This window comes from Hoplias malabaricus, chromosome Y, assembly GCF_029633855.1.
Source record: "Hoplias malabaricus isolate fHopMal1 chromosome Y, fHopMal1.hap1, whole genome shotgun sequence".
Taxonomy (NCBI): Eukaryota; Metazoa; Chordata; class Actinopteri; order Characiformes; family Erythrinidae; genus Hoplias; species Hoplias malabaricus.
In genome coordinates, this window is record NC_089820.1 from 7,561,167 (window position 1) to 7,633,255 (window position 72,089).

A 72,089-nucleotide genomic window follows, 5' to 3' on the forward strand; every position below is an offset into this window, starting at 1 on the left:
ATTTAGTGTTTTTACCTGTCCAAGTTTAGCTTGGACAAGTAGCTCATCATGTTGGATGACTGTATATATTATATAGAATTAGCCAGAATTAATTATTATTAATGAATTATTTTCATTGGCCCGCTATATGTTATTGACCCTGAAATTGAATCTGAACCAGAAGGAATAATTCGGTACAAGAAAGGTGCACACACAAATAACCAAGGATTGGTTTTATAACAAAACTGGTTTATAAATTGTAATATCAAATAATGAATATTAATTATACATTCATATAATGAAATTGATTACAGCGATGCGAGGGAACAGGGAGATTAATATATGAGGGAATTTCTCTATGATAATTAACCTAAATTCTAAAAGTTCCAGCAAGAGTTCAACACCACTCCTGAGTTATGAAAGAAATGAAACCATGTGACCTTACGTATCCCTGGAGATGGACTGGAGATAGCTGGCAGTATGTCACTGACGCGCGGTGCTTTCCGGCATGGGGCTTTCTGGAGCAATGCACCCGTGGGCCTTGTAGCACTGCAGCTGCTGGCGTTCCTCTTCTCCCTCTTGGCCAGAGACCCGGCGACCACTCCATCAGAGCTGGTGGCGTTCTGAAGTTCTCTGTGGGAATTGATTGGTCCTCAGGGATTGAGGATTGGAGCATCTCTTGCTCCTAATTGGCTGTTTCCTGTACCTTGGTACTGACATCACATAAAATTTATGACACTTGACAAGACAAAGACTTAAAGACGATCCCTGTTGAATGACTATCCCAGAATTCTGAATCATGCAGTATAAAAGAATCATTCAGACAAACCATGTTTTACATAATTCTTAACCAAATAACACACAGAGTATGTGGCGACCTTGGTTCTACATAAGTTCATATAAAAAGTGACTTTAAACACATGTATATTAATTCCACCGATTTTGATTGTCCAAATGGAATTAATTTCACACAGTTGTACCCAAATACAACTTAATTAATTTATTAAGGAATGTGTTTTTCTTTTGGTTTTAACAGTCTTTCAAGATGTGTGAGAGGACATTTATTAAAGGTGGGTCTGTGTGTCTCTCTGCATTCTGAAAGATACTTCTCTTGACCCTGTGTGGCCTTGGGTCATAAACCGTCCTGGAGTGAAGTTTTATGACTCTTCTCTGGGTGTTATCTCAAATTCCGATTGGACTTGGTGTGGCTTGGGGATGTCTCTGAAGACCAACTGAAAGACTGATTATTAAAGTCAAATTTCTTATTAGAAATTAATAAAACAATCATCTCCACTATACATTTCATAAAGTAGTTGCATACTGATAATGTAAAAGGGTAAGCTTGTTCAATTAAATCTTAAAATCTGTTTATATTTTATTAATTTATCTTTTGGTTCAAAAGCACCAGGTCCATTAGAATGCTGTCAACTTCTTAAAGTAAGGCTACATTAACTGAGTAAAACTAGATATTCTCCTCTCTTCTTTTCTTCCAATATATTTTATTCTGAAAGAGAGTATTTCCTCACCATTTGCTGCTCTCCACCCTGTTTGTGCTCGTAAAATGTCTGTTGTTTAGACAAAGCGCTGACTCCTGTAAATGGTAAACATACAGTTCCAACATAAAATTTGCTGAACTTCTGAATGAAAACAAACATGAGAGAGAAATGGTTTGAAGTGAGAACAATAGTTCTCAATAAATTCTGGGGAAATGCAGTTCTCTCTGATTTGCTTACGTTCAGAGGATTAGCATTTTTTAAGGACAAACAGTGTGTTTGAGGAGAAAACTTGTGGTTGAAGTTTAATTTGTACGTTGTACTCTACCAGCTCTTGTTAGTAATCCAATTTTTGCCTTTTTTTTAACTCTTTGCTTTTTCACTTGTTTTCATTCTTTATACAAGTAGATTATCTTATATTTTTATCTCCTCAGAATTATCTATAGAAAAATTTATATATTGTTCTAGTTTGCTGTTTTAACCAAATTAAATAAACGAAAGTTGTTCTCTGACTTGCACACCACTGTATGTTTCATAATCAGTTACAATGCTAATTTTTCAGCACCACATTCACCAAGAGAGTGGATGGCACTGCTCCGTGGTCAAATTTCAGTGGACACTTCTCAATGTAAGAAAGCACTACTGATCTAAAAATATGACCTTAGGAAAAAGTTTAATTAGGTTTGATTACATCTGTTAACAGGGCCGGTGTAGGGCCCTTTTTCAGCTCAGGAGTTTCATACCAAAACCTGGCCCACTTTATTCTTGAAATGAATGAAACAACAGCAGAATCTTACAATGCATTATTGGATATAGGTTCAAGTATATGTTGGTAAGTTGAAAGAAAACTCTTAACTTAAACAATATGTTTAATTCAACTTCAAATCAGATAAAAATGTAAAAGGTTAACAATGTGATAAAAATGAAAACATATTTACCTTTGTACAGGAGAAATAAATTGAAGTTAATACTTTGAAATTAAAATAGCATTTTCGAAAGGGTTTGCTGCTTTGATGCTACAAAAACATTCCCATTAATGAGTTACAAGCCTAATATATTAAATAGCCTAAGTTATGTTTATTAATTTCAGCTTGAAACTGGATATTTGTGATTAATGTTGTGTATGGGGCTCTACAAAATACAGTATGTTAGATTGACATTGCAAACTTTGCACAAAAGTCTTACACTGATCATACAAAATTATTTCCATATCTCACTTTACCGTCTGCACCCGAGCTCTGTCCTTTGGAAAACAGGTCTGTTAACTTTGCACATTTGGCAGCGTCTTCTTCCATCTTCTTTTTCATTCTTCCTGCCCTCATCTACCATCACCAGTCGACGCCTCGTGCTCAGTGTTGCCAACATGAATAAGCTGTTACAGGCAATGAAAGAATTAAATAACAATTTGAGATATATTTAATTACATTTTGATTAGTTTAATTAACGTCAAATTGACTAGGATATCTAAAATTAAATTCTTGAATTATTGAATCTTGAATTAAAGTAATTTTAGAGATATCCAAAATTGAAGTTATGTAATAACATAATTCTGGTAGTAGGAACACGCCCGAACTCCTCCTCTCAGCCCCGCAAATTCACGTAATTTCCGCTTCGGACAAACTTGCTTCATTTAGTTCATGAGACTGATCAAGAAAACTGAGCGAAAACAGCAACAGCGAGAGCAGAAAACAAGCACTGTGCTCGCATCCTGTAGTTCCGCACTCTTTTCACTGTTTTCAGTGCACGTTCAAGATTTTGTCCTCGCTTCAGAAATTTAAGTTCGCTTCTCAGAAGTCTGCTCGTTTCTCAGTTTTAACAGGAAATACATCATAGATTCAAAACCTGGTAACTGATTCCTAGTGAAATAGTGATCTCACTCCATACTGATCCTCATATTTGGAGCTGTGTTCGGCCAATATCAAGCCCACCGAGCCTCCTGTTTTAAAAGGGTATGTGTGTGTTGGGGGTGGGGGGGGGGGATTCATAAGCCACCCTGAGCTCCTCCCCAGAGACTTCTGAGTTCACCTCCCCATTTCAGCCTACGGGCGTGGTCCGTACTAGCAAACTATATTTTTGACTAGTCATAATTCATTTTCAGGAATCTTCCCGTCCCTTTCACCAAGAGTAAGAAAGAGTAGCTATGTTTTCTGTTTTTCCCCCAGTAAATGAATAAACGTTATGAACATTTCTCATTGATGGAGCATTGGCTGGTGTTATTATGATTAGTTTTGATGTATGTGGGGAAAGGTAGGTAGGAAAATTCAACCTGCAACTAATATTTGTAAGTGACTTTACAGAGAAAAAAATAAGCCCAAAATCTGTTCAAATGAACATACCTGGCAACCGTTGCAGCACACGAGGGACAAATGCACACAATGATTAGAATTCAGATATCTGAAAATGTCTTTTTGACTAGTCCAATTAGAATTTGAGATATCTTTAATACTAAATCAGGACTATTACTCCTCACTGAGACATTTTAAATCTGAATATGCCAAAAACAGAACATAACATAAAATCAATATTTCCAAATTTATTTTGTTTTACATTACTGTTTGTATATTATTTAAAGTCCCATGTTCTTTTTGTATTTTTATTTTACTTCATTGCCCTGTTCTCTGTACCTTTACAAGTTTTTTTTCCATTTTTAATTAAAAAAAAAAACAAAAAAAACATTGGCTAGCTTGCTGTCTTTTATCTGAATTTATTAACCTTGAATAATAACAGTGAAAATGTGTTCTTGAAAATTCACAAGTTCAATTCAACAGCAATTATTTTCAGATGCATAATTGCGAAGCAAAATATTCAGAGGTGGAAATTTGAAGGCTTAAATTCAAAAGCAACAAAATTCAGATGCATAATTTCAGTTAAAAAAAATCAGTGTACAAATTCAAAGGTGGTAATATTTCAAAGTCTGATGAGACGGATTTGCTTCCATAACTTTGTAGTTACAATTGTAGACTGTATTCCATCTGTTTCCATTAAAAAAATATACAAACCGGATTCCAAAAATTTGGGACACTAAACAAATTGTGAATGAAAACTGAATGCAATGATGTGGAGGTGCCAACATCTAATATTTTATTCGTAACAGAACATAGATGACAGATCAAAAGTTTAAACTGAGAAAATGTAACATTTTAAAGGAAAAATATGTTGATTCAAAATTTCATGGCGTAAAAAAATCCCAAAAAGGTGGGACAAGGCCATTTTTTACCACTGTGTGGCATTCCTCCTTCTTCTTACAACACTCAACAGACGTCTGGGGACAGAGGAGACCAGTTTCTCAAGTTTAGAAAAAGCAATGCTCTCCTATTCATGTCTAATACAGGCCTCTAACTGTTCAATCGTCTTGGGCCTTCTTTGTCGCACCTTCCTCTTTATGATGCGCCAAATGTTCTCTATAGGTGAAAGATCTGGACTCAGTGGCGGATGCTGGTCTTTCAAGGAGGGGAAGCTCAATTTCGGCCTACATCATAAAATGTGTCGGTTTATTTATACGTAAATTCTATCCTCCATTCCTTTTCAAGAAAATGATCTGTGACCCTGTCGTACCAACAAGGCGTCTTTTCCAGGGACTTGACTAGTGTCCTCTCAATGGCCAGCAGAGCTAGGCTGCTTAAACGGCCTTGGCCCATGTGAAGTGTGTCCGCCTGTGAGTGCTTTGTGGCGGTGGAGGGACTCAGCAGCACCCGCTGGACAGAAACTGCGATAGAAATCAGAAAGAGTGATAGAAGTCAGTCTCCAAACACAAGCAGCTACAAAAAACCCCACCAGAAATAGAAGCTTGATTTGTCGCTAGTCGTTTTTAACAAAGAAAATGCCGCTAAGAGAACTTAGAAAGTCTCCGGTTAAACTCAGAACAGAATGAAAATGTAATGCTCCCTCGGATCTTTACACCAAAGTATCGCTGATTCGCTCATTTCGCTGTCAATCAAAAAGGGATTCAGCCTCAGACAGATCATCCAATCATCATGCAGAAGCTGAGCGTCCGGGCCAGCCGAGGCCAGCCCACTGCCCCATAGACCCCCAGAGACGCTGAGCATCCGATCACTCGTCTCGTTTCGCTGTACTTCGCTGCTTCACTATTGAACTCTGTGAACGCTGTTTAAAGCACCGTGAAGGGAATGATTGAGAGGAAAGCCGCGTCTTTACCAGTGATAAGAAGCTGAATCTGAACAAAGGTTGAGCGCGTTGTAGTGCATATTTATTCAATGACATGTACACACAAAGGTATATATTTGATCACTTATTTTTTGACATTTTAGGGGAAGCTGAGCTTCCCTTGCAGTCTTAGAGCAATCACCTCTGTCTGGACTGCAGGCTGGCCATTTCAGTACCCGGATCCTTCTCCTACGTAGCCATGATGTTGTGATTGCTGCAGAATGTGGTCTAGAATTATGTTGTTGAAAAATGCAGGGTCTTCCCTGAAAGAGATGACGTCTAGATGGGAGCATATGTTGTTCTAGAACCTGCATTAATGGTGCCTTTCCAGACATGCAAGCTGCCCATGCCACAAGCACTCATGCAACCCCATACCATCAGTGATGCAGGCTTCTGAACGGAGCGCTGATAACAACTTGGGTTATCCTTGTCCTCTCTGGTCCGGATGACATGGCGTCCCAGTGTCCCATAAAGAACTTCAAATCGTGACTCATCTGACCACAGAACAGTCTGGCTGGCAACGGCGGATGGCACGGTGGATTGTGTTCACTGACAATGCTTTCTGGAAGTATTCCTGAGCCCTTTCTGTTATTTCCTTGACAGGGGCCTTCCTGTTTGAGGTGCAGTGACGTTTAAGGGCCCGGAGATCACGAGCATCCAGTAGAGTTTTACGACCTTGACCCTTACGCACAGCAATTGTTCCAGATTCTCTGAATCATTTGATGATTTTATGCACGGCTGATGATGATAACTTAAAAAGCTTTGCTATTTTACACTGGGTAACACCATTCTGGTATTGCTGCACTATCTTTCTGCGCAACAATGGTGGAATTGGTGATCCTCTTACCATCTTGGCTTCAGAGAGACACTGACACAAGCTCTTTTTATACCCAATTATGTTGTCAATTGACCTTATTAGTGTTAATTGGTCTTCCAGCTGTTTGTTATATGCTCAATTTCCTTTTTCCAGCCACTTATTGCTACTTGTACCAACTTTTTTGGAATTTGTTGACACTGTGAAATTTTGAATCAACATATTTTTCCTTTAAAATGTTACATTTACTCAGATTAAACTTTTGATGTGTCATCTATGTTCTATTACGAATAAAATATTGACATTTGCCATCTCCACATCATTGCAGTGATGTGTTCAGTTTTTATTCACAATTTGTTTAGTGTCCCAACTTTTTTGGAATCCGGTTTGTAATATCTATCTATCTGTTTCTATGCATACTTTTTTATTCCACACTGCAAAAAAATTATATCTAAGCAAGTCAAATTTACTTAAATCTAGTCTAGATATATTACTCATTTGGAAATTGTTGTAAGAATATTAAAAGATTATTCAACTTTTTTCTAACTTATTTTTATCTGTTTTAAATTATTATACATACAGAAAGTGTCTTGTTCTTCTGGCATATATATTTTGTCCAGTGCAATCTCTCCTTGTTCTACAATGGTCAGGATCTCCACAGTTCCACCACAGAGTACAATTTGCGTGGTGGTTTATCAGTGCTGCAGTGACACTGAGGGGGTAGCAGTGTGTTCGTTTTTAAGCTCTGTGTCCACTCACTGTCTGATCTGTCAGAAACTTGTTAATCCACCTTGTAGATGTAAAGACAGTAGCTGCTTATCTGTTGCTGCACGGTTTGTGCCGGTCGTCCTCTAGTCACAAGACGCTGTCGGCTGGATATTCTTCCGTCCAGCAGTGACACTGTGGGGTTTAAAACTTCAGCAGTACTGCTGTGTTTTATCCATTTGTATCAGTGCAACACACAATAACACACTACCACGACATCAGTGTCACTGCAGTGCTGAGAATCATCCACCACTCATCATACCTGCTCTGTGGTGGTCCTCTGGTGGTCCTGGGCATTGAAGAACAGGATAAAATAATGATAAAACATGCAGAGAAACAAGTGGACTACAATCTGTACTTGTAGAATTACAACGTGCTCCAGTGGAGCTGACAAAATGGACAATAAATGTAGACACAATGTAGGTGTTCCTAAACCCTGTGATCATTAAGTGTAGAAAAAGGAGGTGGTCATAAATGTATGACTGATCAGTGAGAATGTAGATGCACCCATTTTATAATGCTGCTTGTGTTTATATTCTTCTCATATTTTACATAGTTTTACTTGCTTTCCACAGTTCACACAACAGAAAAGCAAAAAATATTTTTAAATAATAATTTATTTAGTGTTAAAACTACACTAGTGTTACTTGGAATGTAACACTGTTTACAATGTATCTCACATTAACGGGATGTTCCATTAATACAATTATTAATCCGCTGCATCCAGTGAGTAAAATCAGCAGGTGTATAATTTAATCCAGTCGGTGAAACACTGGCAAACTTTTTACTGCCTTATGAGCTGCCATTTTCACTTTCAACCTTCTCTGCTCTTTTCTGCCCAGAGATTCCTGACTCTAACATGCTTCCACTTTTCCTATTAACCAGCTCACGGATGCTGAATAATAATTGGTCAGATTTCTGACGTAATAACCCTCCCACTAAAGAACTATTTTCAGTTAAGGAAGAGAAGCGCTGATAAACTCATTTAAGGGAATAGACTGATTGAGGAGGAGTTTCTGTCGATTTTGGTGTTCATCGGCTGTAGAAGCTTCAGAAATGGAGCACATCAGGAATACCTTCATTTCCCTGGCTTTTACTCTTTCTCTGGCTTCAGCAGGTCAGTGTGATGGTGCTGTAATAAGCCGTTTGGCTGATGGAAATGTTTACGTAATGTTTCTAGGAAGTTGTAGAAAAATTCAAGTGGCATAAACTGTGATTCGGGTCAGGTTAAGTCTCTGTTCAGAGGACTATGTTACATTGGTGACATTCCACAGGTATCTGATATAATGAATTGCAGTTGTGTACGACGAAGTTCTGATTTCCTTTCATTTTAAACTTTGAGAGCTTTATTCTGCCTGACGACTGCTGATGTTTTAGGGTGTGGCTAAAAACTCAGCAGCTAAAAATATTATAATAACGTTGTAATACATTTAAAAGAACAGTATTATAACATTGTGATGCATTATAATATTAAAACAAATAAACAAGTTTAAGTAGCATTATGTATTTTTTTTAATTTATCGTGTAACATTGATATCAGGACTTTATTGTTTATATGACATATGGAAACATGTGACCGGCCCATTGCTTATAGAACACGTATTTAGCTAATAACAAGTGCCAAGAAGACTGTGAGAAGAATTCGCTATAATAACGAAAAAAAGCCCTCATATTAATTTCATTTTAAATATTGAGAGCTTTGTACTACCTGATAATATATTTTGGGTGTGGCTAAAAACTCAGTCGACTGCTAATCAGCTTTATTAGTTTTTCTGAATTCATAGTACTTTTCTTGTAATTCCTCCTATTTTTTTCAGTAAATACAAATACCCATTCCTCAAGACATTTACCAAACTGTTGACTTGTTTTTACAAAATCAAGCAACACAAAATTGCTCAAAACCAAACACTCCTGTTAGATGACACACACATACAGCCAATGAATAAACACCATAAAAATATGTACTGTTTTAGTAAACCGCCATTGTATTCCAAGCAATCAAAATTGCTTCATTTGGACAGGCCACATAAGTCATGAGTGTCTCCTGTTGTGAGAACACTTGTTCATCCACTTTCATGTGGCTGTTGTTCGATTCTTCATATAGAAGTTGTTTTATAGTATTTAAATTTATATTTAAATGTATTTATCAGTATTTATAGAGGTTTTTATATGGTAAAAAAAAAATGATAGTTTCCTCTAATCCAGCAGTCCCCAACCACTGGGCCGTGGGCCATTAGGTACTGGGCCGCACAGAACGTTTGAATTTTTCTTTTTTTAAAATTGATTATCAGTCTAAATGTTGATGTTTTATTTTGAAAAGTGACTTCTGTGCGGAATGACGCACAGACGCATACATGCGTAACCAGCCGTTACCCCAAAACCTAGCAAAAATTAGTGAAAACAAACATCTTTGGCAAGCTTCTTTGGAAAGGGGAAAAGGTCCAACGAGGAGACAAAAGAAGAGCCTACGACTTCCAAGAAAACGAAATCTACATTTAAAAGACAATATCAGGATTCCTACTTAAAATACGGGTTTATTCCTACAGGTGATCTGCAACCAAAACGAAACTACAGAACAGACTGAACGTACGGAACACACTTCGGGTGTCACTGTCTCCCATTACCCCGAGATGGGACCGGCTTGTTGCAGAGAAACAAGCTCAGGGCTCTCAATAATTCACATTATTATTATTTGATTGATTGTTCACCCTTTTATATAGAAATGACCAGTATTGTCACTTGAATCGAGTTTAGATTTTTATTATAATTATTTTTTATTAGAAAGGATTTTCGTTCTAAAATAAATATTTTCGTTTACAGAGATTATTAATTTATGAACAAAGGTTGTTTATTGTCTGTTGATGTTTGCATTTGAAATAAGACCACTGCGGATGATTTATTATTAGATTACATCATTAACGATTATCGAGCAAATGGAGGACTGAACATATGAAGGCCGGTCCGTGAAAATATTGTCTTAAATGAAACCGGTCCGTGACGCAAAAAAGGTTGGGGACCGCTGCTCTAATCCACTTAAGTGTGACGCCATGCATGACATTTTGCTATTTCCGGGTCCAATTGCACTTTTGGTCCCATGTCAAACATTCATAAGACGTGTTACATGTTTTGAATAAAGCTGAATATCTTAACCAAATATGTTATCTTGATTCAGGGGTTCATTAAAAGGAAAATCTCCGTCTCTAGGAGCAGAATAGCCGTGGAGAGAGAGCTCCCCGGATCCCCGGTTAGAGACGTGTCTCCCAGTCACAACTTCTAACAAGTTGTGCTATCTATTATATAATATAAAGTAGCTAAGGCTTGTACAGAAAATCGCTAGATTTGGTGCAAGTTGTTTTTTCTTCATAATAAGTAAAAAGATTTTATCTTCAGTTTCTTTACCGGATAAGCAGTGGACAATGGATGGATGGATTTTATTCAGAGTCATTCTGGAGCATTTCTATTGGTTCATTCATTAAATTTTCACACAATGTGAAGGACAGCTGCTGTCTTCAAATGATGTAGTAAACTAAAAGTCGACAAAATTGGAGATACAGGTTTTTAACTGGATGATGAAGATATATAACTATAATATTAAAGCTGTGGATTTTGAAGTGTATCACTGTCTCAGGCCTTTTTTTATTGGTTTCATTGTGTTGTGACCTGTTAATTTGTTGATCAGAACTTGTAACTGGACTGATATTTTTCAATAATAATATAACAAGCTGTTAATGTAACTTTAGAAATGTAATGTTTATATCCAGATATTCAGTATTTTATTTTATATTTACATATGAATAAAACAGCATATTTTATTCAATATTTAACAGCTTTTTATATTTTTATCTGCTGTGTGAAGTGCTAATGAGCTTCAGAGCTGTAAGATTTTAGACTATGATAGTTGTCTCACATGTAAATTATCACAGTGATTTGGATTGCTTTATAATTTTTCAGCCACACACTCTCTGCAATACTTCTACACTGCAGTCACACCAGGAATAAAATTCCCAGAGTTCACTATGGTGGGTCTAGTGGATGGAGAAGAATTTGTGTACTATGACAGCAACACCAGGAATGGGATCCCAAAGACAGAGTGGATAAAGAAGATTGTTCAGTATGACCCAGTTTACTGGGACAGAGTGACAAGTCTCTCACAGGGTAATGAGGAGACCTACAAACATGCTGTGGATACTCTAATGAAGCGCTTCAATCAGAGCGGAGGTGAGTTTGAACACACTCACTCACTCACTCACTCATACTTTAACAGTCAGCACCAGCTCTGTGTGAACTCTACTCTGGGTCTGTGTGTGTCTTTAAATCTGGGTCTGAATTTAGCATTCAGCATAATTATTTTAGTAGATACCAGTCAGGGGAAAATATCTATTCTACACCAGAAAAAGATTTTTTAAAATTTGTTTACATGGATATATTCATTACTATGAAGTGACAGATGTCTCACCCTGCTGCTCTTGTGCTGTAATAATATTGAAGTGGATGATTTTGGCCTCATTATGCTTATTTTATGTCTACAATGTATAATGTTAGACTAGTATTTATAGAGTTTATTTTTATGTACTGATTTATATTAGTTTACAATTATATGTAAAGGTCTCTTTCTTTCTGATCAAAACATCTTCTACAGAGAGCACACCTCTAAATATTTTAGTCAGAAGTAGTCAGAAGACTGTGGTTTCTCAATGCTGTTGCATGCATTAGCTGTTAAACCTTCACTGTTGGTTTGGAGGGAGCAGCTGTCTGGAGCTACTCTCCAAGGGTCCTACACTGACCAGGCTGTATTGTTGAAGGTCACTGCTCATGCAGGTCATGTCTTTGTATTAAAATAAAAATGATTAGGATACATAAGATAAGGTTCTGGATAAGTTCCATGTGACCATATCAGCAGACAAACTGGAACATAAATTAAGCACTGCTAGTGGTGCATGGCCTGAAGAGAATTTGGATTTTTATCTGTCGTCTTCCTGTGTCCACCAACCCCCATTTCTATTGGTTGATGTGCCTCAACATCAGAATCCGTTGCAGCAAAATTTGAAATGGTTTAACATTTTAATGCTTTATGGAGCATCTTTTTCTACATACAGGCACATTTCTTTTCTGACTGAGCTGCTGCAACATATTTACTGAAATATACTTGGGGATTGCATTTCTCATGCTCTGTCATCCTCTAGTACAGGGTGGGAAACTTTTTTTTCCTTGGGGGCTACATTAATATTTACAGATCGGGTTGCATGCAACAGGCTGCAGCAAAATATACAGAGCCAAGTAATCTGGACCAAGTCCACATATCTTTGACTTACTGAGCTGTTCACCCACAACACACTTGCCTTAAGTGCACTGTTATGGAAGCAAATCTGTCTCATCAGACTTTGACATATTACCACCTTTGAATTTGTAGCATTTGAATTCATCATCTGAATTTGGTTGCTTTTGAATTTAAGTCTTCAGATTTCCACCTCTGAATATTTTTTTTGATTCGCAATTATGCATCTGAATGTAATTGCTCTTGAATTGAACTTGTGAATGTTCAAGAACACGTTTTCATTGTTATTATTCAGGGTTAATAAATTCAGATAAGAAATTCAAGCTTAAAAAAATTCTAACAATATATTTTAAAGTTCGATAGGCCAAATCCAGATGCCAAAATATGAGTTAAAAAATTCAGCGTACACATCAGGGATACAAAGGATTATCAAACGATTCATTTGGATTTTCTGTTTCACCTTAAATGGTGCACTAGTTGCATTCTGTTGCTGCTAGATGGCAAAATACGAACACAACTTCCATAGCGTGGAAAAACTACACATTTAGCTTCCTTCCGTGGATATTACCTCTTTATTTTCAAAGTGTCTCAAAAAATTGTAAAGTCTCACTAAAGACACAATATAACAGACTACCCAGCTAGCAAGGTAGATCTGCGCAGATTCTAGTTCAGGCTCGGCACGCCGCGTCTGGCCCAATTCTGCCTGCACAATGGCACTGTCGGCTGGCTGCCATCTCAGCATGAATGCGGCACCCTGCATGTGGCCCAGTTCAGGCTGCACGTTGGCACTGTCGGCTGGCTGATGTCTCGGCGTGAATGCAGCACCCTGTATCTGGCCCAAGTCCGGCTCCACGTTGGCACTGTCGGCTAGCTGAGGCTCGGCGTGAATGCGGCATGCTGCATCTGGCCCAATTCCGGCTGCACGTTGGCACTGTCGGCCGGCGAGGCGATTGCCATTGCAGTTAGCACACTACACTCATGGCATCAGAGCATTTTATTAAATACTGCGTATTAATCGTATGTGGCCCATGTCTAAAAATAAAATAAAATACTGGTAACTGTCTGGAAAACGATGTAATAAATGTTAAATAAAATAATCATTATTTTAACTTGTTAAATGCTATACAGTTATAGGTAAGCTCTGTAATATTTTAGAATATTGATGTAATGACTGGGATGATGATTATGATAAATAGGGTTAATAAGGAAACAGTGCCGTGCTGAAGGGAGGAAAGCTTTAAAATGAATGAACTCTGAATATGAAAAAGGAAGGTGGAAGAAGTGAACCGCTGTAAAAACACAGAAGAAGAAGACGATGAAGATTCGCGCTCTTTTTTGTGACCGTGGCACATGAGCAGCTCTCACCGGCCTCAGGGAACAGTTTCATCCCGTAAGTATTTCAATTTAACCTTATATTTTCGGATACATAAGTACTTTGGTTTCGCCCAAATGTAGTTAACATTGTTAATGTTATGTACGTTATTCTATCAACTGCTATACGTTACATACGTAATATTGAACTGTTTTTTTTTTCAAATGACAAACTTTAGCTAACCTATTTAACTCTAGCTAGCTCTTTTATCCCCTCTGACATAAAATACATTTAAATGACATGACAATCGCTCATACATGAGTTATTTTAATTTGAGTAATTATGTGGTTTGATGGCGTATTTTACAAGACAATGTGAGCATTTTTGTGGGTTTTTATGTCACACAGAACCGCATACCTCAGTATAAGAAATAAAATAAGAATAAAACTGCTTAAACATATTAAGGTACTAGCTAAGTAGGTTAAAATACATTCTCAATCTCAGTGCTGGTTTTTTGTGTAATGTAATGTTTTAAATATATAATTCTACATACACTTTGTTAGGGAGTAGCAGTGATTTTGGGCTAGTGATTAATAGGTTGAAGGAGGTTATATTTAAAACGATAGAAGCCTATTTACTGAGAGAAAAAAATAAAAGCATGTGAAGTGTCAGGGTCACGGGCGGACTGAGTGAGGCGGACGCACTTGCTAAAACACACTGAGTTTAATTGAACAAAAGACATAACAAAACAAAGACAAGCTACAGTGGAAACAACACAAAACGACTTGACTTGGAATGTGCCCAACAAAGGTGAAATGTTCGACAAACAGGAGAGACACAAGGGAACTTAAATACAGGACACAGACACGATACACCTGGACAGCTAACGAGGGGGCAGATTAACAAATGACACAGACGAGGAGGCGGGACTAGAACAACAACAAACATAGCCATGTGCTAAAAGAGCACATGGCTGGGGAAACAGACATGATGAGGGCGTGTGATGATGTACAGTACCTGTGACACATCACCAAGAGAAACCATTATATGTATACTTACCTGTAATTACTCACCTGCATACGGGTCATGTGAGAGGGAAAAGAGTACTATCTCTTGATGCTGAGTTTTACTTACCGGGTTGAATCCATTCTCCACAGAGGGAAGGGAGAACTAGCATCTAGAAGAGGGAATATATATTAACTAATAAATATTGATATTATGAATGAATGTTAAACATGCCATGGTCGTAATTGAATCTTGGTACAGTTGTTAGTTCATTGTTATTTTTATTGTTTATGAAACTTGTGTATCCAAGATACAATAACTTTTACCTCTTGAAGGAATGGTATATTCTAGGGGGCGGGGCTACCTATATATATACCACATAAGGGGAAAAGAGGGAGACTCTGCTAGACCGTGGCGAGAGAAGCATAACTTACGTGTGTAATAAGACCCAATTGATTTGGTTGTCTTTATCCTTTTTTGTCTCTGCTAATAGAGAATTTTGTTTTGTTAATTTTTTTTTGTTCTCAAGGAGCACGCGTGTATATATTGTAAATAGTAATATAAAGTCTGGTGTGTAAATAAAGGTGGAAGGGAACCAAAAATCGAACCTCTCGGGTGTTATTTCGAGTCGACCTTATATCATCTCAGGCCTCTCGCCCGACTCTACCCATAGAGAACGCCTCCCACCATTACACTTTGTGGTGGTGAAGGGGTGAGCTTTATCACAGGGCGTGACATGAAGTAGTTTATTTTTGGATCTGTGATGTTAGTTACATTTTTCAAAATTAAATATGAACATGAACTAATTAATTTTCTTTATGTAATTATGTAAAGATGGACTGCAGAAAGAAAGTGGGGTAGTGAAAAATGCAAGTGGGCAGGGAGAAAAGCAGATAGGAGTTTAAGTTATTTAGATGAGATCTTTAGCGTCAGTTGTAGCATAATTGTTTGTATAATCGTTTGTACTATAACCTGATAATCTTTTACATTTGAAGTTCTGTAGTTAATGAATCTGCATGCATAAGCAGTTTACAGTTTTTCGTTAAATATTTTTAAAGAAAATATATTGAAGAGAACAGAACATGTACATAATCTCTATATGTTTAATTATAGAGCTGGAATTCAACAAGGAGTACAACTGAGGTGACTACATTTGAGTGTTCTTTCACTACACAGCACATTCTGAAGATCTTTGTTGTCCAGGCTGCCAGAGATGAGGATACGGCTGATATTTCCATCATTGTTGAGGGCAGTGAGGTATTGACAAAGTGTGACAAAACAGCAGAGGCTTGCAAACTGTTGATGGAACTGATGTATGCCATGAATAAGTGTCAAATGTGTACTTCCACACATTTAAGGAAAAAAAAAAAAAAAGGTTTTAAAGTACCTTTCTGCCATTTTTTTTTTAACTTTTTATTTTTGTATTTTAAGTGTTTTGTTATTTGGCCTTAGAATAGTACATAAATTACATATTTTTAAAGAAAAGTCTGAATGTAAATGGCAGTCCTTAGGGTGTAAAACCAATAGTTATTTTGAAAAATAGTATTTGAAGGTTAATTGGATTTAGAAAATCATGACACTGCCAATTTCAAATTTCAATGCTAGTTACAAATGTATTTTCTATTTATTTCTATGTACTGTTTGTATACATTGCAGATGCTGTATGTTTACATTATTTCAAGGTTGCATGAAAAGCACACATACTAATATTACATTGTCAGATATGTTGTCATTGTGGTGGTACTCAGAATTGTACATATTTGTACATTTAATTAAGGAACATAATTATATTATAATTGTAGATTTTAAAATGTGTTTATTTCATTCACCTGGTTTCATCTCCATGATTTTATGTTTTTAGTTATATGACATTTCTCTCTCCCTCTGGAGAACAGAATGCAATGTACCTTTAAGGAACAAAACTGGACTTTTAAATATTTGTACCTTTAGTGACCAATAATGTATCTTTTTTCTTTATTTCTGAGAGTGTAAGTTATTTAATAAAGCAGTAATATCACCATGAACCTGATTGTACCCTTTTCTGAGGGAAGGGAGGGTGGTGGGGGTGGGTTGTGTTTGTGTGTGTGTGTGAGTGTGTGTTGGGGGTGTGGGGGGGACCATGTATAGAAATAAACTATTACAACCGATAATGCGCCAGATCTGGGCCAAGTCTGGTACTAATGGCGTGCTTCTGGCTCAAACTCGGCCGTGGTGCAGTTATTGCGATTTAGTTATGGTTTGCCGGACTAGGGCCGAGTCATTTGAGCCGCGCCTCAGCCACAACACTCGGCTGAGTCTGGGCCGAGAGTTTCCCATCGGTCCACTCTACGGACGTACATCATGGCCGAGACAATGCCGACTCCACGTGCCAAGAGTGTTTTTGTTCCGGCGTGCGTGATTCGGCCCGAGTGTGGGCCGATACAATTTTGCTAGCTGGGTATTGACATCCTGAATATGAAGAAATTTTACTTTGGAAATTTTTTTTTAATGGCCCTGTGAACATAGCATGTGACATGACAGAATATGTGGAAACATGAACTTTGGGTATAGTTGTGAAAAATGCCATAGGACATATACCCCAAAATTCATGTTTCCACATATTAATCATGTCACTTGCTATATTCACAAGGCCATGACAAAAATTCCACAGTAAAATTTCTTCATATTCAGGATATCAATAGTCTTTTATATTGTGTCTTTAGTGAGATTTAGTTAGATTTTTTTTTCACGTATTTTGGCATCTGAATTTGGTCTACTGAATTTGAGCAACTTCAAAATATATTTTTTGAACTTTTTTGAGCTTGATTTTTTGAAATCTGAATTTATTAACCTTGAATAATAACAGTGAAAATGTGTTATTGAAATCAACGAGTTCAAGAACAATTATATTCAAATGCATGATTCAGAGGTGGAAATCTGAAGACTTAATTTCAAAAGCAACAAAATTCAGATGCCTAATTTTAGTGCAAAACATTCAGTGCTACAAATTCAAAGGTAATATTTCAAAATCTGATGAGACAGCTTCCATACACTGTGCAATTCCTGTTTAGCTCATTAAAAAGCAGATAAGCATATAGCAGATATGGAGTAGCTTTCTTTCCTTCATTGTTTCTTTTCTTGGGAATGGTGAGAGTTTCTCCACAGATGAACCCACTGGCTTTGCTTTCACTTCAGCCAAAAGCAACTACGGATGCACCGATTCAACTTTTCCATTCCAATACCATTACTGATACAGAGTACCAATACCAACTTTAAGTTAACTATTAGATAGGTGCCCATAAATCCAGATATTTATATTGTTATACTTGCAGATTTTAATTTGTTAAAGTAGTGTTCTATATCACTTGAACTGTACATTAAAAATTGTGAAGTTTCAGAGCCATGAAAAAATAAATATTGGAAGGCATAATCTTACTAAGCTTAACTTACAACTTTTTACTTGTTAGTTAAATTCACATTTCAGAGCAGTGAAAAAAAACAGTGACACAGTTTAGAAACAATAATTGCAGCAGTTTCACATTAAATGTGCTATGCAAAAAACGTTAACATTTCAGTGTGTGGCTTTCAACTTTGGTTTCAGTTACAAAATAAGTAAATTAATAAAAAATACCACCATCTGAAACAAATATGCATATTTAAACTTTCCATTAAATGTCTTTATTTAAATGGTACCAAGTATCATTTAGTGGCTTTTTACTAGTTGTTTAAAATTATATTTGAGTGTGTGCAAACAAAATATTCTTATTTAAAAATGAAACGTAAAGGAATACAATGTAAGAATTGGCTTTTTTTTGTCTCCTAAGCTACCCCTACCTGCTGCTGAGTGTAAGTGACTTTAACAGTACTGTTGTGAAATCATGTCTCACACCCATGTCAGTGCTTCTACTAGCACATAATCTCCCTGTATCTCTCAGACAAACACACACACATTTATTACCAGAATCGATGTACAACACTAAAAAGTGAGCTAATCCGGCTAAAGTTACCAGTTGATACCACTGACCCTCGTTCATCATTCATTAATTTATTCATTATCTGTAGCCATTTATCCACACTCGTTCAACAGTAACTCTCAAACACCTGATTATAACACTTTCCTCAACAAAGCTTGGGATCCACCAACACCAAGTGTAACTCTAGTCATTTCATCCACACAGCAACCAGAAAAAAGCACTTATTACCTGAATTTATGTCTAATGCGAAAAAGTGATCTACTCTAAGTGATCTAAAGGAGCCACAAACCCTGGCTCACTGCTCAGTAACTCTCCAAAACCTGATTATAAACACGATCATAAACAAAACTGGTCACTAACACTGCACCACATGAAGGAAGTTCCAGTGCAAGTTACTTACTACTTCAACATGTGCCCTCATGTCTGTTTCAGCTCACTCTACTGTGTAAATTCTGTCCAGTGTTAATTCTTGTACAGCTGCTCTCTTGTTCCCTCTGCCATAATGTCAGTACCTGGAATACAGAAATAGGTTCTTCTTCTGCAAGGAGCTCAAGAAAGGCATTACATAAACTTCAGTTAGTTAAGAATGCAGCAGCTAGAGTGTTCATAAAGGTTACAAAGTCAACAGTGCTGGTCATAAAATAACATTTTCTTATTCTTGAGATGTGCTTACTTGTGTGTGTGTGTGTGTGTGTGTGTGTGTGTGTGTGTGTGTGTGTGTGTAGGAGTTCACACATTCCAGTTTTTGTGCCGTTGTGAGCTGAATAATTATGATGGAACTAAGAAAGGATACTGGCAGTTTGGTTATGATGGAGAAGATTTCATCTCATCCAGGGTGGAAGGGACGACCTTCACTTATATTGCCCCTAATCCTCAAGCTGTTATTACCAAGAACAAGTGGGAGAAGATGGGTGAGGCCTCATACGACCAAGGCTACCTGGAGAATGAATGTATCGAATGGTTAAAGAAGTATGTGGAATACGGCAAATCCACTTTAGAAAGAAAAGGTAGTGTGGTCTCTCTCTCTCTCTCTCTCTCTCTCTCTCACACACACACACACACATACATATATACAGATCGTCAAGCTTGCTGGTAATTTAGTTATTACTTCTCTTGTCAAATGTACAGTATTCTGCACAAGAACCTTAGTTCCCATAGTAACCACAAACATGGCTCCCTCCGTGGCAAACGTGTTTGCTCACTCTGCTCTTGAATGTCAGTTTTTTCTTCTTTTTTGGGCCCTTTATGCTCTCTCTAAAGTGCACAAACGCCATGCACTGCTAACATATGACAGACAAATGCTGCTGGACATTGCATCTCATAATCACTTTCGTTTTACCTGTTTTATTCCACCGGAGCTACAACACATTGTTCGCTCCCACAGCCGCCGCCACCACCACTACTGCCAGGAAAGCCCCGAGACACCGACCTCGAATGAGTATGCTGACACCAGGAGAGCGCTTCGAAGAAGGCAACGTAAGCGAGGCAAGATGGGAGGGCTACATGCGAGGCTAAAAGCCCGCGCCAGCCAACCACCGGTGCCCAGCCTCCTGCTAGCTAATGTGCGTTCTTTGGACAACAAGCTGGACGAGTTGAGAGCAAGGATTACAACACAGTGGGAAATGAGAGAGTGCTGCGCTCTAATTTTCACCGAGACCTGGCTCACAGACAAAGTGCCGGACAGGGCCATTCAGCTTGAGACTCACTCCGTGCACCGGGGAGATTGGACGGCAGCTGCCAGTAAGGCTAAATGGGGAGGTGTGTGCCTCCGGTAAGGCTAAAGGGGCTCGCTCTCTGGCATTTAAATCAGGCAATGGGACTGAGTACAAAGCTGCGAAGTACAGACTGAGGAACGCCATCACAGAAGCCAAGAGGCAGTACAGGGAGAAACTGGACAGCTTCTACTCCACTGCTGACTCTAGGTAGATATGGCAAGGCTTGCAGCATATCACAGACTACAGGACCACCACCCACAGCATCAGCTCCACAGACAGCCTACAGGATGACCTCAACATCTTCTACACTTGCTTCGAGACCTCCAGCAGCAGCACAGAGAGGCATGATCACTCCGATCATTATGAAGTGCTTTGAGAGAGTGGTGCTGACAACATCCAGCGCAGTATACTGGATACCCTGGACCCCCTGCAGTACGCCTACCGTGCCAACAGATCCACCTCGGATTGCATCGTTGCTGCCCTCCACTATTCTCTCTCTCTCTCACCTGGAAAATAAAGGCTCCTATGTCAGGATGCTCTTTGTGGACTATAGTTCTGCCTTTAACACGGTCATACCTCACAAACTTACCCACAAACTGTCCACACTCAGCCTGCACCCCACCCTCTGCCACTGGCTGTTGGACTTCCTGACTGGCAGGCCCCAGTCCAACAGGGCTAGCAACAGGACTTCAGCCAGTATCAACACCTACACTGGGGTTCCACAGGGATGTGTCCTCAGCCCCATCTTCTACACCCTGTTCACCCATGACTGTGTTGCCTATCACAAGGACAACATCATCCTCAAGTTCGCAGATGACACTGCAGTGATAGGACGCATCACTGATGGAGATGAAGAGGCCTACAGGAGGGAGGTGACCGGGCTGGTAGCATTGTGTGAGGACAACAACCTCACCCTCAACACAGACAAGATGAAGGAGATGAAAAGACCTCATCAGCCACTGTTCATTCGGGAGATTGAAGTAGAGAGGGTTAGCAGCTTTAAATACCTGGGCGTCCACATCAGTGAGGACTTCGCATGGACATTGAACACCATGCAGCTGGTCAAAAAGGCTCAGCCGCGGTTGTATTTCCTGAGGAGGCTGAGAAAATTTGGGATGTCACCCAGAATCCTCAGAAATTTTTATAACTGTGTCATCGAGAGCCTTCTGACCAGCTGTATCACCGTGTGGTATGGCAGCATGACTGTGATGGACTGAAAACGCTTGCAGAGTATGATGAAGACTGCTGAGAAGATCACCAGGACTCCACTACCCTCTCTGCAAAGCATCTACTACCAGAGAGTCAGCAGGAAAGCTGCCTCCATCCTTAAAGACCCCATCCACCCCAGCATGGACTGTTCACACTTCTGCCCTCAGGCTGGAGGTACAGAAGTGTCAAATGCAAGACCACTAGCTTAAAGAACTCTTTCTTCCCCACTGCCATCAGACTCCTGAACCTACCTCAGAAATAACTGCACTTTACTGTCAACATGTTTACATGCCTCTGTCATTTACTGTCACACAAATGATTGTTTCTACTTATTGCTGTTTGTGATTGTAGCACTTGTTCACTTTACCGTCCACATATGTATATATCTCAGTGAACTTTGCACTTTATTAGTTATCTAGTTATTCATTGTATTTTCTCTTCCATTTGGCATTCTTGGTGAGGAGCAAAGAAAGAATTTCATTGTACATGGAACCTGTTCCTTACTGTGCAAATGACAATAAACTCTTTGAACTTTGAACTTTGAAAACTAGACCTCAAGCACTAGCTAGAGAATGTAATGAAATAACCTTAACAACAATAACTAAAAGTGAAGCTAAACTAAAGCGGTGCTAGTAACAGCATAACTAGGCCTCAAGCACTAGCTAGAGAATGTAATGAAATAACCTTAACAGCAAAAATAACTAAAAGTGAAGCTAGGCTAAAGCCATGCTAGTAACAGCAAAACTAGGCCTCAAGCACTAGCTAGAGAATGCAATGAAATAACCTTAACAGCAGCAATAACTAAAAGTGAAGCTAGCAGCAAAGATCAAACAAAATAGCAGCAACCTCTGTAAACCTAGGCTAGCAACAGCAGCAACAACCTCAACCATAAACAACAACTAACTCTCACAAAAGCAGAATTCTCCCTTTTCTTGTTCCCCCTCCTTGTGTTCCACTTGGTGGGCTTTATATCCAAGAAGTCTCGCCTCTTTCAGGTGAACAGCTCATTCTATTGGAAGATCAGGACAGCAGCTCCCCCATTGGCTGAACAGACAACGAGCTAGAGAGAGAGAGAGAGAGAGAAAACGAACAGTGCCTCTCTGGCATGTAACAGCACACTAATACCCCTGGCTCCTGATTATTTCACTGTGATTTCACTGTGGGTAGGTCTGAAATGAGGTGAATGCTGAGGTAGTATTCTAAGGAGGAATGCGCGGAGCCATGTCTGAACTGAATGCTTGTCCACAAGTTAAGAAAATAGGAAATAGAATAAAATAAAATATATAGACATTTTCAAAATAAATAATATTGAACTAAAAATAAATAAACCTAAAACTGTACAACAAAAACACAAGAACAATAAAGCTTATAAAAAGTATAAACAAGTATAAAAAGTGATCTGTGTGTATAACATACATTTGTGGATGAAAGTGCATAATGTGCATCTGAATTGGCAAATTAATAAAGTGCAATATATAAGTGACACATGAAAAAGTCTGTGTAGTAAAAGCAGTTTACAGTCCTCTATGTGGTTTAAAGGGTGAGCTGGATGAAATCTGGGTTTTAGACCTGGTTCAGAGTCTGAATAGCCATTGGAAAGAAGCTTCTTTTCATCCTCTCTGTGTTCGTTTTCAGGGAGCAAAAACGCTTTCATGATGGCAACAGAGTGAAGAGTTTGTTGTTAGGATGACTGAGGTCCTTCATGATTTTCTTGTCTTTGGACCTGCACCGCTTCTTATAGATGGTCTGGAGGTCAGGAACCAGGTTGTGATGTTCCCTGTGAGAATGCTCTCAATGGTGCATGAATAGAAGTTCTACAGGACCTTGGAGGGCAGTCTGAAGTTGCTTAGGCTTCAGAGGTGAAAGAGATGCTGACGGGCCTTCTTTGCCAGGTTGTTGATGTGGCATGACATGACAGAACTTCAAGGTACCTGAAGCTGTCCACACTGTGGCACTGTTGATTCTCACAGGGTGGTAGACTATGACATAGGTCATAGACTGTGCCTTAAAGAAGCACAGTGTGTGATCTTGAAAAAAATAACACTTTTAGCACACAAAGCAATACACACAAATAGTTTAGTGACTTAGACAAAAGCAGTAGGAGGCGTGTTCAAGGGGGAAAATTGGGGGGGCCAGGTTCAGTTTGTGAAAATGTCCAAGAATGTAGTAGCGGTCACGTGTCCTTGAGCCCGCGTGAAAATGTCCAAGAATGTAGTAGCGGTCACGTGTCCTTGAGCCTGCAGCTCAGACAGGGGAGGTGCAGCAGATCTCCATGACGACGTTCCTTCTGGAGGAGTTGAAATTATCAGCAGCCAAGGCCACTGATAGCAGGGGCAGCCAAAACAGATGAAGTTCAGCTTGTTAGAATCAGAGACCTGAGCTGAATTTTGAGCTAATAGTCCCTCTGATTCAAAGTTCCATTTTTGCACTGGTTCTCCAAATGTTCAATCTTGGCGTTCAAAGCCGTTAGTTGCTCCTTGATGGAATCGAAGCTTCTACTCACAGTCCCAGTCTGTGCGCCAATGGCTCTGCCCATCCCATCAATCATGTTGGTCAGTTTCCTTGGGCTGTTTACAACTGACTTAACTCTTCTAATTTTCCGATAAACTAGGGCACTGCGTAATCCAATCAGCAGAAAGCCCACGATCATAAATCCAAATAGGTATACATCTTCAATGTCCTCAATGGAAAGAGGCGCCAGACATACCACGCGCCACCTCTCCCATCCATCCATGGCATATCCAGCCGGCGTCGTTCCATCAGGGCAGGTGGGCTCCCCCGTGCCCAAGCTTCTCCTTGAGAAGATGGTGTCAATAGCGTTGAGAGACCAGCTGATCAATTCCATTTCTAATTTTAATTCGAAGAGCGGCGTTAGAGAGACTCCGAGGATAGACAAGACCAGAGAAGCGAGCAGGGAAGGAGCGGAGAGGGAGAAAATGCGACCGCCTCCCACGAGAGCAAGAGAGATTGTCCGTGATTGTCAATAGTCCATGTCACAGAGAACTAGAGTCACTCTGCTTGAACTGTGACTCAAATTTTCTCCCATACCACTGTTTCGCAACTGCGCTCTCGCATGGAACAAGATCACCCTCCAGCAGCCGCCCTGAGATGTAACACCACGTGACAGCAAAGAAGTCCCTGATAACCTAACCTAGATTTGTAAATATGATTGTTTATTCCTGTTTCTATTTTCACAAGTGACGCTTGGTTGGATAAACAGTTGGATAAGGATCCTAAATGTTTGGTAACCCAACTTTGAAAGAAACCATTTCTTTATTTCATGTATTATTTTGTATTTGGGCTAAAACTGTTTTGTGTATATGCTATGTGCAGCACTTCTATCAAGCTACTAAGAAAGATGTTTTATTCCAATATCATGCTTTTGGGAAAATTACTCAAATCAGGACAGAATGTCTTGATTTGGTTCCCGCTGGATCCAGATGACGAGGCCTTTGTAAGGGACCCGCTCCAGGATGCATAGTAATCAGCCCAAGTGAGAACAGCTGGTGTTGACACTTCATAAGACCTCCGCGCTGTGCTCTCATTGCAGAGTCTTGAGTTTGTACTAAACCAGAACATGTTGGTCATTTGGTGATTTTTCCTCCAAAAGGAGTCTTTCAGGTTCCTTTTGAACTTGCTACCCTTTGGGTTGAATCATCTCACAGGCCTCTTTTTCTCTCATTTCTCCAACAGTCTGGAGAGAGTATTCCTGTTGGGACTTTGGTCTCACTGCCTTGCTTTCTTCTTTGTCATTTAAAATAAATAAATAAAATGTTTCTTTCACATTTATTGGGCTCTCTTCTTCCCCTCTTCTGTTGTTAAAGCAGCTGTACGGTTCCTGATGGCACAGCGGGTTTGTTAGCTGCTTCTCTCACAATTGTTACTTGGAGGTTTTTGTGTTTGAATATTTTCTTTACGTTTTCATCTTTTGTCATCTGTTTGTAAGTTTGTTCCCTTTGATTTTCGTTCCCAAAAAAGAATTTTGTATATTATTTTTAGAGTTTGTTTCCTCTCTTGGTTCAAAATGTATTGTCACAATCACAACTATCTCCTACATAGTACACTGGTACACTCACTGCCCTTGCACCTCCACCGTGTGCAAATCACTCTTATCTGCACTTGAATCTTTCCTCTTGGTAAACTTTACGGGACTACTATCACAGAGTCTCCCCTGTAGACAGCCATCCCGTTACAGCAAGACTTCACCAGTATAATGGATTCAGCAGATAAGGCTGCTTTACAACAAGCCATAACATCTCAGGGAGCCTGTTTGGGTAAACATGAGGAGGCTTTAAATCAGATTTCTCAGCGTCTACAGGAATTAACTGTAGCAATTCAACGACTGGCTTCTCAACCCATGGAAGTGGATACGCCATCCATTTCACCCACTCCCGTTTCACCCGCTCAGCCCCTCCCTCCACCTAGTGGGGATATTATGCTATCAACCCCAGTAAGATTTAGTGGAGAGCCAGGTGGATGTCGGGGCTTCCGGCTCCAGTGTTCCTTGGCTTTCGAGCAAGCACCCACTGAAAGGGCCAAGGTGGTATATATGATCTCATTACTTTCAGATCGCGCATTGACATGGGCTACAGCCCTCTGGGAATCAGAGTCTCCTGACTGTGCCAAGAGGGCATCACTGTGCGTGATCCTCCGGCCAACTTAGAGGATCTGTATTAGCTTGCTCTGAGGCTCGACAACCGATTGCGAGAGCGTCGAGTCAGTAAGAAGGCACTTTGTACCTCACAGTCATTGGAGGCCTTCCCTCGTTCCCGACTGCAGTTCCAAGTGGATGACAGTGCACCCATCTTACTACTCAGGAAGCGGAAACAAGGAGATGTCAGGGTCAGTGTATGTATTGTGGTAAGGGGGAGCACAAAGTAAATAATTGCCCTACTAGGCCAGTAAAAGGCCAGGCCTACCCCCGGTAGGGGACCACAGGGTAGGCCCTCTTTAGTCCCCAAGCAAGCGGGTTGTTTCTCACTGTCACCATGTTATGGGGAGAACCACTCAAGGAAGGTCATGTAACAGCATTTATTGACTCCGGTGCAGCAGGTGACTTCATGGACATCTCCGTTGCTCAGCAGCTCGGGTTGCCCATGGAGCCCCTGGCCACTCCTTTGCCAGTTTCTGCTGTTGACGGATCCCCACTCAGATCAGGGGCCATCAACCAACTTAAACCAAGCCCATTATCATGAAAGTGAGTCAACACACAGAATGACTGTCATTCTTCTTGACCCGGGCCCATGACCTGCCCATTATCCTGGGGTTCTCTTGGTTACAGAGGCATAACCCTCAAATTGATTGGCTATCTAAATGCATTCAGCAGTGGGGACCCCATTGCAAAACTTCATGCTTACGTCCTGGAGTGCTGGGGGGCCCTAGGACATTCCCAGGTAACCCCATCGATTTAAGGAAAGTACCAACCGCTTACCATGACCTCCAGGAGGTTTTTAGTAAGCAGAAAACAGAGATACTACCACCTCATCGGACCTTCAATTGTGCCATAGAGTTACACCCTGGCACTCTTCCCCCCAGGGGGCGTCTCTTTTCTCTCTCCATTCTTGATAAGGACTGACCATAAAACCTCTCTTACATTTAGGCAGCAAATCGACTAAATCCTAGACATGCCCGTTGGGCCTTGTTCTTCAGTCATTTCAACTTCACACTGTCTTATCGTCCAGGTTCCAAGAATGTTAAACTTGATGCGTTTTCCAGGCAGTGGGAAGATCTTTCTGTACTGCATTCTACTCCGATTATTACTCCTGAATGCATTTTGGCAACATTACGGTGGGAGACTGAAGAGGTAGTTAGAAAAGCCATGCAAATCTAGCCAGATCCAGGTGGAGGTCCTGCAAACAGGCTCTATGACCCTTCTAGTGTCTGGAGCTGGGTCATAAACTGGGGACACGCCAGCTCTTTTGCAGGGCATCCAGGGACCACCCAAACCTTGGAATTCTTACAACAACGGTTCTGGTGGCCTAGTATGGCAAGGGAGGTCCCCATCATGGTGCGTCATTGCAAGGTGGCGTGGCGGTGTGCATGCATCCCCTTATAGGCGCAGTCCGCTTCTCGCAAGACGTTAGCAGACCGACGAAGTCAGCTGGGGCCATCTTTTTGTTTTGTTTTTCAGGCCAGTGTATATGGTTAGCCGCCAAAGATCTCCCACTCAGGGTCACCAATAACATATTGGCACCCAAATACATTGGTCAGCCGGTGTTTCAATCCTGTGTCATACAGGCTTCAGTTGCCACCATCCCTAAAGGTCAAGCCGACTTTCCACGTGTCCCGTTTGAAGCCCTACCTATGTGCTCCTGGGACCCGGTCGGTTGAGCCACCACCTCCTTGCATGATTGCTGGTTCCTTGGCCTACACAGTTCATAAGATATTGGACTCTCGTCGTGTGAGAGGCCGAGTCCAATATCTGGTGGACTGGGAGGGTTATGGCCCGGAGGAGCGCTCTTGGGTCTCGGCGGCTCGAATTCTGGATCTGGATCTCATTCTGGCTTTCCAGTGTGATTGGGCAGCTGGCCTTGGGACGTCTGGAGCCGTCCCTCCAGGGCTATCACAGAGTCTCCTCTGTAGATAGCCGTCCCGTTACAGCCTTAGGACTCAGCTGTGACTGAAACACTATGGACCAATCACCAGCAGCTTTGTCGAATCCTCAAGATCCAGTCAAGCCACAGGCTCCTCCCCTGAGAGGGAGGTATGTAACCCTTGAAAAGCCAGTGCACCGCAGCTTAGTTCAAGTTGGGAGAAGTTCGAGTCGTAGTTGAGTCGAATCAGAGGAATGGTCAAGTTCAGCCGGAGTCCAAGAGAGGAATCAGCTACAGTGAATTCGGGGTCAAGTAGCAGGCCTTCTTCAGAAAAAGGAAAGAGAGAGTACTTTTGTTATCATTTTGTTTTTTATTTTTATTACTTTCTTTATTGCTCCGCAAAAGCTTCCACGCTAGAACTGATCAACAGTTTAAAACTTAATTTTGGTCAAGCAAGTAAACCACCATAGGTCAGTCCACAGATTAGAGATACAACAGACGTTTAGCATTCATCCATAAGGAGCAAGAGTAACAATGCCAGCATTGTAGCACCAGTGGTTTTTACAATCACACACACTCCACCTCCCCTTGACTTCCCCGACTCAACTGTTCTGTCCATACGGTACACCGTGAAGAATTTGGCCGGCTGGATGGCATGGTCCACGGTATCGCTGGGTTCAGCCATGTCTCAGCAAAGCAAAGGTTGCATTCACGGATCCATCCATCCATTATCCACCGCTTATCCGAGTCCGGGCCGCGGGGGGAGCAGTCGAAGCAAGGAAACCCAGACCTCCCTCTCCCCAACCACCGTCTCCAGCTCCTCTGGGAGTATACAGAGGTGTTCCCAGGCCAGTCTCTCCAGCGTGTTCTTGGTCTGCCCCGGGGCCTTCTCCCGTTGGACATGCCTGGAACACCTCACCAGGAAGGCGTCCAGGAGGCATCCGGACCAGATGCCCAAATCACCTCAACTGGCTCCACTCCGAGTCTCTCCTCGATGTCCGAGCTCCTAACCATGTCTCTAAGGGAGAGTCCAGACACCCTGCGGAGAAAACTAATTTCAGTCGCTTGTACCCGCAATCTCATTCTTTCGGTCACTACCCAAAGCTCGTGACCATAGGTGATGGTTGGGACATAGATCGAATGGTAAATCGAGAGCTTTGCTTTTCTGCTCAACTCTCTCTTCACCACAACGGAACGGTACAGTGCCCGCATTACTGCTGACACTGCACCAATCCACTGCACGGCCCCGCTGATCAGCCAACCTCACCAGTGCCATCTAGTATCACTTATGCACCTCTAGTTTAGATGTGTCTGTGGTGCTGGAATTCTGTATGTTACTAGTGTCTGAGGTGCCACTGGCTGCATAGATGTTACTAAAATTTCATCTACAGGTGGCAAGATGTTTTTTCCCTCAAACATACATAATGTTTAAATGATGCAGAGCTTCTGGATGTAAATAATCCAGAGAACAGCATTTCCCCACAACCACTGTCGTTCCTTTTTACTGTGAGATGATAGTAACAGATATTTGCACATATTTAATGCAGTTTTTTAAAATTCATCTCCACACACCGGCCACATTCATTTCAGTATATATGCCATTCTAAATACATAGCATTGTATACACACTACAATATGTGCTTATCCTCGATTCTTATTCTCTCTCTCTCTCTCTCTCTAGTTCCCCCTGAGGTGGATCTGTTCCAGAAGGAATCTTCTTCTCCAGTGGTGTGTCATGCTACAGGCTTCTTCCCCAAAGAAGTGATGATCTCCTGGCAGAAGAATGGAGAGGATCTTCATGAGGATGTGATTGTTGGAGAGACACTAGTCAATGAGGATGGAACTTTCCAGAAAAGAAGTGTTCTGACCGTTTCACCTGAGGAACTGGAGAGGAACAAGTACACCTGTGTCATTCAGCATGCTGGGCTTGAGGAGGAGAAGATTCTACCAGTGTCTGCTTGCAGACAGACAATAGGTAATTGGAATCTGCTTCTAATGAGTGTATACAAGCAAGTGTTTATGTAGATGAAGGTCTGTAATGGTGGAACACTCTAGTTGCAGGTGGAGTGTGGGTTGGTGCCATCATTGGAGTGGTGGCTGTTCTTTTGCTTGTTGTCATTGGCTGTGTTGGACTTTTCGTTTGGAAGAAGAAATCTGGTAAGAGAGAAGCCAGTAAAAAAAAACAAAAAACATATTTACAGATGACTAATGAAAGCTCCTAACACCAGCTGAGTGACAGAAACAATTTTCCACCTAATATACTACAGCTTGAGGAAAAAGCTGAATCCTCTCATGTCTCAGGTAAATCTCAGGGTTTCAGGGTCTTAATACAGAATACAGAAAAATACAGTAATTAGAAGAGATACTTCTTAAACCCAAGGAGTCGCTGATAATGCTATGTTGTTTTGTTGAATGATGTCAAGTTGTAAAACATCATGTCATCAACAAGTAGTGTCAGAATAACACAGCCCCAGGGTCCTGGCTTTGTAGTTTCAATATCAACTTCAGGCCACTGTCTTTGAGGAGTTGTGCTCTCCCTGTGTCTTTGTGGATTTTCGTTTGGGTGATCTGGATTTCTCCCGGAGTCCAAAAAGACATGTTGGTAGGTGGGTTGGCTGTGCAAAAATGATGGTGCTCCATTTCGAGTGAGTTGCTGCCATGAGGGCCCACCATGACCCTAAACAGGAAGAAGCAGTTACAGAAAATAAATGAATGAACATAAAACCAAACATATGCTTATTTACTCTGTGCATTAATGAATAATGTACAATTACACTGATAATTTTGAAACAAAGACCAGCTATTTAACTGGTATTGAGGGTTTTGTGGTGTTATGAAAGTTTTACATAGTTTGTACTTTTTAGTAAAATTTTAATGAATCTGTAATTAATCTTTGTGTTATCTGCTTTAGAGTGTTCTTGAATAATTACATGCTTATTATCTCTTTTAAAGGTTTCAAACCTGTAAGCCAGAATGGTAAGTATTAAAATGGAAATTTTTGTTTGTTTGTTTTGTATTTAATTATAATTTATGATTTAGTCCAATGGTTCTCAAACTGTGGAACATATGCCCCAATGAGTCTCGTTTGTATTACAAACCGGATTCCAAAAAAGTTGGGACACTAAACAAATTGTGAATAAAAACGGAATGCAATGATGTGGAGGGGCCAATATCTAATATTTTATTCAGAATAGAACACAAATCACAGATCAAAAGTTTAAACTGAGAGAATCTATCATTTTAAGGGGAAAATATGTTGTTTCAAAATTTAATGGCATCAACAAATCCCAAAAAAGTTGAGACAAGGCCATTTTTTACCACTGTGTGGCATCCCCCCTTCTTCTTACAACACTCAACAGACGTCTGGGGACAGAGGAGACCAGTTTCTCAAGTTTAGAAATAGGAATGCTCTCCCATTCATGTCTAATACAGGCCTCTAACTGTTCAATCGTCTTGGGCCTTCTTTGTCGCACCTTCCTCTTTATGATGCGCCAAATGTTCTCTATAGGTGAAAGATCTGGACTGCAGGCTGTCCATTTCAGTCCCCGGATCCTTCTCCTATGTAGCCATGATGTTGTGATTGCTGCAGAATGTAGTCTGGCATTATCTTGTTGAAAAATGAAAGAGATGACGTCTAGATGGGAGCATATGTTGTTTTAGAACCTGAACATAGTTCTCTGCATTAATGGTGCCTTTCCAGACATGCAAGCTGCCCATGCCACAAGCACTCATGCAACCCCATACCATCAGTGATGCAGGCTTCTGAACGGAGCGTCGATAACAACTTGGGTTATCCTTGTCCTCTCTGGTCCGGATGACATGGCGTCCCAGTGTTCCATAAAGAACTTCAAATCGTGACTCATCTGACCACAGAACAGTCTTCCATTTTGCCACACTGCATTTTAAAAGACCCCTGGCCCAGTGCAAACGTCTGAGCTTGTGGAGCTTGCTTAGAAATGGCTTCCTCTTTGCACTGTAGAGTTTCAGCTGGCAACGGCGGATGGCACGGTGGATTGTGTTCACTAACAATGCTTTCTGGAAGTATTCCTGAGCCCATTCTGTTATTTCCTTGACAGTTGCATTCCTGTTTGAGGTGCAGTGGCATTTAAGGGCCCGGAGATCACGAGCATCCAGTGGAGTTTTACGGCCTTGACCCTTACACACAGCAATTGTTCCAGATTCTCTGAATCTTTTGATGATGATAACTTAAAAGTCTTTGCTATTTTACGCTGGGTAACATCATTCTGGTATTGCTGCACTATCTTTCTGTGCAACAATGGTGGAATTGGTGATCCTCTTACCATCTTGGCTTCAGAGAGACACTGACACTCTGAGAAGCTCGTTTTATACCCAATCATATTGTCAATTGACCTAATTTGTGTTAATTGGTCTTCCAGCTGTTTGTTATATGCTCAATTTCCTTTTTCCAGCCACTTATTGCTACTTGTCCCAACTTTTTTGGGATTTGTTGACACTGTGAAATTTTGAATCAACATATTTTCCTTTAAAATGTTACATTTACTCAGATTAAATTTTTAATTAAAAACATTTGCCATCTCCACATCATTGCATTCAGTTTTTATTCACAATTTGTTTAGTGTCCCAACTTTTTTGGAATCCGGTTTGTAAAAAAAAACAACAACAACAACATGCTACACATACACTGTAGTTGATTATGTCTGTAAGGGAACAAGCATTCCAAGGGTGAACGCAATTACCCAGTTTTTTGAGAAATCCATGTAAAGAAAGCCCAGTTTCAGTTGCGTACTGGATGTAAGCAAAGGCTAGAGACAGACATGAGCAGTTTGGACTTCACTACAAAAAGGGCGAAGTGGAAATGAGAAAAACAAGTCAAGACCAAGCCTGAGAAATACTCTGGTGCCCAGAAGGATTAATTACAGAGGCAAAAATAGAGAGAAACAAAGTGAGAATTCTGTACAGGTGAAGACTAAATAAGAAGAAAACGCTCAGCTGAAGGAAAACAAACATGGCTGTTCTTCACATCATTAGAGTCCTAAAACATTGTTTAACACTAATGTGCCGCATCTCCTTCACCTCCAGATACAAGCACCGAGAGCCACTGTGAGCACCTGCTCCAAGCACCATGCTGTTTTCACCTAAAAGCACATAACTGATATTACATTGATTTATTCTCATTTTTATTTATTTCAAAATGCTCATTTTCCATTAATTTTGTTCTCACAAATGTATAATTGTGTTTGAAATATTCAATTAGTTATTTGTATACTAATAGTAGTAATTATTTTAGAAAGTAAAAAGTAAAAAAAGCAACAATTCAAAAATTCAAGCAAGACTTTGCCTTATGCCCACGGAACAGAGGAAGAACCAGGGGCTGCATGTTTCTGTGTTAACACTTATAGGTACTTGGAGGTTTTGGTTTGATAATGGGTGGTACTTGGGCTAAAAAGTTTGATACCACTGATTTTTTTTTCTATTTAAACATAAATCATTAAGTTATTTTCTTTTGTGCTACAGCATCTGAGGATTCTGGTTCCAACAAATCCTAAATATCCTGATGCTGATTGGAGAGGTGAGTTTCCCTGTACATTGTCACTGATTTCCACAAATAATTTCACTGCAAATTTATTAAGCCTTGTATGTAAACCAAATATGACATTATATATAGTCTTGATGATTTTGTTTCTTTTTGTAGTTGATGGAAAGAGGATGAACAGACAGTTTTGAAGAGATTGATTCAAAAGTTCTCCACTTGAACTTTGCAGATTTTTTTTTCTCTTAAACACATTCATCAGTTTTACTCCTGCCTTCATCAAATCTTTGTGGTAACAGTGCTGAGCTTGACATAATGAGCTTTTGATTTTAGTGGGTTTAAGGGGATTTTATGTGGGTTTACTAATTTATGTTTAAGTTAGTATTTGTAAGCATTTTTATTGTTTTAATGTCTGTCTGTTGTTGTGATGTTGAAATGCACTGTGCTTGGTTTTGGTTTTGGTGTTGGTGTTATAGTCTGTCACTTATATCTCTGCAGCTTGACATCCTGATCCCCACCATAGTGTGTAGTGAAGTATGATGAATGAGCTTTTATTTTTCTTATGAAAGGTTTAACTTGTGGGATTAATCTTCAGAAATTTAGCTTGGGGACTCCTTTCTTCTCCAAGCTCAGGGTGGAATTTCAGATAACACTTCCAGTATGGTAAGGGGAGTCATAAAAATAACATTTGTGTGTGTGTGTGTGATATATATATAATTTATATATATAATTTTTTTTTACTTAATTCAATAGTGGACATTGGTTGCACAAACTGTTTGTTTTGGCAGCAACATACAGAATTGTGTTAAATCAAAACTATCTGTTTATGTTCAGTCAGTCCAAGTACTTCTTGTTGACTGAAAATAAATGGTTTGTTCTGACCAATTCTATAAGTTGCTTCTAAAGCAATTAAAGTATGTTTAATCATCAGGAGTACTTTGTGTAAACTACGGATACTGGAAGCCTGCGCTAGCATTTCTCCTGCTGTGTTGCTATCAGTGTGTGAAGAGTGGGAGAAGAGGGTTGCATTGACAATCCAACACAATAGGCAGCACTTTGAACACATTTTATAAGTGGTCAGAAACTTGTAAATAAAGTTTAATGAAAGAATAAAGTTATGTTAAAACCAAGCACACCATTGTTTTCTTGTGAAATTCCCAATAGGTTTGATGTGTCACATGACCCTCTTCCCATTGAAAAAACAAAAGTTGGATTCAGAATGGCCAGCATGGTCACCGCATATCTTTAAAAGTTTCCCCCTTCCCATATACTAATGTGCCACAAACAGGAAGTTAATATCACCAACCATTCCCGTTTTATTAAGGTGTATCCATATAAATGGCCCACCCTGTAGAAAACAAAAAGCAAAGCTCTGCAGATACCAGGGTTTTAACCTGGTACATCTTAAGTGCACATTAAATCCAACAATATCAATATGAACATTAACTCTGATATGACAAAACAAAATGGTAAAATCAAATATGTAGAGAACTGCATAGTAGTTACATCTGTAGCATAGCCAAATAGGCTAAGAACTTCATGGCAATTAAAACTGAAACATCTGTAGAACTGGCCACACTACTCAGTCCATGAATGCAAAGTTACAGTATTTCTTTTACTCCACTTCTTGAATATTCGAAATAATTAAAAGTGAACTGCAGTTTAAAATGATTTAACTCAATGTTAGTGGAATAAAACAATCTTAAAATGGCTAATTGTTTACTACAATTATTTCTGGAACAATATTAAAAAAAACATATTATCATCGTGTCAAACCTCCTCACTTGTGTATTTTAGTTTTCACGATTTGTGCCTTTCTTGATAGATCAGCGGCATCCAATTCCATTGTTACCTTTTGAACAACTACCAAGGTGTATCACTAAAACAAGCTACACTACACAGTCCAGAAATGCAGAGTTACATTATTCTTTTACAGGAACAATGAGTAAAACCATGGTTCTCTCTGGTAGGCCTGACACTATAATTACATTATCAACATATCATACAATACATGGCCATGACCTCAATATGACCCCATATACTTAATTTCTTTTTTTATATATTCCAATTCCAATGTCTGAACACAATTAAAAGTACATTGAGGTTTAAAAGTATCTAAATGCATATCAGTGTATTCATGATCTTAAAATCGTGACAAGCCTGTTCACTGGTGTTCCAAGGCATAGCATTAAAACCAGCCACATTACACAGTCTAGGAATGTAGTTATGATTCTTTTTATAGGAACGATGAATCAAGAACAAGAACTCTGTTCTCCTCACTAGTATATGTCAGTTTTCAAGCTTTGGGCCTTTCTGCACCCATAAGTACCTTCTGAATACCTTCCAAGGTGTAGTGATAAAACCAGCCAGACCACTCAGTCCAAAAACATAGAGATATCGAACGGTGAACTCAGTTCTCCTCAATGGTGTATTTTTGTTTTCAAGCTTTGGGATTTTTTTTTGTTAGACTGGCTGCATCCAACTCCATTATTATCTTTTATATAACTTCCAAGATGTAGCACTGCTTTGATACATACCTCATATTTACAGCATGGCAGCATGCCTAACAGCATGGCAGTTGAAAGGGCCACATTCTCCAGATTGTGAAGCACCACCACACCATCGAGGATTAATCCAACATCAGAAGAGTTACTGCTGGTAGTCTCTCTGGCAACATAGATCCCCACTGTTGTACCCTCTATGGCACTTAGTGTGTTGGAAAATTATGACAGAAATAAGAAAACTGAATCTCAGAGTCTGTATCAAATGAAAGAAACATTTATTGGAGAAAATGCTACATGTAGCACATTTTTCCTCTCTCCCTGACTGTTTCTCAGCCAGAGTCTTTTATACCTGTAATTCCCTCACCATAGCTCTCTATGAAGTTACCATTTCTTTGATCTCTTTGCATATCAATCACGTCCCAATGCATTCTGTTCTCAGTCCCACACTCCTCCTCTCCTGTGGCTTATCTCCTCTCTGTGGCCCGGGGTCAAAAGGAATTGATCAAAGGAATATGTCAGTATACTGGTATTTGAAACACACACACACTTAAGTCTGCTGTCCTCACAGAGAATAAAACAATCCCAGTTACACAAGCATACATGGTCACTGCTGATTAAAAATAATAAACAAAAATACCTCTATTGATTATGAATCGGGCGGCACGGTGGCGCAGCAGGTAGTGTCGCAGTCACACAGCTCCAGGGGCCTGGAGGTTGTGGGTTCGATTCCCGCTCCAGGTGACTGTCTGTGAGGAGTTGGTGTGTTCTCCCCGTGTCCGCGTGGGTTTCCTCCGGGTGCTCCGGTTTCCTCCCACAGTCCAAAAACACACGTTGCAGGTGGATTGGCGACTCGAAAGTGTCCGTAGGTGTGAGTGAATGTGTGTGTGTCTGTGTTGCCCTGTGAAGGACTGGCGTCCCCTCCAGGGTGTATTCCCGCCTTGCGCCCAATGATTCCAGGTAGGCTCTGGACCCACCGCGACCCTAAATTGGATAAGCGGTTACAGATAATGGATGGATGGATGGATGATTATGAATCATTTCAATAAAACAAATTACATCACAGTTGGCTTCAGTCATTTCCTTGAGAAAGCAAAAAAAAAATGCTTAGTGACTTGAGTGAATTGAGTGAATAAAAACTGGTAAAATAGTCACAATGTTCATCTCAACCAAATGGAATTTTTTTTTAACACCAAAACAACTCTACATTCTTTACAACTCTATAAATTTGTTTCTTCAATTGCATGGAGACCATTAACTCTAATTGTCAACAGCATGGATGAAAGTAGGCAAAAATATTTTGTAACAGTTAACCTGAGGCTGGCATCTGCATAAACATGCTGAAAAACAAAATGCAGAAGCTCCTAGCTGTTCGTCTATGGAAAACAGACTAAAACAATGGCAAACAACCTCCCAGAATCATTATTGCATACCAAACTGCGGTAACATACCAGCTGTCACTATTGTAAGAAATTACAGTGTGGACCCAGGAAATTGATTTATTTACCATACTACACTCAACAGCATTATGGCAAATGGTTCAAACCAGCTCCCTTCTCGAGATGGGAAAGCCTTTGTTATGAATAAACAGGAAGGGCCACGACAGCTCATTGTGACCAAAGGAGGTGACCAACATTTGGTGGACAATCAGGGCCATCACAGCCAAAGGGGCATAGTCTAGACGAGGAGGTGATAGAACTCAATACACATTAAGCTCCTCACAGATGACAGAGTTCCATGTGTATTGTGTTCCTTAGGAGGAGCTGAGATGAATGGTGGTGTTTGGTATATGAAAATGTTGTGTTCTTTTACTCAATGTTCAGTCCAGCTCCGATGAATCCAAGGTACATCTTTGTATCTTGCTACTGCTTGCTGTAATAAAGGTTTTCCATGTTTCATAAATTTTTGAGAGACATCCCATTTTTTCCTACAACTGGCGAGCCAGCCAGGAGGGATTTTCCAAAACAAAATGTGGAGAAGACAAGTTGGTAAGTAAAATCAATTCTGCGTCTACGCCCTGTGAAGGACTGGCGCCCCCTCCAGGGTGTATTCCCGCCTTGTGCCCTATGATTCCAGGTAGGCTCTGGACCCACCGCGACCCTGAATTGGATAAGCGGTTACAGATAATGAATGAATGAATGAATTCTGCGTCTACACTACTGGTTTTAGGTTATCACCTCGTTTAAAAGAAATCTAGAAAATTTAAGGACAGGGATAATTCTGGGTTAATCTTTTATTCAGTCATAGCAGGAGTCGTCGTGTACCAAATTTCTGAAAAATCTGTAAAGATTCTAAAGTAAGTGAATCCTCCCGACGTAATGTGGTAAACAGAATAGTATCAGTATTAGGTATTAAAGTTTCTAAAGTAACTGAAACTTGTGCTGTAAAGTTTCTAAAGTAACTGAAACTTGTTGTGTTGTAAAGTTTCTAAAGTAACTGAAACTTGTTGTGCTGTAAAGTTTCTAAAGTAACTGAAACTTGTGCTGTAAAGTTTCTAAAGTAACTGAAACTTGTGCTGTAAAGTTTCTAAAGTAACTGAAACTTGTGCTGTAAAGTTTCTAAAGTAACTGAAACTTGTGTTATACGTTTCAAAAGTGCTCTTCATGCCATCTTTGCCTCATATAAACTAACCAGGAAAAGGTTAAAGGAGGCAGAGACACAGAGAGATGCACTTGAGATGGAAAACACAGTGCTTCACGCTCAAATTAGTGAAAACATAATGTCCATGAAAAATTACCAAGCAGGGGAGACAATTCTAAAGGAGGAAATATTCAGACTAAAACAAGAAATCTCAAATTATAAGATGGACAATAACAGACTTGTAATATCTGTGGAAATGTTATCAAGCGATCTACAGCAGACTAGATCAGCATGTCAGTTTATGTTAAAAAATATGTCTGCCCCATTGGCTGAAGGACTAGATAATGAGGGAACAATAGATTCCAAAAGACCTTTGGATCAAATCAGAAATCAAACACATTTTCAGAGCACGTATGAAACAAACCCAAATTGGAAGGAAGCTTCTCTTCCACAAGACAGCCATGATCACTACTCTGATCGTACTATAAGGTTTCCTATGGCACCACTGCATTCTTCCACCACGGTTCGCCCTGGAGAGGAAGAAAGTAATGCTGTCACAACTACTACTGTCCGTGCTCTGAATCCCACTGAACTGAAATCATTAATCAAAAAATGTGGGAAAATTTGATCCAGTAAAACACGATCCCTTGAATTTCTTAAACAAATTGCAACAGCACGCTGACATTCATAGGTTAACAGATGCAGATGCTTGTGTTGTCTTGATTATGTGTCTTCCCTCTACTCTAGGTCGATCTCTTTCAGATGAAGTTAAAAATAAAAAGGCTAACAAGGCAGAAAAAGACAGGCATTGTTAGAAGTTTTAGGAGCAAGTGTCATTAACTGGGAAAAGATCACAGAGGTTACCATGCAAAAGGGGGAGCATCCTGTCGCATTCTCAGAGAGACTCATGGATGCATTCTTAACCTACAGCGGTATTGTGGACATTACTACACAAGACCAGAGATTTAAATCTGCTCTGATTGCACAAGGTGACGGTTTCACCCGTGCCGCCATTGCAATGCATGTGACCTATGTCTACCTATGATGAGATCATTTTTAAAATGACTCAGTTTTACAATAGTAGTAGCGATAATAAAAAATCCACCCCCATAGCAGCCGTCAATGGTAAACTTTCCCATCAGAATACAGCTCAAAGAAACGTTTCCTGGAAGAATGAAGGTCAGATAGCTAGAAAGGCTGATGAGAGACCACCACCTTATAATCCTAATGCAATCTTAGTGTGTTATTCTTGTGATAAAGAGGGACATTTTGCTAGAGAATGCAAATCCACCTGGAGACAACGATCCTCCCATACGTCTCCTTATTCTAAAGTGCATAGAAAACTCAGTGAATTGCAAACTGCAATGGAAAAACTGAGCATAGAGAACAGTGAATTACGGGCTACTCTGGAAAGAAAAGACTCTAAACCTGTTCATAGTTCGACATAGGAATCACAGGCCTCCGTAGTATGTGTAGCACCTCTGTCACGTGACAGTTATGGTAGGCCAATAGTAAAAGTTGCTGTTGGAGGCCGATGCAACAATTGGCTAGTAGATTCTGGTGCTTCACTAACGGTTCTCCACTCAGAAAACCCACCACATAGTTCTAAAAATTCACTAACCCTAGAAGGTTTTGATGGCACAATTTCATTAGCATCTCAGTCCGATAACCTATCATTTCAGATTGGTAGCGATGGTTTTAAACATAAAGCCTGGCTCAGTAAAACAGGAGATGGCTGTAATATTTTAAGTTCAGACCTAATGAGAGGATGTGGCTATATCATTGATTATGGCAACAACTGTATTTGGCGTAATTCTTAGTATAATGACGACTTTGTGGAAATCTCAGATGTACCTGCGGTATACACTGTAAAGAAAACTGAATCTTACGATCTGGATGCACTCCTTTCTGTAGATGACAATGAGTTATCAGAATTGTTAATACTCCACAGAGAAATTTTTGCCAAGAACAAACATGACTGTGGGCATGTTGATGCCAACATTATGGAGGTGAATGTTCGAGACGAGATCCTCCTTCCCTCTGGCAGTACAATTATCCAGAAGAAGCCATACCATACCTACAGAATACCATTGATTCTCTCTTAGGACAAGGTATTATTAGGCCTTGTCTTTCACCTTGTCTTGCTCCTGTGTGGCCTGTCAGGAAACCGGATGGTTCATGGAGGTTGTGCATAGACTACAGAGAACTAAACAAATGCACCCCTAGTTGTGCACCAGTGGTAGCTTCTACCCCAGATGTTCTAGCATTATTACTCTGCTCTGGATATATCTAATGGTTTTTGGTCCATTCCCTTACATCCAGAGTGTCAATATAAATTTGCTTTCAAATTTAAGAATGCCCAATACACCTGGAATGTACTTCCACAAGGATTTGCCAACTCTCCAACTTTGTTCCACCAGTGTCTAGCAAAAATACTGGCGCGGTTTTCCAAGCCTGAATGCCTCATTCAGTATGTGAATGATTTGTTGTTGCAGACCACTACAAAGGCAGAGCACATTACATTACTTGCAGAACTACTTCACCTACTGGGGGAAGCAGGGCTTAAACTGAACCCAAAAAAGGCTCAGCTCCTTAAGTCAGAAATTACTTACTTAGGTATAAAAGTCAGTAAAGGGGGCGAACACCAGATCCACACAAAGTAGAAATAGTTCAGAGGCTTCCAGTACCAGTATCAGTAACAGCTCTGAGATCTTTCCTAGGACTAGTTGGGTTCTGTCGGGATTTCATTGAAGGCTTTGCTGATATGGCAAAACCACTGAACTCTCTTCTATCAGGAAAAAAAAAGAAGAAATCTGACACATTAGATTGGGGCCCAGAACATCAAGTAGCATTTGAGAATCTGAAGTGTGCACTGAGTGAAGCTCCAGCGTTGCGCAACCCTGACAGATCACAACCATTCATGTTACAAACAGCAGCAACAGAAGAAGCTCTTTCAGCAGTTTTACTTCAAGAGGTACAGGGACGGTCACGTCCTATAGCGTATGCCTCTCGTGTACTCAGTCCAGTTGAAAAGGCATATGATTCATGCACAAGACATCTGTTAGCTGTCCACTGGGCCATGTCACATTTTGAATACATTTATGGCTTTAATGAAGTAACACTCCACACCCCTCACACCCCACTCCAGCTCCTTTTAACTGGTAAGGTAAAGGGTGTGTCTAATTCTAGATTAGCCACATGGACTCTAATTTAAAAACTTAAAAATTAAAAAAATTAAAAACAGTGTACAATTCCAATTCTATGTTGCCCTGTACACTTCTTTATGAAGGTATCTGTAGTATACTACTAATAATATGGTGGTTGTGTATATGTAGTGGATGTTGCATATACACCGTGATATAAAAATATTTTATATATATTTATATATTGTGTTTATAGCGTTGACCTTATTCAAACTCTTATGATTACTGATCTTTGACTAATGATAGTAATTAAAAGTTTATGATTGACTTAAGCAATTAAAACATTAATAATTAATTTGAGAAATAAATAATGGTCAAGCTAAGTGAGATCTTCAGGATCTTCAGATTTTTAATGAACAGGCTCCACACACTGTGATTTCAAATAATGAAGGTATTTATTAACAAAAAGAAGAAGGATATTTACTTAACATAGCATAATCTTGAAATCTCACGGCATCAACGCAGGTGAAGCCGATTCGAATTGGAAGATAGGCTAGGCAATATGGCTTGTGACTAATGTGTTGCTAACTGAGGTTTAATTAACGTATAAATTTATCAAGGGACTTAATTAGGCATCAGCTTCTGGAGAATGAATGAATCTCAGCTTGCTTACTCTTTTGCCGTTTTCACCGAGCCGTCGAGTCCCGTTGTTTAACCTTCCTGCTCTAGGGGTTGTTCCTCGTCCTTCCCGAGTCGTGGAAGGTAGGCCCGCTTGAGAAGGAGATTCCCTCCTGGTTGAGTAAGGCACTCTCGGCCTTAGACGGGCGACGTCGATCGGGAGTTCCCTTTTTTGGAGAATTGCAGGCTTGGCTGGTTTTTCCCCTGAGTGGGGTGGCTTCTTCAGAGTGTTTACCTCGTCAGTCGAATCTCCAGAGACTGTGCCCTCAGAAGTCGGTTTATAACGCTAATATATCCGCTTTCAACTAATCTAAAGAGGTGATATCTTATTCTGGCCACGAATAAGTTTCACCTGCTTTGATCACTCGTGAGATTAAACTTAGATTGAGCGATAAAACAAACACAATTAAAAAGAAAAGAAGATATTCAAATCACTCGACGTTACTAGTAAAAACTTCATACTCTAGCTAACTCAAGACGTCTCCTGGGTAGCAGAACGAGGTCCTTTAAAAGTCTTTGTTCGTCAGCGTGGAGAAGAGCAAACGTCTCGCTTGGAGAGGTTGGAACTTAAAGAAATAGCTTTAGATAGAGCGCGTGATAGCGCGTGAAGTAAGTAGAAGTAAGCGAGAGTAAGGAGGAAGTTAAGAGAGTGTTCAGAGAGAATAAACGTAAGAGAGAGAAATGAGTCGGCACCCTCTTTTCAAAGGTAGCGCAGTCACGCCTTATTGGGAGGTGTCCTTCCTTTGATTGGATCCAGGGTCCGAGCCTCACGTGACTGGCTTCCCGAGAGAGGAAAGGGGGAAGGCAGGAATCAGAGAGAGATCCAGAAAGAATAAGATAGAAAATTCGTGTATACCGAAATTTCCTATACATGTTAGAGACTTATCACAATGAGTGTCCTGGATTATTAATATCAAACATCTACATAAAATTTTATTTTAGGTACCTCGTGCTTGCGTCCCATTTACAATATTATGTTAGAAGATATTAATTTGTTTTCTTAGTTAGAGACAGAACTTTCTTTCATGATTGAAAACAGTAATACACATCATTTCATTGGTTGATAGATGTTCATCTGGAGACACAAAGAGTGACATTCATACGTACGCATATTTATCAGAATTTGATTAATTTTCGTTATTGTTTAGGCGACCTCGGGCGAGGCGTAGTTTCGCCAATGTCCACTTGGGGTCGCTGTTGATCCATGCTGTTCGTCCTTTGCGGATGAGTTTCCAGGAGTTCAGTGCAATGTCAATTTTTGGGGCCACCTGTTTAGTTGGTCAGGAGATAATGTTCTGCCATTTAGGCGCCACTCGTCATAAAAACGGGATTGTAACTCATAGTTATACCACTTTGTTTGAAGTTCCTTTTTGCCTAAAAGCATAATAAAATGGGTTTGTTATCTGGGCCGTAACCAGGCGTCCTTTGATGTGAGTTTGTGTGTGTGTGTTAAAACGGGTCTGCGCACACACATACACAAAAGAATGTGGGATTCTGTTACAAATTAGAGTGGAGAGTTCCTCACTCAGAATTCTTCATTTCTCGATCCATACTCCACTACAGTATCCCACATATTTGTGAGAACGAACCTAGCCAGCCCCCAGACAATGTGTTTGAGATATGCCCTGTGGAGAATGCCTTAGATGTTTATGTTGATGGATCTCGGTATTGGAATGATGGACAATACCACACTGGTTTTGCTATTCATTCAAAGGAACTTTATGTACAAGTTTCTGGCCTAGTTTTCAGCATGGAAAGCTGAGATATTAGCAGTCCTACAAGCTCTGACAATATTTCCTGATTCTGATTTAAACATTTATTCAGATTCAGCATTTGTGGTCAATTCATTGACAGAGTATTTACCCATTTGATCAAATACTTTTTTAAGAGGCTTTACCACTACCGATGGTCAGCCCCTATCCCATTGTGACCTAATACAAGCTTTATGGTCAGCCGCCAAAGCTAGTAAATATAAAATAGCTTTGTTAAAGGCGAAGGCACATCAAAAAAAAGGAACATGCAGACATGGGGATAGTAACCTGGTGGTGGATGAGTTGGCAAAGAGAGCGGCGGTTGAAGGGGAGCAATTTTCCAAAATTATAGAATCAGTACCAATTACAGTCATAAAGAACAGAGAGCCAGTGGACCTTAAAGTTGCCCAAAACTCTGATCCACACATACGTGAGGCAATTAGGGCGAAACTTAATAATGAAGCTCTTTTAGATGGCCCCTTTACAAAATATGAAACACAACTCACAGTACATGAGAACATGCTATTTTAAAAAAATGAAAATACTACACTGTGGATTCCACCAGTGGGATTGTGGAATGATTTCCTGTATCATATTCATTATCAAGTGGGACACCTAGGAGTAACAAAGGTAAAAGATAGATTGAAGAACATATTTTGGTGGCCTAGCATTGATAAAGACATAAACAAATACTGTGCAAACTGTTTAACATGCGCCCAAATGAACCCATCACAGGTCAAACAGAAAGGCTGTTTGAAACCAGTTTGTCTAGCAGAAGGTCCATGGACAAACCTACAAATAGATTATTTAGGCCCAATTCCAGCAGCTAAAGGGGGTTACAGGTACATTCTGATTGTAGTGGACACTTTCAGTAAATGGTTGGAAGCATTCCCAATCAAGGCAGATACAGCCTCTGCCACAGCAAGAGTTCTATGGGAAAAAGTCTACAGCAGATGGGGTGTACCTCTAAGCCTAGAGAGTGATAGGGGTACTCATTTTACAGGCAAAATACACACAGACATGGCAAAACTACTGGGGATAAAACACAAGCTACATATAGCCCTTCATCCACAATCTTCAGGAGGGGTAGAATGTGCAAATAGAACATTGAAGACAGCATTAAAGAAAATGGTGCTGGAAAATGGCTCTAACTGGGCACAGAATTTTCCAAGCATTTTAATGTCTTTACATGGGATAATACATAAAAGTACAGGGTTCAGCCTTGATGAATTGATGACAGGCAGGAAAATGCGAATGCCAGAACACCTGTTTTTGGAAATGCCAAGACCTATGATTGAAGGATGGACAACAGAAACACCTCTTAAGAATATATGCTCCTCTTTACCTGCAATTGGTACCAATTAGAAATACAATAAAACGTATTATGACAAAAAAGTGAGTGAAAAAAAATTTGAAATTGGTGAAGAAATCATGGTAAAAAATTATCATCATGATGGTCCATGGTCAGCAAATTGGATGGGACCATATGTTGTTGTGGATAAATGTGGAGATACTGCATACAAAGTGTCCTACAAAACTAGATACAACAATAAATTATTATTTTTATTATTAGTTTACATTATTATTACTATAATTTTTTTGTTTTCTTTCTCTAATTTTTTTCCTTATTAAAAAAAATATATATATTTTGGGGGTGGGGGCGGGGTGTTAATTCTTTGTATATTTTTTTCTCTTCCCCAGGATAAATGTGGCAGGAGATACTTCTAATCATTCTTCCTATGGCCGTAAGTTTGCAAGAATGTCTAGAACCTCAACCAGCCCCTCAATCCGGTGTGGCGACCAGACAATATAGAGGGATCTTGATCAACAATGTCCAATGGGTCCACATCCCAGTCTTGGTGAACCTGACAACATGGTCTCCAGAGATAGATGAAAGGTGTTAGGGAGTAAGTCTGACTGAGATGTACAAAGATTTACTAACTACAGCATTCCTAAAATATCATGGTGCTGTAGCAACCAGTTCCTCCTCAGACCAGCCTACAGAGGATCTTCAACCCCCATTCTTGCAGAAAACCAATTATAGGTGGAAATTACTAGGCTTCATGGACAGTATTCTTGGAGCTACGGGGACTGGTTTAGGAATATCCAACTGGATCAGTGCCAAGGAGCTTAAAAAGAACAAGCTCAAACTGAAAGCCATGGTAGGCGAACAAGTGCTACAGACAGATGGCAACTTACAGGAGGGATTGAAAGAGGAAGAGGAAACTGTACAAGATATTCACACCATCGCTTCATCTTTGTCGGTTATCTCCAATAGTGTTAAGAGAGCTTTCAACCACATGCAGAAGGAAGTATATTGTGCACACGTTGCCTCAATAAAGTATCAAGAGATATCTAGCATTCTACAGAATGAAATGTCCTTTAGTTGTTGACTGCCTTCCTTCTAATCTGCTCAGCACCTTCCTCCCACAGGTCACCGTAACCACACAATTCAATAAGTCCCTTCAAGCACTAAGGCCTAATTTAGTAAGAATTAATCAAGATTAATCAAAACCATTACTCCCTGAATATATTATGTCATTAGTTATAATTAACCATTACTCATTAGTGTTTATCTGCTGATTTAAAAACATCAATGCATGTGAACTTTTAATCATAATATTGCTAAAAGAAAATGCAAAAGATAACATCAACCATAGACTAGCTAAGCTTTCAGTCTAGGCATCATAACTCATGCACTTAAAAAAAACATACTGAATGATTACATGTCAAATGATTATTTAAACTTATAAAATCAACTCGAAATCAGCATTAATAAATGAAAAGTGAGTTTAATGTAAAGATTTACTCCTCATCAAATGAGGCAAATGAGGCTGGGGCATTTTTATGATCAGACTTCTGATACAGGGAATAATACAACATCCGTTTAGTGCCATTACTAATAAAGAAATGACCACCGTGACAGCCAGTTTCAACCCCAATGCTCCCCATTTGCCAAAATAGGAATCAAACCATGCCATCCAGTCAATGTTTACACCTGAAAATCCATACAACTCCACAGTGAAAGTTGTTAACTCCTTCATCGCCTTAGTGAATTACCCGTTTGCTGCTGTGTGCACAATTTCTAGGACACATATAACCCCGCTTTATTGACTGATGTAGGATGTCTTCATCCTTACACATTTTACTTTTATTCCCCTGCAGTGAGCATCTTTAATGGATCTGGATGCATTTTTCTCATGTATTTGGCACAAGTGGAAGCATTATAAGGAAACAGCATAATAACTGGAACATCCCGAGCACCCATAATACACATAACATGATGAATTTGTGACTGTTGTAACAGCATATTTAGCTTTTTGATGCCAAAGATTTGTACCTGACTGTATGGCGTCGCTGGGATAGCCTGAACCTTGAAATGACCTAGTCAATGCTGGTGCCAACAACATCAACCAAAAGATAAACACCCCCAACCACCGCTGTTCACCACCCAGTCTCCTGTTTCAAGGAGTGTAACTTCCCCTCCAACGGTTTAGGCAAGGCCTGTGAGTGAACAGAACGCATGATTGTTAGTAATTTCTTACAATAGGACAACATGTGGTCTTGCAAGAGTCCCACGTCGTCCACGTGGCCTGGTGGATCCAAACAAAATTTCAAAAGGTGTTAAACCAGTTTTGGTTCTGGCTCGCATACCTATATACATCAAAACCAGTGGTAATGCCGGCACCCAATTGAGCCCTGTTTCCACACAACATTTCTGAAGCTTGCTTTTGATTGTTGCATTCTCTATCTCGACTGCCCCTGCACTCTGTGGATGATATGCACAGTGTAATTTCACATCAATGCCCAATTTCTCTTCTAGCTGAGTGAGTGCTGTACTAATGGAGACTAGTCCATTGTCACTCCCAATGCATCGAGGAATACCCCAACGATGAATAATGTGCTGAATTAAAACTTTGGCCACTGCCTGAGCGTCTTGTTTGCTGGTAGGAAAGCACTCAACCCATTTAGAAAACATATCCACTACCACCAGACAATACCTTTTCCCCTCGCACTGGTTGAGTTCAATGAAATCCATCTGCAAATGTTCAAATGGCTCATTGGGTGGAGGATGTGCTCCTGGTGTTATTTTAATGCCTCGAGTTGCATTGTGCTGGGCGCATATGAGACATTTTTCACAAAACCTTTGTGTAGAAATAGTAAACCCTTTTTGTTATACCAGATTTGTTGTACTGCAGATACCATAGCCCCTTTATATGCATTATCTCTCCAATTAGACAATTTAGCAAAACAGCAGAGGGTAGGCAAGGCCTACCATCTAAAGCTTGCCATATTCCATCCTTGAAAATTCAGCCTACTTTGCGCCAAGCAGAACGCTCTGCTTCTGAGGCCTGCGAGGTTAGTTCTGTGTGTGAGAGGGTGGGGCTCCGGAACAGAGGATTCCTGAAAAAGAGAAAACATTGGATCATTTCTTTTTTTTTTCTTTGCTGCTTCATCTGCAAAATGTATGATGTGCAATGTGTTTCCCTGTGGATGTCAGAAAAATTCCTGTGGGACCATATCATTCAAAATCAAACACACAGGAATATGCATATTTGGAGTCAGTCCAAATATTCAGTCTTACCCTCAGCCTGTTTGCATGCTTCTGTGAGAGCCACCGATTCAGCTGCTTGAGCTGAGAATGACCCTAGCAACCTGCCAGAACACAAATACTCATGCAGAGACACAACAGCCAACTTGGTTCTTTCCACAAGTGTCATGGGACGCTAACCTATCAACAAACAAATTAAAATCAGTGTTAGGAACTGGAATATCCTTTAAAACAGGTCTCCAGGATCAGACCTGAGAGATGGCTGTCAAAAATCATGAGTCTCTCCATCATCCTGTGTAAGGAGCAGGCTTTAGAATTGTACAACACTGAATAGTAACATTCAGCAGTTAAAGCAACAAGGCAATAAGTAACCAGTGTGCAACTGACAAATGATGTTTCCTGTTCTGACAAAAATCACTAACACCTCATGTTGATTCAATTAGGGAAACAATCAGCTCGAGGGAGTTTCAGCTGTGACCACTCCCTCAGGCCTTTTGTTCTCTACCAAACTGTGAGTGGGCGGTCTTCTCACTAAATCCTAAAAAACCTTGTGCTCTCTGGAACCATCTCAGAGGAACTGCAGACACAGAAGAAGAACCTGAGTAAGTGCATGCTTGTGCATTCTGTATTTATTTACCAACTCAAGTGATCTTGTGGACTTCCTGTGCTGTGGCTCCAGTCACCTGACTGCAAGTATCAACTGAAACCCATTCTAAAGGTGTTAAGTACCGCTACTGATTCAATTAGGGAAACAATCAGCTCGAGGGAGTTTCAGCTGTGACCACTCCCTCAGGCCTTTTGTTCTCTACCAAACTGTCAGTGGGCGGTCTTCTCACTAAATCCTAAAAAACCTTGTGCTCTCTGGAACCATCTCAGAGGAACTGCAGACACAGAAGAAGAACCTGAGTAAGTGCATGCTTGTGCATTCTGTATTTATTTACCAACTCAAGTGATCTTGTGGACTTCCTGTGCTGTGGCTCCAGTCACCTGACTGCAAGTATCAACTGAAACCCATTCTAAAGGTGTTAAGTACCACTACTGATTCAATTAGGGAAACAATCAGCTCGAGGGAGTTTCAGCTGTGACCACTCCCTCAGGCCTTTTGTTCTCTACCAAACTGTCAGTGGGCGGTCTCAGCTGGGACAATCAATCACCAACACAGGACAGCTGTGTGAGATCTCCATTACAAAAATGAATGATCCCTCTGAAGCGTCAGCGAAGCGTCAGCCTTTGTGTTCAGCCTTTCTGGGGTAAAGACATAACGTGTCTCCCAATCGTGTCCCCCAAGCGAGGCCACTAAACCTAATTTTCCTCTTTCCACAATGTGTCCCTACCCCATCTCTCCTCTCTCTGGAACTCGCAGGCGCTTCTACTTCCACAGACGGAAACGAAACCTTGATAACCTTCGCTCTCTATATCACACATCCACACCCATAACCAATTCCTTCTCAATAGGTATATGGAACTGTCAGTCTGCAGTAAACAAAGCAGACTTCATCTCCGCCTATGCAAACCATCTTTCACTAGACATCCTAGCCCTCACTGAGACTTGGATCAAACCGGAAAACAGCGCTACCCCCACTGCTCTCTCCATCAACTACAGATTCTCCCATACACCACGGCCTGGTAAACGAGGTGGTGGTACGGGGCTGTTGATTTCCAACACATGGAAATATACCCAGTTCGAATCATCGGTCTCATACAGCTCCTTCGAATTCCATGCCATCCTGATGACTGCACCAGTAAAAATGTATGTGGTCGTTGTATACCGTCCCCCAGGGCAACTGGGTGATTTCCTAGAAGAACTAGACACCCTGCTTTCATCCATCCCTGAACATGACTGTCCCATGCTCATTCTCGGTGACATGAACATCCACCTTGATACTCCGGCTGCTGCTGACTTCTTCTCTCTGACCCACTCCTTTGAGCTACAGCAGGTATGCACCCCCTCAACTCACAAAGCAGGTAATGCACTTGATCTCATTCTCACCAAACACTGCCTAATTAACTCTGTAAATGTTACTCCTCTACATCTCTCTGACCATTACTTTATTCAGCTCAATGCTTGTCTCCCTCAGCAACCCACTGTGTCTGCTCCCCCTGTCCCCGTCCGGCGCAATCTCCGCAACCTATCTCCCACCCACTTCTCTGCCCTTGTGACTTCTGCTCTCCCACCCCCCAGCACCTTCTCATCTCTTGAGGTCAATGACGCCACAGAGTCACTCTGCACAACACTGAGCTCCTGCTTAGATCGCCTGTGCCCTCTGACTACCAGACCCGCAAGACCCATGCAGCCCCACCCGTGGCTTACTGACTCCCTTCGATCAATGCGCACTAACCTCAGAGCTGCTGAGAGGAGATGGCGAAAAACAAAAGACCCATCACACCTGACACAACTACAATCCCTGCTCTCAGCCTTCTCAACAAATGTCACCATTGCAAAAAAGAAATTCTATCAAGACAAAATCAACAATGCTACTGACACCCGGAAGCTGTTTTCAACCTTCAAGTCTCTGCTGAACCCTCCACCTCCACCCCCTGCAACCAACCTCACCGCTGACGCATTTGCTGACTTCTTCACCAGCAAAGTTGCTGCAATGAGCAGCCGGTTTTCTGACCCCTCTACACAGCCTTCGGCTCCCCCTTTGAATCCTCCTAAACCTACTGCTTCCTTCCCTTCTTTCACTCCTCTCACAGAAGACGAGGTATCAAATCTTCTTAGAGGTGGCCGTCCCACATCCTGTTCACTGGATCCCATTCCTACCACCCTACTGCAAACAATAGCCCCGTCCATTGTGTCCGCAGCCACTCATGTAATCAATTCCTCACTAACCTCTGGAACATTTCCAAACACCTTCAAGCAAGCTCAAGTAAGACCTCTACTCAAAAAACCTGCTCTTGCTCCTTCTATAGTAGAGAACTACCGACCAGTCTCTCTCCTCCCCTTCCTGTCTAAAATCATTGAAAGAGCTGTCTTTAAGCAGGCAACAAAATTCCTCTCCCAACATAACCTTCTTGACTCGAACCAGTCCGGCTTCAAGAGCGGCCACTCGACGGAAACTGCACTTCTGTCAGTAATGAAAGCTCTTAAAGATGCAAAAGCAACAGGTCAATCCTCAGTTCTCATTCTGCTCGACCTATCAGCAGCGTTTGATACGGTCAACCACCACATCTTACTAAACAAACTCACTGACATGGGCTTCAAGAACAATGCACTCTCCTGGTTTGAGTCTTATCTCACTGGACGATCCTTCAGTGTGTCATGGCTTGGACAAACATCAGCGCGACACCACCTCACCACAGGTGTGCCCCAAGGCTCGGTGCTGGGACCCCTCCTCTTTGCCTTGTACACTACCTCTCTAGGCCCAATCATACATTCGCACGGCTTCTCCTATCACTGCTATGCAGATGACACACAGCTCTATTTATCCTTTCCTCCAGGAGACACTTCAGTGGCAACTCGAATCTCTGACTGTCTCTCTGACATATCTACATGGATGAAGGAACATCACCTCCAATTGAATTTATCCAAAACTGAACTACTGGTCCTCCCAGCCAAGCAAGCTATTCTCCACAACATCAGCATCAAGCTAGGGTCCCTATCAGTGGCTCCCACCAAGGTTGTAAGAAACCTAGGTGTCATGGTTGACGACCAGCTGACCTTCGCAGATCATGTTACCACTGTAGCTCGATCGTGCCGCTTCTCCCTATTCAACATAAGGAAGATTAGGCCATACCTAACTCAACATACAACACAGCTCCTCGTTCAGACGTTAGTAATCTCCCGTCTAGACTATTGCAACGCCCTCCTGACAGGTCTTCCGACCTGTGCTGTGAGACCGCTACAGATGATCCAGAATGCGGCAGCACGCCTGGTCTTCAACCAACCAAAAAGAGCACATGTCACGCCCCTATTAGTTGAGCTGCATTGGCTACCCTTAGCTGCTCGCATCAAATTCAAATCACTAATGATGGCCTTCAGAGTATTCACTGGTTCTGCTCCCATCTACCTCAATAGACTCTTAAAACCATACGTTAGCGCCCGCCCTCTCCGTTCCTCAAAGGAGCGCCTACTAACACGACCAACCCTCCGTACAGGTCAGTTGAGGCTATTCTCATCTCTGGTACCATGCTGGTGGAACGAGCTTCCAAGCACTATCAGAGCAACAGAAACCCTCTCTGCATTCAAGAAATCATTGAAAACCCAGCTCTTCCGAGAGTATCTTTTGCACTGAATGTCTTTCTTAATAATGCACTTATTACTTCCTGGCATACTGCACTTAATGTAAGGTATTTTGCATAATTTGTGCTGTAGTTCGAATGTTAGCTCCTCTTTTGTAAGTCGCTTTGGATAAAAGCGTCTGCCAAATGCATAAATGTAAATGTAAATGTGAACCACCAACATCAACATTTTTAATACTATGATATCTCTGGAAGCTAGGGTCGCCAGTTTTGCTGGAGAAATATGCACCTGTGCATATTAATATTAATTATAAATAACCCCATGAGAACAACAATGCAACAATATCTTCATGACGTGCTTCTGCATCAGACAAACACACCAATAATCTATGTACTGAAGACGTGCACTGCCTCCTGGAAAAATAAATCCTTGTATCAGCCTTAAGGGCTGCATTAAAAATGATCAGTGATTCTGCATAACCCTGAGGCAATCGGGTCCATGTCCACAATTTACCCTTAAATAAAAATGCCAACCAGTACTGGATTTCTGGGTGCACCGGAATGCTGAAGAACGCATTCACTAAATTAATCACAGAAAAATAAGTGCTGTTAACAGGTTTAACATGTACCTGGGATAAGACTATGTGCTGATTTGGAACTTCTGGAGAGGGTGGATGAATCTCAGGATTAATCTCAGATTTTACTGCCTGCAGGTCTTACACAAATCTTCACTCTCCAGATTCCCCTGAAGCACTAACTTTTATTATTCTTCACCAAATAAATTAGGATATGAATCGCTGATTTAGGGCGGAGAACAATCACACCAGTGACGAGCGAATTGAACACTGATGTGATGCCCTCAATAGTGACGTGCTTGAGTGGCTTTTTCGGTTGATAGTCCCTTTTAGGATTAACTACTACAGGTTGGGCGCATATCATCCCCAACTTTATTTGCACTTTGCATATCAGCAGTCTGGGACTGCAGCCAGATCCTCAGGAGGAACTGAAACCCATACACAGCTCTGGTTTGTGTGTGTGTTCATGTCAATTGAGAAAAAAGAAACCACAGCTGTGTATTAGATGCAGAACACTTCAGAATTTTTTTCACCCTTTTTTTTTTTCCACATCCCCTCCATAATCCCGCCAATCCTTCAAGGAGGTGCACTTGCACTGCCATAGACCCAGATCTCTCCACCCATCCTCAAGATGTTTAGACAGTGATATATGAGGCTTAGAATGCAAAAATATACTTCTCTTTTGAACAAACAGTTTAAACAATTGCTTTTGTGAGGGTGAAAGGATGATCTGAGCCATGGAGTGACAATTTTCCCCACCAGAGATAAACAAGTTTTAGCTTTTTACTTAAAACCCATCAAATTCCTTTATCAAAAATCTTCATCAGGCCCTTCATGCATGTGCACAGTGTGATGAAGGTCCTCTACTGACATGACATTGACCCAGTCTGTAAGGAGGTCAGTGGATTGCAGAAATTTAGACTTAACAGTGGACAGTAAATCTGCTGATAAAGCCAAGCTTTCCCAGCCTCCACTCATATGTATAACAGCAAGCCACGTGCCTCTTCACCATGACATATACCACTGTATCCTCCACACAGACCTCGATGCCCACATAGACTCAGTATATATTAAATACTCAATTTACACATTAAATCCCTAATTCCCTGCTCAGGAGATTAATTGGGCGAAACTTAGAAAACAAAAATGCATTTTTTTTCTGTCTACACGGAGCATCCTAAAGACTCTGTTACTATATCTGTAGCTTTGGCCAGACACTCCTTATGCTGAGGTCTAATTGAAAAACATGAAGCTCAAAAGTGGTTGCTCATGAATCTACTAAAAGCTAAATTCGATCCTTGCTACTGTCATCTTTATTCTAAGCATGACAACATAAGAATCAGTTTGTGTTAATAACAAAAATTGTTCACTTATCTATTCTGGTGTTCGTCCAGGCACTCCATCCCCGTCCAGCTCCTCCACCCCCAAGGCCTCTTCTCAGTCGGAAGGCTCCATTGCTTGTGGGCCTTGTCTCTGGTCTCCGTGTCTGTTGGGACAGTCCCTTATGAAGTGATCAGGGCTTCCACAGACGAAACACCCTGTTGTTTGCACTCTGCAGTTCTTCGTGGGTCATGTTGGAGCAGATACCTCCCTTTGATGCGTCCGCACAATGCATCAAATTTGGTGAGATACGCCTGAACCAACTCTGTCCTGTTGGGTTGAATGTCCACTCCAGTCATAAGATCCCCTTGCACTCTCGTCCAGTCAACTCCCATCCAGACGGCCAGCACTCTTCCCAGCTCATGCAGGTCTGAACACATGTCCGATGGTTTCACCCATCGGAACTTCAAGCATCGGCATGCTAAACTGGTTCATGGCCTTGACTAGGCCGGAAATCTCGTCTCCTTCGTCGTTGTCCCTTGAGCGGAGTTTCATGCTTAGTGGCGCGATCTCCTTTTTTCTGGCTTTGGGCTTTACGCTTGGCTCTGTGAGGTTCTCAGGCGTGTCTGGAGGGGGAAAGCCTGGGAACAGTGGCTCTGCTTCCTCATCAGTCTCGTCCTCCTTCGCCCTTATCTCTCGCACTGCCTGGATAGGAGGGTCCCTTGGCAGAGTCTGCAGCTGTTTTTGAGCGATTGGTTGTGTCACGTTGGGTGGAGGGAGTGCAGGTGAATGCAGAGGAGGAGGAGGTGCTAAGGCCTGCGCTGGGCGATGTGGATTCACGTCCAGGTCCCAGTTGATCTTCGGATATAGGCTGTACTCAGGAGGGGGTGGAGGGGCCAGAACAGGCATTGGCGTACATGGAAGAACAGCACAAACATTTGCACAATCGTTAGATATTGGTGAATCAGCACAAAAATTTGGTTTAACATGCTCATTAACTTCTCTCTTCCTTGCATTTCTGTTCTTTTTCTGAATTCTTTTATCTGCTTCTCCCTTCCACATTTGTAGCGCCTGCCGGTCCGCTACAAACGGCTCTGGAAGTTTTTTACAACACCCACACCACTAAGCTGAATATTCTGTCTGAGTATTTCAGTCTTCTGTTCTGAAAGGGAGAACAGACAATCAGACTTAGATGCTAGTGGCTGCTAATGTCAACAGAGGGGCTCACAGGATTTAGTGAGGTCATTTTATCATCATTGTTGGCAGCTGCTTACTGGATGGCTACCTATTCTCACCACTATCATCTGTGGACTTTGGACTCCCTGTAGTGTATGTTTGACTTTTGGTTTCCTTTGTTATTATTTATAGTTTTTGTAAGCACTTTGGGTACTTGAAAAATCATAATTAAAATATGTATAATTCTTTTCATAATTATTATTTTAATTAATATGAATATTATGAACCTCTCTGGGAATAACATGATTAGATTAAGCACTTTGAAGGGAATATTTTTCATAATATTCATGTCGAAAATTTTTATTGATATAAGTTGTGTATGTTGTTGAGAATAAAATGATGTAGCAACAATCAATGGAAAGCAAAATCATCAACCTCTTTAGGGCTGGATTTAAAAATCACATTTAATGAAAAAAACAAAACAAATCAAAAACTGAAATCATAGGTTGATCCACTGTGTGAATTTCATCACAGCAACTATGTAGTGGGTATGTCCCCCACATGCCTGTATGCACTCCCTATAACAACTACTCCTGCTCCTGATGAGATGGCAGCAGGTGTTCTAGATGATTTCCTCCAAGACCTGGATCAGGGCATCAGTGAGCTCCTGGACCAGTCAGAGGATAGTGAGGGCCAGTCAATGGCATCAGTGACTTTGATATGCAGGAACTGCCTATACTGTCTGGCCACATAATGCATTGTCCTGCACCAGAAGAACCCCAGGGCTCACTGCACCTGTGTAAGTCTGTCTCACATGTATGAGGAGATCTAAGCTTGGGGAAAGGTTTAATTTTATACAAGATTAAACAAGGACAATAGAGACCAAAACAAGAGAAAACAAAGTGAATTTAACAACAAATAATCTTATGAATTTAAGTCTAAATATTACAACAAACACTGGATAAAACCTGTAAAAGAAGAAAAAATAATAACAAGTAACAGAGAATACAGATACAAACCGGATTCCAAAAAAAGTTGGGACACTAAACAAATTGTGAATAAATACTGAATGCAATGATGTGGAGATGGCAAATGTCAATATTTTATTCGTAATAGAACATAGATAACAGATCAAAAGTTTAATCTGAGTAAATGTAACATTTTAAAGGAAAAATATGTTGATTCAAAATTTCAGAGTGTCAACAAATCCCAAAAGAATTGGGACAAGTAGCAATAAGTGGCTGGAAAAAGGAAATTGAGCATATAACGAACAGCTGGAAGACCAATTAACACTAATTAGGTCAATTGACAACATGATTGGGTATAAAAAGAGCTTCTCAGAGTGTCAGTGTCTCTCTGAAGCCAAAATGGTTAGAGGATCACCAATTCCACCATTGTTGCGCAGAAAGATAGTGCAGCAATACCAGAATGGTGTTACCCAGCGTAAAATAGCAAATACTTTTAAGTTATCATCATCAACCGTGCATAACATCATCAAAAGATTCAGAGAATCTGGAACAATTGCTGTGCGTAAGGGTCAAGGCCATAAAACTCTACTGGATGCTCGTGATTTCTGGGCACTTAAACGTCACTGCACCTCAAACAGGAATGCCACTGTCAAGGAAATAACAGAATGGGCTCTGGAATACTTCCAGAAAGCATTGTCAGTGAACACAATCCACCGTGCCATCCGCCGTTGCCAGCTGAAACTCTACAGTGCAAAGAAGAAGCCATTTCTAAGCAAGCTCCACAAGCTCAGACGTTTGCACTGGGCCAGGGGTCTTTTAAAATGGAGTGTGGCAAAATGGATGACTGTTCTGTGGTCAGATGAGTCACGATTTGAAATTCTTTATGGAACACTGGGACACCATGTCATCCGGACCAGAGAGGACAAGCATAACCCAAGTTGTTATCAATGCTCCGTTCAGAAGCCTGCATCACTGATGGTATGGGGTTGCATGAGAGCTTGTGGCATGGGCAGCTTGCATGTCTGGAAAGGCACCATTAATGCAGAGAACTATGTTCAGGTTCTAGAACAACATAGGCTCCCATCTAGACGTCATCTGTTTCAGAGAAGACCCTGCATTTTTCAACAAGATAATGCCAGACCACATTCTGCAGCAATCACAACATCATGGCTACATAGGAGAAGGATCTGGGTACTAAAATGGCCAGCCTGCAGTCCACATCTTTCACCTATAGAGAACATTTGGTACATCATAAAGAGGAAGGTGCGACAAAGAAGGCCCAAGACGATTGAACAGTTAGAGGCCTGTATTAGACATGAATGGGAGAGCATTCCTATTTCTAAACTTGAGAAACTGGTCTCCTCTGTCCCCAGACGTCTGAGTGTTGTAAGAAGAAGGGGGGATGCCACACAGTGGTAAAAAAAAAGGCCTTGCCCCAACTTTTTTGGGATTTGTTGACACCATGAAATATTGAAACAACACATTTTTCCCTTAAAATGATACATTCTCTCACTTTAAACTTTTGATCTGTGATTTGTGTTCTATTCTGAATAAAATATTAGATATTGGCACCACCACATCATTGCATTCAGTTTTTATTCACAATTTGTTTAGTGTCCCAACTTTTTTGGAATCCGGTTTGTAGATGTAAATCAAAACAAAGGACTTTAAGACACAAACGAAATAACAAGATAGGACACTCAAAACAAGGAACAAAAGACAAGCCATAAATATGAAGACCAAGACAGAGACCTAGAGAACTAACTAAACACTGGGGCTTCATTTATAAAACTTTGCATGGATTCTGGAGTGAAAATGTGCATGCACCCAAAAAAATCTGATTATAAAAATACACTCTTTATAAATCTTCTTTAAAATCTTCTTCAAAACCTTCTTCAAAACGTGCACAGATAAACCAGACTCATGTTCTGCCTCTGTAATGCCCACATTTACCTATAAATTGTCAATACAAATAACCTTGTGAATATTTAAATATGGGCTTCTCCGTTAATCTTCGCGCGAGGTAGTAGAGACAACAGAGGACTGAAAGACAAAAGAGAAGCTTTAGAAACTGCGTATAAGTTATTGTTTCAGAGGTTGAGGTGAAGAAAAATGTGTTGTATGGAGGACCAACTCTGCCAAAAGTTCAAATAGAGGCCTTAATTTATAGATATTTTTATATAATTTATTAATACATTTTCACCAAAAATAATGATAATAAATATAAAAATTAATTTAAAGAAAATAAATAAAACCTTGCATAAAATTAAAATGTCTGTTTATCTGAGGGTGCAGACTAATTTCAGCAGAGAACTCAGACTCCTCTTTTCAACCATTTTCCAAAAGGTGAGCTGATCAGTCTTTATCCAGAGAGATGGTGTAGTGTTTCCCCATTTCCCTCTGGCTCAGAATGGATGGTAGATTTTTGTCTGTTTCTGAATGGGTTATGTGATACTGCTGAGTTGTTTGGATTTTTTTGTGCCTGAGGATGTGACGTTTGGAAGATGTTGGATTTTGGTTACATAACATCACTACTTAAAACCAACAAATTATCAACGTCTATTGATGTTAGAATGGCAGGTTGAACTGACGTTAAAATCCAGACGTTTATCAGACGTTGGGATTTGGTCACCATACCTTACAGCTTAATGTTGATAATTTACGTCAATTTGACATCAGGATGTGATGTTTGGAAGATGTTGGATTTTGGGTACATAACATCACTACTTAAAATCAACAAATTATCAACATCTATTGATGTTAGAATGGCAGGTTGAACTCACGTTAAAATTCAGATTTTTATCAGACATTGGGATTTGGTCACCATACCTTACAGCTTAATGTTGGTAATTTACGTCAATTTGACATCAGGATGTGACGTTTGGAAGATGTTGGATTTTGGTTGCATAACATCACTACTTAAAACCAACAAATTATCAACGTCTATTGATGTTAGAATGGCAGGTTGAACTGACGTTAAAATTCAGACGTTTATCAAACGTTGGGATTTGGTCACCATACCTTACAACTAAATGTTGGTAATTTACGTCTATTTGACATGAGGATATGACGTTTATTAGACGTTGGATTGTGGTTACATAATATCATGACTTAAAACTAACCAAATATCAGTGTCATATGTCGTCAGTTTCTTACGTCAGTTTAACATCGGTATTAGACGTTACCCTGACGTAAAATTTTGGTCATCCGACGTCACGACCAACATTCAACCACATATCAACGTCTTTTGACGTTGGTGGCCAGCTGGGTTATGTGTCTTTTATCTGTCAACCGTTCCAACTGATTTGGACTGAAACTTCCTCACTCAGGAAACCCCAGTTTAACCCATTCTCCCATCTGCCTCACACTGCTTGGGCCATACTACTTCAGCATGTATCTGTATTGTGTGCAGCCTTATTATTTTTTTCTTTTTCCTCAGCCTGGTTCTGTGCCGTTTTGCTATAACAACACCCCATAATTGTATTTTAAAATAAATCCCAAGTTAAATGAATTATTCATTCATTCATTATCTGTAAGCGCTTATCCAATTCAGGGTCGTGGTGGGTCCAGAGCCTACCTGGAATCATTGGGCGCAAGGTGGGAATACACCCTGGAGGGGGCGCCAGTCCTTCACAGGGCAACACAGACACACACACATTCACTCACACACTCACACCTACGGACACTTTTGAGTCGCCAATCCACCTACCAACATGTGTTTTTGGACTGTGGGAGGAAACCGGAGCACCCAGAGGAAACCCACGCAGACACGGGGAAAACACCTCCAGGTCCCTGGAACTGTGTGACTGCAAGACTACCTGCTGCGCCACCGTGCCGCCCTCAATTGAATTAATGAATAAAAATTGAAAGAAAAAACTTATGTGTATGTATATATATATATATATGACGTCACTTGTATGTTCCTCTCTAGCAGACACTTTCTAAAGGCACCTTACTCAATAGAATGCCCTGCCCTAGGAGCTCGTCAGCTCTGAAAACATAAAATCATCAACACCTTACCACGGTTCAATCGGTGTTCCCTCCTGGTGTCCCATGCCAAGTTCAATATCAACGGTGCCGGTGGACCCGAAACAGAGCCACCTCACCACTCTGGAGGCTTCTGGTGGATGGCTGGATTTGCTCTTTCAATCCGCCTTTTTTCCCCACTTGGAAGACACCAGACACACGAGATATCCCGGACAACGAGCCCCCAAATTGTTATGGCAAATTTAAAAATAATCTCACTCTTTTTAGTATCACCAGGAAGGAAGATCGATGCTCAAAGGATTCTTTGGGGAGAAGAGAGGAATAAGACACGCAGTCAAAGATTCTTATCTCTCGAGTTTATTGAACAAATCCAAGCCATATATAGGACCCGTCACGTACACCATTATTAAATTATGTCTCGTTCCATCAACCCAAACATTTCCTTATTGGTGCTTCATTATCTCCAACTTTATAGCTGCCAGGAAAAATAGTGAGAGATGTCCTTTAGTTGTTGACTGCCTTCCTTCTAATCTGCTCAGCGCCTTCCTCCCACAGGTCACCGTAACCACACAATGCAATAAGTCCCATGCAATTAGCTTTGAAAATTTTGGTTGTTTTATGAGACAAATGTATGCAATGCTTTTTACAATTTCTATACCTATCTTCCAGAAAGAGCAGGTGTTGGAGAGAGTGGTCAAGGTTGAGAGTCTAGGAATATTACAGGAAAACGTTTTAAAGGAAAGGAAAGACCTTCCTGAGTTTATCACACAGTTGCAGTCAGGAGAATGGAGGAGACTGAACCCCAACTGCTGTGACCGGACTCCTTTTGGGTTTTTTTTGTGAATGTGATGTTATAGGGAAACAATCCTTGTGTGGAGAACAACGAATGGGTGATGGAACATGTGAAATATCCTTGACACACTTACATGATGATTTTATGAAAGTAGTGGTACAAGGGAGTAAGGCATGTGTTACCTCAACTTACAGAAATTTCTCCATCTATTACAACGGAACTGAAAAATTTGTCCCCTAAATGCCACCTCATTTTGTATTACACCACATTCAACCTGGTCAGTAGGGAGCTTTCACTTCCCCTATGTTAATCTAACTGAGCATAGTGTTTATGTTAATCCAGAGGAAGAGCTAGGGTTTGTAGAAGATTTCCCTGAATTTAATTTTCAGCTACCTAACTTGGATAATATGCTAATGTCTTTAATGCAAAGGAAAGACAAACAAATTATCAAAGTCTCACAGGACCTCAGTAAAAAGGATACGGACTTGATTAGGCAGAAGCTTGATGGTGATATGGATATTGCAATTTCTGAACTAGCTTGGGAGTTGACTTTCAAGGTTGCCGTTTGTGTGTGTTATTCTTATATGTCAGTGTGTAATGTTACATTGTATGTGGTCTGTATTGAAATGCCACATTACCAGTTCCTCCAACACTTCATTTAGGCAGTCCAGTTGAATGTGATGGTTGTTGAGTGAGACTCCAAGAAGCCTCGATAAGGGTCATTAGTATTATTTTACTTTACTATTATTTTTTTTTTTTTTTAAATACAGCTATGATCCTGCTGCTAGCTGAGAGAGTGGGTACTGGTGTGTTTTGAGGCACTTCTCGAATGACGGGTAAGACTTCTCAGGGCCAGTGAGGAGCAACCTAAGGCAGGAAGGTGTCGGCCACTAGGTACCACTCCGAGAATGTATGTGTAGTTGAAGTGATGCTTAAGGCCCAAATGCATCAAAAGGGGGAACTGTAAGAAATTACAGTGTGGTCCCAGGAAATTGACTTATTTACCATTGTAGCGTATGTTGGATTTTTAATCATACGCCACGATGCCTTTGTGAATATATATTTAATACATATATTTATAATTTGTGTTTATAGCGTTGACCTTATTCAAACTCCTATAATCTCTGATATTTGACTTAATGATATTAATTAAAGTTTATAATTGGCTTAAGCAATTAAAACGTTAATAATTAGTCTGAGAATGAATAATAATCAAGCTAAGTGAGTTCTTCAGGATTTTCAGAAATTCTAATGAACAAATTGCACACACTGTGATTTCAAATAATGAAAGTTTTATTAACAAAGAGAAGGATATTTACTGAACATAGCGTGATCTTGAAATCTCACGGCATCAAAGCAGGGGAAGCCAATTCGACTGCGGCGATACACTAGGCACTCTAACTTGTGACTAATGTGTTGCTAACTGAGGTTTAATTAATGTAAAATTTATCAAGAAACTTGATTCAATTTTTCAGCTCTGGATATGCATAAGTTTAGCTTATTTTTCGTCGATTTTCTCCACTCGTTGTGTACAAAGGCTCTCTGAGGTCCTGGGAGTGATGGCGTCTTGTTTGATTTCGTGGTCTTGGAAGTTTCCAGGCGGAGTCAGCGTGGAGGTTTGAGTCGCCTTGGCGTACTCGGAGCGTGATGACGCCGGCGGCAGGATCCTCTGGCTCAGTGTCGTGAGTAGGAGTGTCCAACTAAATGGACGTTTGGACGAAAGTTTCGCTGGTTACTGCGGATCCAGAACTGAAAATCGATTCAATAAACTTACTTATTCTACGACTTTCTGGTATCTCGGCGGTGTTTTTCTTACTCTGGCCACGAATAAGTTCACCGGCTTTGATCAGTCGTGAGATTAAACTTAGTCTGGGCTATAAGACATAAACAAGGTTAAAAGAAAAGAAAATATTCAAATCGCTCGACGCATTATTAAAGCTTCATACTTTCAGCTAATTCAAGATGTCTCTTGTAAGCTTTTTGGATGAAGTCTGAGAGGGTTTTCTTTGTCTTGTCGTCGGGAAGGAGAAAGCGTCTCTTTGTTGTTTCAAAGTTTCTCGAGTTTTCTTGCGGTTGTCGTCGTCGTCCTCTCTTCTCCGCTTTCTTTCGTGGTCCGTTACTTCTGTCGAGCTCTCGGGACTGCTGTCGAGCTCTCGTAACTGAATTGCGAGCAGTCGAGCTGCTGTTTTTCAAAGTCAGCGCGATCACGCCCTAATGGGAGGCGTTCTTTTCTGATTGGACGTGAGTTCAGGCTCACGTGACTGACTTCATGAGACAGAAAAGAGGGAAGGCTGGATCAAAGATTTTAAACAATAAGTAATAAGATAGACATTTCCCGTATCGAAATTTCCTATTCATATTAGTAACATACAACAATGAGTATGCTGGATTATTAATATCAAACATTTACATAAGGTTTCATCTTTATGTCCCATTTATGATGATACGCTGGAAAAGAACATTAATCCGTTTTCTCTATTCAGAGACAGAACTTCTTTCCATGATAGAAACAATCAACAATATACGTCATTTCATTAGAAGATAGGCATTCATCTGAGGGTACAGAAAGTGACATTAATACATTTGTTTATACACATTTAATCAGAGTTTGACTATTTTCCGCTAATGTTTAGACGACCCCGAGCGAGGCGTAGTTTCGCCAGTGTCCATTTGGGGTCACTGTTGGTCCATGTGTAGGTTGTCGTGTAGATGAGTCAATGGGGTTCAACTCGAGGTCACCCCTTCTAAACATCTGCTGATTCCCGTGGGAGATAACGAGAGACATTGAGGTGCCACTTCGTCATAAACAGGATTATAACCCTTCCTTTTGTTTGAGGTTCCTGTCTCTTAAGAGCATTATAAAAACTTATCTCGATATTTCCTGAAGAGAGGAGGGGTCGTTGAGGCCATGTGTTACTTGAAAGTTCTTTGATGTTTTAGATTGGGTGTGTGCGTGGGTGTGGGGCTGCAGGGTCTTTCACCCCCGCGGGCACAAACAATCCTGTGGAATGTGACTTGGTCGCAGACGAAAGGTCCCCTTCAGACTGGAAAAGTTTTCATTCGAAACTTTTCATTTCTTCATTTATATTCGGTCCATATCTATCTTCGGTCCATACTCCACTACACCATACTACACTCAACAGCATTATGGCAAATGGTTCAAACCAGCTTCCTTCTCGAGATGGGAAAGCCTTTGTTATGAATAAACAGGAAGGGCCACGACAGCTCATTGTGACCAAAGGAGGTGACCAACATTTGGTGGACAATCAGGGCCATCACAGCCAAAGGGGCATAGTCTAGAAGAGGAGGTGATAGAACTCAATACACATTAAGCTCCTCACAGATGACAGGGTTCCATGTGTATTGTGTTCCTTAAGAGGAGCTGAGATGAATGGCGGTGTTTGGAATATGAAAATGTTGTGCTCAATGTTCAGTCCAGCTCCGATGAAACCATGGTACATCTTTGTATCTTGCTACTGCTTGCTGTAATAAAGGTTTTCCATTTTTCATCAATTCTCACTTGATTGATTTTACAAAAGCAAATACAAAAAACAAGTTGTTTAATGTTCATAAACAACTTGTCTTCTCTCTTGCTCTCATGGGAGGCAGTTGCATTTTCTCCCTCTCTGCTCCTTATCTTTCCTGCTCGCTTCTCTGGTCTTGTCTACCCCCGGAGTCTCTCTAACGCCGCTCTTCAAATTAAAAATCAGAAATGGAATTAATCAGCTGGTCTCAACGCAATTGACACCATCTTCTCAAGGAGAAGCTTGAGCCCTCCTGCCCTGATGGAACGACGCTGGCTGGATATGCCATGGATGGATGGGAGAGGTGGCGTGTGGTATGTCTGGTGCCTCTTTCCATTCAGGACATCGAAGATGTATACCTATTTGGATTTATGATCATGGGCTTTCTGCTGATTGGATTAGGCAGTGCCCTGGTTTATCGGAAAATTAGAAGAGTTGAGTCAGTTGTAAAAAGCCCAAAGAAACTGACCAACATGATTGATGGGATGGGCAGAGCCATTGGCGCACAGACTGGGACTGTGAGTAGAAGCTTCGATTCCATCAAGGAGCAACTAACAGCTTTGATCGCCAAGATTGAACGTTTGGAAGACCAGTGCAAAATTGGAACTTTGAATAAGAGGGAATATTAGCTCAAAAATCAGCTCACATCTTCTGATTCTAACAAGCTGAACTTTATCTGTTTTGGCTGCCCCTGCTATCAGTTGGCCTTGGCTGCTGATAATTTCAACTCCTCCAGAAGGAACGGTCATCATGGAGATCTGCTGCACCTCCCCTGTCTGAGCTGCGGGCTCAAGGACGCGTGACTGCTACGACATTCTTGGACTTTTTCATGAACTGAACCTTAAATGAATAGTTATACATTAAAATAATATGTAAATTGCTTGATTATTAAAAACATGCACGCACACAATCCACCTACCAACGTGTTTTAGGAATGTGGGAGGAAACCGGAGCACCTGGAGCGGACATGGGGAGAACACACCAAACTCCTCACCGTCACCCGGAGCAGGACATGAACCCACAACCTCCAGGTCCCTGGAGCTGGGGGACTGCAACACCTACTCGCTGTGCCACTGTGGCACCCCTCTACTTACTACTTAGCAAATGTACGACAACATAGCCAAAAATAGAATTCTCCTATAAATTATATATAAAAAAAATTACTGTCATTATGGCAATCAAGTCTCTAAGCTTCTTGCCCTGTTGCCCTGATGGCTTCGCAAACACCATTAGGAGATCTGCAGAGTGCAGGTCAAGCTCTGACAGAAACCTTAGAGGCATAGTTGTGATGCACCTGAACTCTGCATTTATCTGAAACAACATGAAATCGTTTTACAACACAGCTCACTGCCATACACACAATGTTATACCAAAGCTACAAAAATAAAAACACCAAGGCCTGCACATGTAACTCTGCATGAGGGGTTATTCAAAACTCTCAGTGTCATATGACATTCACAGCAGTGGATCTTCATTACTTGCATGCCCATTTGGCAGGACATTCCTCAGATAACGAATTATATCCTTACTGATACCATGGCAAGGTGTGCAAGTGCATGCATTTACATATTACTAACATGGTAATCAACCCTTTGATTTTCATAATTCCATAACATTCCCTTCTTGGTGTTGCAATTTCAGTGTTGAGGTGTGTATATATACACACATACACACAATGAATAGGACCAGCAGCAGTGCTGAGAATGATCCACCACCCAAATAATACCTGCTCTGTGGTGGTCCTGTGAGAGTCCTGACCAATGAAGAACAGGGTGAAAAGAGAATAAAGTATGCAGAGAAAAACAGATGGACTACAGATTGTAATTGTAGAACTACAAATTGCTCCTATTTAGTAAACAAAGCTGATATAATAGACAGTGAGTGCAGAAAGCATTAGTCTAACAACAGCACAAGTAGTCACTTTATTTTTCTTAAAACTTACCTCAATTACATCAAAAAGAGCTGGCCATCTCTCTTGAACATCAGTAATCATGGGAAGTAATCAAACATCATCTCCAGTTTGGCCCCAACTGTCTCTCTGTTATTATGCTTATTGATATCTAAAAGATCGATATCTTGATATCGGCGTCAATAACTTTTCAAAATAAGGTTATATCTGACACAGGGTTACATATTCTGAATGTTACGGACACAGAGAACAATGCACACTGTTTTTATGGACGCTCCGGTGCATTTGATATACGCTCCTTTTCCTTTCAGTAGCTAAAAAAACAGATCGTTTTTAACATCGCAACAAAGTGCATTCGTTTCTAGACTCTGTCTACAGGAATGCACACCATCGTCTTTCAGCCTAATTTGCTTAAATACGATTAAATACGTACTTTCCGGAGTGATTTCTGAAGCATTGTAGACACATGCCTTGTAGCATTGCGGCAGCAGCCGTTCCTCTTCTACCAATTGCCCAGAGAGTGAGAGACACGTCCATGCAGGTTTCTCCTGGGCCTTTGCTCAGAGGCACCACATCCGAGGTGATCATTCTGAGGGAGCATGTGGGCTTCTTCGTTGCTGATCCTGAAGCTCTTGTCCCCACTTTGAGGGTCAGAGGTCTGAGGTCTCTTTCATGCTCTGACATTGACCTTTGCTGGATTTAAACTATAGCTTTTTTTAAAATATAGTTTTTCTACTCTTAATAAAAATAAAACTTCTGGTTGGAAGTTCTGGGCTTTCTTTAGCTGAGCTTCCGGGCTGAAAGCGAATTCTCTTTCATTCCACCCCTCCTCTTTTCTTTTCTCTCTACATTTTCTTTCTATATTCTGGGTTTGTTCTGTCTGGACCCTGTTTGAGAGGCCCAAGACTGTTTAAGAAAGAGCCATAAGAGAATCTGGAAAGCTTCAGAAGAAGCCTGAAGAGAGCTGAAGAGCTGAACTCCTAAGAGCTGAACTCTGAACTGAGAGGTCTCGAGAGAGCCGGGGCTCTCCCTTCACTGAGAATTCTCACTGAACTCTAACTGAGTCTAACTGACTGAACTGACTCTAAAAAACCTACTTCTTTTCTTCGCGCCACTGGGTTTTAACCAGATTTTAGGAAACCCGCCTTGAATGCCTGATTGGTCCTCATGGATTGAGGATTGGAGTATCTCTTGCTCCTGATTGGATGTTACCTGTACCCAATTTATGACACTTCACAAGACAAAGACTTAAGGAAGGTTCCTTGTTTAATGAACATCCAAGGATTCTGAACCATGCTTTTGCAATATAAAAGATTATATGTTAACACAAAGAAATATTGGGGCAGCACAGTGGCGCAGCAGGTAGTGTCACAGTCATACAGCTCCAGAAACAGCTCCAGGGTTCATGTGGGTTTCCTCCAGGTGCTCCAGTTTCCTCCCACAGTCCAAAAACACACATTGGTAGGTGGATTGGCGACTCAAAAGTGTCTGTAGGTGTGAATGTGTGTGTGTTGCCTTGTGAAGGACTGGCACCCCCTCCAGGGTGTATTCCCACCTTGCACCCAATGATTCCAGGTAGGCTCTTACACACCGCAACCCTTTACTGGATAAGCGGTTACAGATAATGAATGAATGATCAATGTAATATTATTCAGACAAATCCATTCTTAACCAAATAACACAGAGTATGTGTCTTCCTTGGTTTCTACATAAGTTCATATAAAAAGATGATTTTAAACATGTACATTAATTCCAGGGGTTTTGATTCTCTAAGCCAACCAGGCTTGATAGGACTCTTTCTTAAGCTTGACAGCCTCCCCCACCTGGCGTGTCCACCACCGAGTGCGGGGATTGCCACCCCAACATGCACCGACAACAGCTCCGTTCAGCTGCCTCAACAATGGAGGTCCAGAACATGGCCCATTCGAACTCAATGTCACCAGCCTCCCCCAGGATGCAGTTGAAGCTCTGCCGGATGTGGAAGTTGAAGATCTTTCTGACAGGTTCCTCTGCCAAAGGTTCCCAGCAAACCCTCAACACATGTTTAGGCCTGCCAGGTCTGTCCAGCATCCTCCCCCGCCATCTGATCGAACTCGCCACCAGGTGGTGATCAGTTGACCGCTCAGCACCTCTCTTCACCCAAGTGTCCAGAACATATGGACGCAGGTCTGATGATATGACTATAAAGTCAATCATCGAAATGCGGCCTAGGGTATCCTGATGCCAGGTGTACTTGTGGACACCCTTATGCTTGAACATGGTGTTCGTAATGAACAAACTGTGACGGGCACAGAAATCCAATAACTGAACACCACTCAGGTTCAGATCAGCGGGGCCGTTCCTCCCAATCACGCCCCTCCAGGTCTCACTGTCATTACCCACATGAGCGTTGAAGTCCCCCAGCAGAACAATGGAATCCCCAGAATGAGTACTCTCCAGCACCCCCTCTAGGGTCCTCAAGAAGGCCTGGTACTCTAAACTGTGTAGTATGATATGATGAATGTGTATTAATTCCTAATAAAAATTTTGACTGTCTGAGATGTGATTTTAAATACCCAAACTTTAGCTGGTTTCAGAGACATCCCCTCCTTGTACAAGCAGATGGAAGGTGAGATAAACCTCCAGAGCAGGATCGTAAACCCCTCTCCAAGGACTCTTTTTTTATGACTCAAGGATCCACAGGGTCATGAAAAGAATCTTTTAGAGAGACACTCCTGAGGATCAGTTTAAACTTAATTAAACCTTAATTCCCATTGGTTTAAAACAATTTGAAGTTACATATGTGCACAACTGTTTGAAATTAATTCCATTTGGACAATCAAAATGGGTGGGATTTATTTACATGTGTTTAAAGTCATTTTTGTTTTATATGAATTTATGTAGAACCAAGGTAGCCACATACTATGTGTGTAGTTGGTTAATAATTATGTAGAACATAGTTGTCTTAATGATATTACTTTGTGTTAACATCTAATCTTTTATATTGCAAAAGTATGATTCAAAATCTTGGAGATTCATTCAAAGGAGATGGTCTTCAAGCCTTTGTCTTGTCAAGGGTCATAAATTGTATGTGATGTCACTACCAAGGTACAGGAAGCAGCCAATCAGGAGCAAGAGAGGCTCCAATCTTATCCAATCGGTAGTAAAAGGGGGTCTTCTAAACTCTGGTTAAAAACCAGTGGCGCCGAACGACACACCCTTTTTTCTCTTCTTTTCCCCCTCTTCCTGCACCTTCCGCTGCTCGACTCATCACTTCAAGGCTCCAGACACTTGGGGCATTTTCTCTTTTAGCCTTTCTCAAGGCTAAAGAGGAAAATTACTCATTTTTTTAATGACTCTGTAGGCGCCTCTGCAGGCGTCAGACTCTCATGGCTTTCCTAAACAGTCTTGGGCCCCTCAAACGTGGTCCAAATAGACAGAAGTTCTATATTAATTTTGTCCCTAATATAGAACTATAGTAAACAGGGCTATAGTTATTCCAGCAAGAATTCAGTGTCACACCCAGAGCATGAAGGGGACCTCTGACAAAGCTTCCCGACCAACAATGACAAAGACGGCCACACACACCCTCAGAATGACCTTCTGAGATGAGGCCCCAGAGAAACCTGCTTGGACTATGATTTAGGATAATTATAATAGAGAAATTTCCTCATATATTAATCTCCCTGTTCCCCATGTATCACTGTAATCCATTTCATTATATGAATGTATAATCAATATTCATTATTTGATATTACAGTTAATAAACCAGTTGTGTGATAAAATCAATCCTTGGTTATTTGTTTGTGTGTGCACCTTTCTTGTATAAAATTATTACTTCTAGTTCAGATTAAATTTCAGAGTCAAGAACCTACGGCGAATCAATGAGAATAATTCATTAATAATAATTCATTGTAGCAAATTCTGCTGTATAATATGTAAAGTCATCTAACATGGTGACCTACTTGTCTAAGTTAAAATTGGACAGGTAAAGACACTACATATTATTTAATGGCTCCCAAACATGGAGCTTAGCAAATGAATTAAATAATTATTTATTAATCAAATAATAATTAATTATCATTGACTCCGCTATGTAATGCTCATGCCACCGCAACATGTGCATAACTATTTCCACAACAGGTGCATAAGCACAAACAACCGTCAGAGCCCTTTCCCCAACCCGAAAGTGCAAGGAAATTACCCTCTCGTCCACTAGGGTAAAGCCCAAAGCACAGGCACTAAGCCGGGAGGCTATGAGTAAGCCCACTCCTGCCTTACGCCTCTCACCCTGGGCAACTCCAGAGTGAAAGAGCATCCAGCCCCTCTCAAGGAGATTGGTTAGAGAGCCCATACTGTGTGTCGAGGTGAGCCCAACTATATCTAGCCGGTACCTCTCAATTTCGCACACCAGCTCAGGCTCTTTTCCCACCAGAGATGTTACGTTCCATGTTCCAAAAGCCAGTTTCATTAACCCAGGATCAGAATGCCAAGGCCCTCGCCCTCAGCTGCCACCTGATCCACAATGCACCAGACCCGGATTACTACCTCTCCCACAGGTGGTGGTCCCATGGGACAGTGGACCCAGGTTGCTCCTTTGGGCTGAGCCCGGCCGGACCCCATGAGTGAAAGTCCAACCACCAGATGCTCGCCAAGGAGCCCCTCGCCCAGGCCTGGCTCCAGGGTGGGGCCCCGGTAACCCTGCTCCAGGCAAGGGAAGCTGCGTCTCTGTTTTTTCTCTC

The 72,089-nt window shown here is 40.9% G+C and overlaps 1 protein-coding gene across 1 annotated transcript; it reads left to right on the forward strand.

The window, feature by feature from the left end:
* Positions 1–8,161: 8,161 nt before the first annotated feature.
* LOC136677662 (class I histocompatibility antigen, F10 alpha chain-like) lies at positions 8,162–35,048 on the forward strand. The gene is made up of 8 exons (XM_066655253.1): positions 8,162–8,332; positions 11,167–11,433; positions 19,486–19,767; positions 29,899–30,192; positions 30,273–30,374; positions 31,170–31,193; positions 33,714–33,768; positions 33,892–35,048. Exons 1-7 carry the CDS (start codon positions 8,272–8,274, stop codon positions 33,743–33,745), a joined length of 1,062 nt encoding a protein of 353 aa, XP_066511350.1. The 5' UTR covers positions 8,162–8,271; the 3' UTR covers positions 33,746–33,768; positions 33,892–35,048.
* The last annotated feature ends 37,041 nt before the right edge of the window (positions 35,049–72,089 follow it).

What these genes read in the sequence shown, in the direction of transcription:
- LOC136677662 (XM_066655253.1), top strand. Translation starts at nt 8,272, where the DNA reads ATGGAGCACATCAGGAATACCTTCATTTCCCTGGCTTTTACTCTTTCT. An exon ending in TCTTTCTCTGGCTTCAGCAG is followed by an intron (nt 8,333 to 11,166) that starts GTCAGTGTGATG and finishes ATAATTTTTCAG; the next exon opens with CCACACACTCTCTGCAATAC. An exon ending in GCGCTTCAATCAGAGCGGAG is followed by an intron (nt 11,434 to 19,485) that starts GTGAGTTTGAAC and finishes GTGTGTGTGTAG; the next exon opens with GAGTTCACACATTCCAGTTT.